This window comes from Triticum aestivum, chromosome 4A (assembly GCF_018294505.1).
Source record: "Triticum aestivum cultivar Chinese Spring chromosome 4A, IWGSC CS RefSeq v2.1, whole genome shotgun sequence".
Classification (NCBI taxonomy): domain Eukaryota; kingdom Viridiplantae; phylum Streptophyta; class Magnoliopsida; order Poales; family Poaceae; genus Triticum; species Triticum aestivum.
In genome coordinates, this window is record NC_057803.1 from 38598504 (window position 1) to 38667643 (window position 69140).

A 69140-nucleotide genomic window follows, 5' to 3' on the forward strand; every position below is an offset into this window, starting at 1 on the left:
TCCAGCCCGATCGATGCGGCCGCTCGCACGGGTTCGCAGATCCCTAGCTGCCACGTCTGTGTCCGCTGTCCGGTGAAGAGTGAAGGCGACACCTCCCGGCTTCCCGGTACAAGCCAGAGCCCGCCTGATGGGCCACCGACACTTGTGTGTCCTGTGTTCCGTCGGCCTACTGCCGACACGAGCTGCCATAGTACCACCATGTAGCAAGAATCAATGCAGGATTTTTTTAACACCGGTACAGACACAAGCGCTCATATACGCATACATACACCCACCCCTATGAACGTACACACGCACACCTTAATCCTATGAACATCTTCAAAAGACTGAGCCGTCATATCATCTTGAGATTTACGGAAGTCATCGTAGTCACCTCGTCGTCGACGGGAACATCTTCTTACTCTGAATTCGCATCGCCGAAAATCCTGAAATAATCCAGAAATAAATGCGAACACCAAGATTTAAATCCTGATGGGCTGAAGATACCACAATCTCCTTCTAACCATCCAACCATAGATTGGTTCGCAATCAATGCAGGATTTGTGATACGGAGCTCGCTCTGTTTTGTTCCATCCCCAATAAAACCATCCGTCTCCGCATGCGCCCGCGTCGCTCATTTGTCCGAACATATTGCTCGTTTTTTTGGTTCTGATTCTGTGCTTGCAGAAGGGCCGAACAAGATGGGTCTTTCGGGTCGTGCCAAATTGCGACGATCTAGCGCCCGTTTAAAGTATTCTTAGTTTCGTGGTCCCTGGACGGTTGAGCATCATTAGTAGCACAGTTAACCTGGCGCGCCGCAGTGTAAAATAAGTGATTAACGGGGCCTACGTGTCTCATAGCACGCGCCATCGAATGACTGCGCCCGGAGCGTCCCATACTTTACTGACCACGATCATAAGCCATGCACAGCCTCTCTCTCCATTCTTAACCTTCTGCACGACCTTGCCACTCAGTAGCGTCTAATGAAAACACCGTATTTCCACGAATAAATGTATACCAGCTCCGCTCCACTCCTCCATGAATGCGAAATGGTGCCCGTGTTGAAATAGAATATAGACCCGATCGACATGGCCGGCGACTTGCCACGGGAAGCACAAAATGCCTAACCAGACCCAGAGCACAAACAACATTGCATGCATTGTTAAACAAGAGGAGCAAGACAAGAATAAATTAAGTCAGTCAAATAGCCATGCAGATAACCGAACCTTGCTGAGGCATGCCAGGCATTACTACTACTACAAAACTTGTTTCGCCAAGCATTTAATCTTCGGATAAGGGAGCGAGCTTGAAGGGGCAAATTTAACCTGTGGATGAAATCAAATCACAGAATGAACTGCTCGTGAAACTATTTCACACGGCTGACTTTTTTGTGTGACGCCCGACGCGAAGACGCCACACTACACTGTGCAATGCCTCATAGATAGGCGTTACACGCTTGGCCAGCGTTGCACCCCAAACTGCCTAAAAATTGCTAGGTCATTGTGCAGAGCCTAAGAGCTAGGCGATGTACTACAAAATGAAGCAACCACTAATGCAACGCCTAGAAGCTATAGTGTGGCGCCTAGCTCTTAGGCGCTGCACACTGATTTAGTAATTTTCGGATCACACAGGTGCGACGCTGGCCAGGCGTGCAGCGCCTATCTGTGAGGCGTTGCACAATGTAATGTGGCGCCTTTGTGTCGGGCGTCACATAAAAAGGTCAGCCGTGTGAAATAGTTTCACGGGCAATTCATTCTGTGATTTAATTTCGTCCATAGGTTAAATTTGTTAATTTTATCGCTTGAAGGCAGGCCGTGTAGTGTAGTTTTCCTTATCTTTTCGAATTCGTGGGACTTGTAGTTGCTTCATTGTCAGGTACGGTCGACCGCCTCCCCATTCTCCATGCACGCACGGCCGGATCTACACTACGCAGTCCTGTATGCGATTCTGTACATAGAGTATACTAGTAGTATATATATACTGTATCGGCAAAGGGTTTTCCAAAGCAGGGTAGACACACGCACACTGTTGTGTTGCGCGCTCCGGGATCGGGTCCGCTTTCCACGTGACAGGCGACGCGCCAAAGCAGATGCTTGACGTGCTCATTATACAACTCCACATGCGGGCCCCGGCCATGGCCATGCATGCATGCATGCACGTGGGACCCACCGCACACTCTGCCATAGTCTAATCTCCTGTACTGTGCTACTAGTACGTGTGATCATTCATCTATGCATGACATGCACACGGCAGGAGACACGCACCCCCACTGTGAGCCGCTTTGGCCTAAAGCTAATTGCACTGATGGAGAAGAAAGGAAAGCAAGGCACTTAAGCAAAGTATTTGAAGATCCCACCCCGCCCCGTTCCCAGCTACCCCTGCCCTGCCCAGGGGATGAAATGATGGAGACGGCCGATCATACAAGCGAAAAAGCGGGAGCCTACTAACTTCGTAAGGAGGAAAAGAAACTTCACTACTAAAGCAGCAGCAGCAGCAGCAATGCATCCAGCATTTCCTGGAACCTAAAGGCCTCTCCATTAAAAATTCAGGTAATTAATCAGGTAATGAAGCCACTTAAAATGCGGTGCAATTTTTTTAAAGGCCGAAGGCACATATTAAGTAGCCAGACCCTTGAAAAACACACTTACAGACCCGCACAAAGAAACACTTGCAGAAATTGAAAAGTAGGAACCAACAGTGCTAACATGGTGGTTACGAGGACACTGGTATTCCTAGCACACCAACAAAGATCAAACCATATAGGTTTGACGCTTTGATGTCTCGTGAATACGGATTATCCTTTCAATGAAAGGTGACGTTTTCATCGATAGCGTGACACTCGTGGTGGCTTCGTCAATCTTCAAGCTCTGCAAATTAGACCCGGTCTTCAATAGGCTTGTGTGAGTGTGCATCTACAATGTAATCGGTGTTGCTAAAAAAAGATTGAAAATTACATCCAAAGCCTTGAGGGGGGTGTCAAAGTCTTCTTCCTCCTATATCTACAGGCGCGTCCCGTGAGCAAAGTGTTACCGCAACTCACTCTCCATGGTAGTGGAGGAAACTTGGTTAAACCCACTAGCATGTAGAAGCACCATCCGAAAAGTCATCCATGTAGACCTGAAGTCATCGGAAATGTGCAGGTCGAGGAAACATCACCTTTAAAGGGCAATATCTATAGTAGTAGGCCCACTTCACCAAGCTCTACCATTGTTCAGCCCAATCATAGTAAAAATCTAAGTTTGACCGGGAAAGAAGTGTTGATCACGTCTCTATGTCATGTTTTAAGCTTCCTAGAGGTTTGTTTGAACACCTTAATATGGTGACCAGAAAATTTGGGTGGAGGAGCAAGCAAGGACAACGTAAACCTAGTTGGGATTCCTGCGAAGCAATGACTCAACCTATGGCTATTGTTGGGGGGGGGGGGGGGGGGGGGGGGGGTCGGCTTCAAGGACTTCGACCTTTTTAACATGCCCTTGCAAACCATGAAAGCACGATGCGTCCTGCACTCAAGGCCGGTCCGCTGGGTTATCGACGGGCTGAGGAAGAAAGTAAAATATTGGCCCCGATTATATAAACATGAAAATGATAATCAATATATATTACCAACAACCACTTAAAGTCGAGAGGCTCTAGCACTAGCGGAAGATTTGTCTCTCCAGAAGATGATCAATGCGTCATAATCTAACCAAATTGTTGAAAATATTTCTCAGTAGGAACATATTATTCAATCGTAAAGGTGATAATAGCTCGAAAGTCAGGGTTCATCGATTGCGCCTACAGTTTTGAAGGAGATTCTACCTTTGAAACTCACACCCTAGCTAAGTTTTCTCATCTTTGGATCAAGGACACCATTGACAACGTTATATGAATGGATCAAGGTAATGAAGCCAGTCAAAAGAAGCTACTAGTACTAAATTAAAACGGGTGCGCGCTCTTAATCGGCAAGGCCCACATGGTCTTTACTCTCACAAAGATACTAGAAGTACTATTAGTGATGTACTGTACCACCATTTGTTGATATGGAGTAGAGCTGGCCTGTCGGTACGCAAAGTATCGTGCATGTGTGGAATATTTTCCTTTCCTTTACCTTGCGCGGCGGGCGTACCAACCTACCAGGAGCCGTATTATAATCCACCAAAACCTCCTAAACGCGGCGCGAAATCCCTAGTCCGATCAAAGTTCTTGTACATTAGCACCTGCACACTAAACTTTGGGCAGGAAAAAGAGGTTAGATCTACACATTTGTTTTTCATAGTGGGATGCCAAAGCGGAGCGCCGAAGAAAAGAAAAGAGAAGAGAAGAAAAGCGGCGAGGAAAAGAAGCAAAAGAGAAGCCAACGCAAAGCAGATTCGGGCCGTCGGGGGCGCCACGTAGTAGTACGTATGGAGAGGAGATTACCAGACCGTCGGGAGCGCCCATGGTGGCGATCGCATATGCTAGTACATCTCCGAAGCCGCCCGCCCGAAAATGGCGGCGTCTTCTCTCTCCTCGGCTTCACACTCTCTCCCCTCCCGGTCTGTCTTTCTCTCACTCTAGAAAGCGGGCCCGAAGCTGCGCTCTGGCTCTGGCTTTGGCTTTTATCCTCTTCTTCTTGTGCGTGCGTGCTCTCCGCTCGCGCCGCCCGCCAAATGCCTCCCGCCATCGCGCTGCTGCTCGCGCAGCTGGTGCTGTGCGGGTGCCTCTCGCCGGCGGTGTCTGCCGCCGCCGTCGTCCCCAGGCGGGTGCTGCACCAGCCGCTGTTTCCCATTGAGTGGACTCCGCCCCCGTCGCCGCCGCCTCCGCCCGCGCCGGACTTCACCTCCGACCCCAGCCCTCCCGTGGCCACGCCCGACGCCCCTCCCGTGGCGACGCCCGATGCCCCTCCCGGCGACTTCTTCCCTCCCGCACCGCCGGTGTCCAGTGATGGTGGTGGCGGCGGTACGGCTTCGTCCCCCCCGAACACCGTCACCGCCGACGTCTCCACCCCGCCCTCTCCCACCGCTGCCGGCCACGGCCCCAAGAAGGCGACCATAGTGGCGGCCGGGGCGGCCGCCGCCGCCGGGGTCGCGCTGCTCGGCTTCGCCTGCGCGTTCCTCATCACCGGCCGCGCCCGCCGCCGCTGCGACTCGCAGAAGCTGCTCGGCCCCGACGGCGGGCCGGCGCTCCGCCGCACGGCCCCCTCCGCCGCCGACTTCCTCTACGTCGGCACGGTGGAGCCCACCACGCCGGCGCACCAGCGCGGGCCCACCAGCGCCGATCTCGCCGGCTCCCCGTACCGCAAGCTGCGGAACGAGCGCGCGCGCCGCGCGGTGTGCCGCGACGAGGCCACCGACCACCCGAGCCCGGAGCTCCGGCCGCTCCCGCCGCTGCGGCGCGCCACCACCATGGGCTCCTCCGACGAGGACGCGTACTACACGCCGCGGCAGCGCTCGGGGGGCTCCGGCTCGGGCGCCGGCGGCGGGGCCGGCAGCGGCGTGTACGGCGAGACGTGGAGCGAGGCGAGCGCGTCCAGCCCGCCCACCACCACCACGGCTTCCCGCCGCAGCCTCCCCAGCATGACCAGCGACTTCTTTCCCCCGGTCGCCGCCATCGCCGCGCTCCCGCCGCCCCCACGGTCCCGCCGCACGCGCACGCCCCCGCGCACGCGCTTCTCCACTGGCTCCACCCCCGACGTCAAGCAGGCAATCTCGCCATCCCCGCGGCCGGTGCAACCCTCCAACCCACCTCCACGTCCACCACCACCACCTCCTCCTCCTCCACCACCACCGACAGCGCCGCCCAAGTCCAACGCAGCTCCAAGGCCCCCTCCTCCACCACCACCGCCACCGATGGCGTCAACTAACAGCCTCCCCCCAAAGACGGGGGAGCCGACATCCAGGCGCCGGTTGCTGAAGCCGCTGCCGCCGGAAGGGCCCCGCATTGCCATGCCGATGCCGATCACGGCGGCGGCAGCGGCGGAGAACAACGGGAGCACGTCGATGCGGGCGGAGGACGACGCGGCCGGCGGCCTGCCGAAGCTGAAGCCGCTGCACTGGGACAAGGTGCGGGCGACCTCCGACCGCGCCATGGTCTGGGACCAGCTCAAGTCAAGCTCATTCCAGTTGAGACCCTGCTCACACTCACAATAAAAGCTTGATCCGTTTATGCCGGTGGTCTCCGAACTGTGCGTGATGTCGAGGCGTCTCTTTCAGGTTGGACGAGGACATGATCGAGGCGCTCTTCATGAACAACTCCATGCCCGCCGCGCCGCCGAGGGACACCGGGAGGAAGCCCGCCGCGCCGGCGTTCAGGCAGGAGGAGAGGGTGCTCGACCCCAAGAAAGCGCAGAACATCGCCATCTTGTTGCGCGCCTTGAATGTCACGCGTGAGGAGGTCTCGGACGCGCTCCTGGACGGTGAGTGTTCGTGCTGCAACCAGTGTGATAATTTTGAGCTCATTTTTCATCTGGTTAGCATTCGCAAAATTGAACCAGCTTTTTTCTGCTCTTCTTTAGCTAAGAAATACTCTATAAGACGTTTATTGACATTGTAATAGAGTCAAAAAAACAACTTATATTAAGTTACAGGGGGAGTATGATTCTATTTTGTTTGCAAACCTTAAATTGAGGAGTTATGTTTGATTGTGATTAGGTATCTAGCATAAGGACTAAGGATGCTTTGGTTGGTAGGATGCTCTTTTCATCTGATTTTGTGATTCAGGTTTTGCTTTCAAATGAGGTTCAGATTTGCAGCTCAATAGTGACAGGTCTTAAGAATTAACAGAAATTCTGGTTCTTGATAATAAAACCTCAACAGAATATACAAGGACTTGAAATCAATAGGGGGAGAAAATGGCTGGACCAATCCTTTTCTAGTAGGAAGGCTGTGAACATCCGGCTAGCGTCCTCTCACTCCACTTCCAAAGTCCAACACCCAAAATTTGCTCTCTGAATCAAACGTTCACCCTGATTTATACACATAATCGTTTTCGTACTTTTCAGTGGAGTGTTGTGCTGTTCACATCATTTCTCTGTATAGCAGTGTCCACTAACTACACTATTTGGTCTCCACATTTGAACAGGCAATGCTGAATGTTTAGGCAGTGAGCTTTTGGAAACGTTAGTCAAGATGGCACCTACGAAAGAGGAGGAGGTCAAACTGCGGGATTACAGTGGCGACCTATCGAAGCTGGGAACCGCGGAACGCTTTCTCAAGACTGTGCTGGATATACCTTTCGCCTTCAAAAGAGTTGACGCTATGCTGTACCGAGCCAATTTCGAGACTGAGATAAATTACCTAAGGAAGTCTTTTGAAACGCTAGAGGTATGCTAGTTTTTGAATCCTACTATTGTCATTTTTAATAACGCACATCCTTTGACTTGAGTATCAAATATCAATATTCATATTCAGCTACTACACATGTGGTTAGCTCACATTTCTTCACTTGTTTTCAGGCAGCTTGTGAAGATCTTAGGGGTAGCAGGTTGTTCCTAAAACTCCTTGAAGCAGTGCTGAGGACCGGGAATCGGATGAATGTCGGCACGAACCGGGGCGAGGCTAAGGCCTTTAAGCTTGACACCCTCCTCAAGCTCGCAGACGTCAAGGGAGCTGATGGCAAAACCACGCTGCTGCACTTTGTTGTCCAAGAAATGATCCGATCGGAAGACGCGAAATCTGAAAAGGAAAACACCACGGCCACCAGCTCCAAAGATAAAGGCCTGAAGGTTGTGTGCGGGCTGAGCAGCGAGCTCGGAAACGTCAAGAAGGCGGCTTCCATGGACTTCGATGTTCTGCACGGCTACGTCAGCAAGCTCGAGACGGGCCTCGAGAAGATCAAGTCGGTGTTGCAGCTCGAGAGGCAGTGCACGCAGGGCCAGAGGTTCTTCATCGCAATGCAGGGCTTTCTGAAGGAGGCCGACAAGGAGATCGAGATAGTGAGAGGCGAGGAGAAGCGGGCTCTGGGGAGGGTGAAAGACATCACCGACTACTTCCACGGGGACGCCGCGAAGGAGGAGGCGCACCCTCTGAGGATATTCATGGTGGTGAGGGACTTCCTCTCGATGTTGGATCACGTCTGCAGGGAGGTTGGCCGGATGCAGCAGGACAGAACCGTCGTCGGGTCGGCGAGGTCGTTCCGTGTCTCGACGACAGCCCCATTGCCGGTCCTAAGTTTGTATGGCCAACGGCGGCAGAACAACTCCGACGACGATGATGATAGCATGTCGTCGTAGGAGAGGGGGTTGGGGGAGGAGGGGTGGTGAAGATGCAGAATGAATTTTGCAATGGACATAGCACATATGGACTGTGATAGCTTTAGCAGCCGCGGCAAATGTATGATAGTGATAAGTAAGCACATATTTAACCTCGGGACGACCAAGGTTAGGAGAGATCGGGGTGTATACGTTTGGAACATGTGGAATTTTTTGTACAAAAGAAGAATAATGACAAGAAGGTCTTCCTCTTTCCGTTGGGTAGTTTTCAATGTAGAAATAGGCTGCTTCACTAGTTATCTAGCAGCAGTTACACATGGCCGCACCATTTCTTATGTATAATTATGTTGATTCATGTAGTGGGGGACTAGTGGTGTAACCTGGAAATAATTTTTCAGATGACCGCTAAATTTCTGTCTGCGCAAATAATCAGGAACAACCCAAAATTAACCTCTTTTTTATCAGAACAGCTGTAGGTTTCCTCTTTCAAATTTCTCATGCGCTTGGAAGAACAGCAGATCTATCAGCCATACCTTGGATGGATATGCTTTATATATCACTTGAAAAGCGCTAGTACTAGGCCATCCTTCCTTCCATATATCTCTGCAAGTAACAGAAAGGCGAAAAGGGGAACCGTCACCATGTATACGATTTAACTGTAAAAAAGCATGGTCAAGGTAAAGGATGAGAGCATGGCATGCCAGCGACGCCACCGCCACCATCATCTCCTCCATTGCCGGCAGCAGGCTTTTTCATCTGTAGTCTGTACTGCACAGGTGAGGAGATCGATGGAGATCACTTGAGCATGCCCTCTTTGCGTAGAGATAAAGAAAGCACCGGGGGCATAACTAGGGCGAAAGTATGCCGCTAACCTTTTTCTCCCAGGCGAATGATGATTCCAAGCTTCACGAGCCTGCCTTCCTTCATTCCTTCCTGTAGAGTAGAATGGAGACGTGATGGAAGTGAATGAGCGAAGCAAAGGGCGTGGCATCATCAAGGATGGATGGCTCCTTGGTGACGCCATGATTGTCGCCCTTGCCTTCATAATTCTCCTCTGGAGACGCCATGGCCTCGGCCACTGTCAAGCATACTGCATTTTAGAAAGGAAGTGTACCCGTTTCTGTGCCGTAAAAACTAAGGGATGAGGTTCCCAACAACAACGATTTTCAGTCTACATTCAAAAGAAGAGAAAGCATTTCCAGTTTCTGTGACCCATTGCGGCCACACATTCACACACCATCCAATACAAAACATAACATGTTCCAAAGGCACACAGCACTAGGCCACATGGATTTGTTGGACCAACATAAACCTTTCAAGTACCAAAAATGCAGCACGGTTCCTTGCGCGACCAAGCTACTTCATGGTAATTCACCTTTAAGAATTCTCACATTTCATACATCGTCTTTTTCAAAACAAAAAAGTATCTATGGGGGCTGCAGCTGCATGTTGTGTATCAATGTAATTGGAACAACCAAAATACATGCTTGGCTTCTGTGAACATCATCTGTCCCTCAAAACCACTTGGACGAATTTACACTTCCTGCTGAACTTCAGACGGTGGTGAGCTAAAGCCCTGTCATTCCTTGCATATGCTTCCTCAGCGCCTGATCCCTCCGGTTATGATTCCGGCCGCCTCTCCTTCCGCCGCCTCCATGGGGGCCTGGCCCTCCTCGAGCGAAACCTTGTGCTGCATTACCATCTTCATTGTCCTCCACTGGATCGTCATGGTTCCTGTCCCATCTTCTTGCACCACGACCAAAACCTTGCTGGCCATGGTTATTCACTTCTGGCCTATTGTCCTCGTCCCTGTCCCCTCTTCTTCCACCACGACCGAAACCTTGCTGGCCATGGTTATTCCCTTCTGGCCTGTTGTCCTCGTCCCTGTCCCCCCTTCTTGCGCCACGACCAAAACCTTGCTGGGGATTAGGATGGTTGTTTACCTCTGGCCGGTTGTCCTCCTCCCTGGCCCCTCTTCTTGCGCCACGACCAAAACCTTGCTGGTTGTTCATTTCTGGCCGGTTGTCCTCATCCCTGGTCCCTCTTCTTGCACCACGGCCAAAACCTTGCTGACCATAGTTTACCTCTGGTAGGTTGCCATGGTTCCTGCCCCCTCTTCTTCCATCACGGCCAAAACTTTGTGGGCCACTAGAATTCTCATTCTCCTCCGCTGGGTTACCCTGATCCCAGCCACCTCTTCTGCCCCTGCCCCGACCACGGGGATTCGAGCCTCCTCTGCTGAAGCTGTTTGCATGACCACCCTCCTCTTCCTCCACAACTCTATGTTGCCTGTTGGGAACTCCCATAGGTAAATTTCCACCAATAGGTAAATTTCCACCACGACCAAGACCATGAATTGTATCTTTCTGAGTATTGTTTAAGACTGCCGCCTCTCGAGCATTTGATACAGCAACTGAACCAGCAACCTTGTAGCTGTAGTTCTTCCCGTCCTTGACATAAAACTGTGGCTTCTTCTGTGAAGCCCAACGTGGGCCACTGGAGGAACCCTCAGCATCATTGGCGCCCTCTGCTTCCTCGTAACTTGACTCCGCCACGCTGAAGCCAAGATCATCAAACGAGTCATCATACTCATCCTCGTACTCATACTGGGAATCAAGGACAGCTGACTTAACAGCATCTTTGGCTTTTTGCGAGTCTAGAACTGCGTAGTTGGGCAGATCATCATTGGTCTTCCTTGTAAATCTACCTTGTGGAACTGATGATACAGATGAGGCAGGAGCCTTGGATGCTGATGAAACTGAAGATAAATATGAGATAGGAGCCTTGGATGCTGATGAGACTGAAGAAGATTGGGCTTCAACTTTATGGGGTTTATTTGCAATATTAGGAATAGTTTCCACTAGTACGCCTTTGCCTTTATCTTTCGCAACACTAGGTGCAGATTGTTGTTGTGGCATCTCTTGTAACGAGGTATCTAAAGCTAGAAGATCCTGATGAAGTGTTCCATCTAGTATCCTTTGGATAACTTCCTCAGGGTTCTGGTTGTAGGCTTCCAAGCAAGCGGCAAGGAAACCTTTCCCATAATGAGGAAGAAGGTCCCTTATCTGACTAATCTTGGACTCAATGACAGCAGCTTCCTCATTCTTCTGTTGAAGTTCACCACCATGGGAAGATATTGGCAAATCAGGGACACTATTCCAAGAAGTGACAGTGGATCCGCACAGACGTGATATGAACTGGAACTGCTCATCCTCCATGTATATCCATCCTGTTAAGGATTAGCAGGAACACATGGAATGCATCAATAGAGAGTGTTTGGCATCAAAAGGAATATGATAAATAAAACTTTGAATCATACGAATGTGGCATGTACATCAACCGAACAATTCTGCCAGGCTTGTAACACTTTCACATGACAAAATCTATAGGAAACCAAAACAAGTGCTTTCTTATGAAGTCAATAACTCAAAAGTACCAAATGATAGGAACACAGATAGAGGTGCTGCACTTGATTAGTACTTCCTCAGTCCAGGTTTATTGGGCCAGTCTTATTTTGTGCCAAACTTTGACCGTCTATATGACCCACAAAATGAGGTATATAGTACAAAAGGTAAACTATTGGATTTGTATTTGGAAGAGGTTTTCCACGATATAATTTGGTGACATATGGTTCATATTTCATAAGTTAAATTTATGGTCAAAGTTGACCCAAAATACGAGGGAGCCTAATAAATCTGGATGGAGAAAGTACGTAGGTAACACTGTTGGTGCCTTAACTGGGGCAAAAACAGTGGAAGCCATCAAAAACTGGTAAGTATGACAAACTCCTACAGGATGAAGGTATTTCAGCAAGCTTGGAAAACATTTCCTTTTGACACTGAATTTCATTCTTCCTATTCTGACATTGACTGAGAGCATTCTACTATCTCAAACTAGAACGGCACCAAACAATATAAGCCTATTAACTGTGTTAACTCACACACAGACATGCGATAAGTACTGTGACAGCACACCAACAAGATAAACGAATTCAGTACACATATGCAAGAGATCAGTATATGGGGCAATAAAACCTTATATTACTTCTCCAAATAAATCTACAAAATCTCATGCTATTTCTGAAAGAAACAAAACTAATGATGTCGAGATAATTCTGACTGAAATTTTGACACAATAAGTACAGGGGGGGCCAAAAGGTTGTGCGGAACTTTACAAACATAAGACGCTAAGCAAGCATTCTATTGAGAAATTTGATCAATTACCTTTGTTCCGAATATCGCCAATCCGGCTCATCAACTGAAATTCCTTTTGAAGAGCTTGCAGAAACGTCTTTCCAGGATTCCCTTTAGAAGAGTAAGTAGCTTCTCTATTGATATCCTTGAGTATTTGAACTATTATTTCTCCCCTGATCATAGGATCTTCGACTTTAGCTGGAAACATCTTAGTAGATGCTTGGACATCCTCCTCCTTAAGTTGATCATTTAAATAGCAGAACTCTAATAATCTCCAACCAAATCCAACAGCTCTCTTTGATAGCATTCTTATGCCAAGAACTATGTCATTAAGTATACTTTCAGACGAAGTCTCTCCATTGCTTTGGGAACTGGACATAACTTGAAACCCCTGAAGCAAAGATGGTAACAACAAATCATACAAACTTGCAAGGGTGTTCAACAATTCCTCAGCTCGATCCCTGCAAATCAAGTAGTACAAAACCATCAATGCCTAGTTAAGAAACATGCACCAATCATTGGGATGAATGAATAGAAGCTTACCCTCTTTCAAAAGAAGCACATAATGATAATGCAGCAGGCTGGTAAGCATCAGCAAAGGCATCCAGAGTAATAATTGCATCATTAACAAAATCCAGCACCTGAGGGAAATTAAATTCGCACTTAAGCATCAAAGTTAAGCAAAAGAACGACAAATATATCAGAACAAATCTAGAACCCTCTATTCCTAACTAGCTAAAACCCACTGCCTGTTTTTCCAAGCCATGCAACCATGCCTATGGAGTTGGGCGCTTGGAGCATACCTATGGAGTTTATCCTTCACATTTTATTCAGGAATGGCACTCTTTTAACTGCAATCTAAAGGTTCTTTCTCTTTTATATATCATTTTGTTATATGCTTCATATTTTTATTGTTTTGAAAGTGTAAATCAAGACCACTCTTATATTTTGTTTTCGTTACTTTTAGTTGTTTCTATAGCACCTAATTAGGCATTTCTTTTAACAAGATAACCACAGAAACGCGCAGGGTATCATCTAGTAGATAAAACTGACCTCCGAGAAATCTTTCTGAAGCTGGGTATGTCCACTGACATTTGGTCCAGGTGAACTGAGCACCTGCAAATCAAATTACAGTTAAGTTGTGTTTATGCAAGTTCTGTAAGATCTATCATAGATTGGCACCATTTCGCTGTAAATGCATGATCTATTCTTTAATTCAATTGTGTTGTTAACATTTTAACCATTTTAAGCAAATGTATCCTCACTCTGAATATAATATATTTTTCCTAAAGAAATTAAAGAAAATGTACAGAAATTCAGAACTGATTTTCGTCATTAGGCGAATGAACAAACTGAAAAACCCTTTTACTAACAGCGCAAATGCACTTCTCAAAAAACTTGATTGAAAACAGAAACAAAAACACTAGCTAAAGGAAATGCTGGTAGTTCTACCATAGGCACAAAGAATTTCTCCCATCAAACTATTGTCTAGATGTTGCTACCTGATAAATGAAGAAAGAAGCCTATATATGGCATCCATCATTAAAAAGTGACCAAAATTCAAGTAAGAAAAAAAGACCTGTAGTGAGTCCATGCATCTGTCCTGCATTGTGTGGAAAATGTCCAGGAATTGGGGAAGGACAGTATTGATGCCATCGAGTAAATTGGGCTGCACAACGATTGCATTTGTAACCTGGAGATATAAAATCATTATTAACTGAAGCATTCATAGCTCATAATAATAATAATAAATAGCTTGAGGATATAGGAACAACATAAAAATGGAAAACAATAATAGTACCAACAACAAATGAAATGCCTCAGGAACCAGGAACCAACCAGTGAACTTGTCAACTCCCCATTGTCATGCCCATATATAGCACATATATCCAACAACTTTGGTAGATCAAGCAGTTTTTTCTGCTGTAGAAGGGCTACAGGGGTACAAATGATTCCACTCAATTCTGCACTAAAATCAATGAACGCACATAATGATCAAAGAAGTAGTCCCAATCTCACCTGTATGCTCCTTCGCACTAAGGGACTCACCCGGGCCTGATCCAGGATCCTTGTTTGATGATCTAACACACAAACAAGAGACACACCACAACAATTATATGCAACTCTTGATGCCATACACCATCTATGAAAAAGGTTTTACAGATATAAAATCAAAACTTGCGAAATGATAGAAATCTCACATGCGGTAGAGGACCATAAAGACACGGCGGCAAAGCTCAAGCTCCCCAACAACCAAACCAGCAACTGTCCCTTTGGGGCCCCTGTGTGGCAAATCATACCACCGGTGTCTGAATTGTAGGTAACTATCTAGGAATGCATGCAGAGAGGCATTCTGTGCCACTGCAGAAAAAACAACTATAAGTATTAGATGTCACTAACAAAGTTCAGCTGCTTGTAGGCTGTAGCTCTGAGATCTCTTCATAAGTTCTAACTCTAGGAGTGAAAACATTAGACAAATCACAAACAAAAACATGATCATCTCGCAATTTCTCTTGTTGAGCTATCTAGTCGTTAAACTATTGTTTACTGGGACCAGTTCCGGTTAACAATTCTAGAACACAACAGAGAGCCTGGCGCGGTGGTTAAGTACCAATAACCAATACAATACATGTATTCATCAGCTTTATTTTATTACTGTAGATACCCATTCAGAGAAGATGCAAGGAACCACATGCACATAGCTTGATAGCTATCTAGTGTTTGATAGTGAAAAATAAAATTTGGAATTGTTGAACATCTGACTAGTAAACTTACTACTTGAGCCAGTGCAATTCATCTGTGCCAAAGTAAAGTTATATATGCACCACAGACAGCAGTTTTGCTGATATATGGAAGAAATCAATCAAGCATTTAAGATTGCAAACATAGTTCAAAAAGGCGCTATTAGGCGCTCGCCTAGGCGCGCTTAAGCTCTGGGCATTGGCCCTAGGCGCTCAAAAAAGCGGTCGGCCAGGTCCTCCGGTGAGAAATCAGCGTTTCCGGCAAGGAATCACGTTTCTCAGGCGAGAAATCAATCTCCCCGTCGACGATTTGACCTCCCCTGCAAGGATTCATCCTCGTCGATGAGGATTCAACCACTCCGATGACAAATCGACTGATTCCGGCGGGGAAACGAGATTCTCCGGCGAGATATTGAGCTTCACTCGCTGGTTCCCATCGGTGTAAGCAAGGGACAGAGGAAGAGGGAGAGAGGCGGCATCATGCAGCAGGGGAGAGAGGACGAGGGGGAGAGGCGGCGTGAGGAGGAAACCTAGATTTTCTGTCGACTGTGCACCATATTAAAGCTTTAGTAGGAGAATAGGAAGATGGGCCTGTGATTTAATGGGCTAGGCCAGCCCATCTAGCTTATTCCTTCATGCTACAGTACAAGCGCCTAATCACACCTAAGCTAGAAAAGCGCAAGTAGGTGGCCAAACGCATAATTAACGCCTAGCGCTTTCTCGAACTTTGATTGCAAATAAACTTCCAGATCAAGTAGCCAGTACAGATAAGATTTTCAACAACTTAGCTGGGATATTAACTAGATTCCAGACATAATCAGAAATATAACTAAATGCCAACTAACCACTCAATATATCTATATGTGTAAGCCATGAACCAGTTAGTTGAATTGACCACAACACTTCTCCAGATCACAACCCGTTGAGAAGTTTAATATGCATGTTCACAATAGGCAGGAAATATAATATATCATAAGTTAATAAAAATGCAGGCGGTATTTAAAAAATGCCAATCAATTTGTTAAGCAAGCTATCAAAGCTATACTCAGGAAAGCGTGTAACACTCCTGTCAATAAGATATGTACGAGTTCAAGCAGGACTGAATCCTCAATTTAAGCCACCATATGTGCTATACATTCATAAGTCAGTGACAGTATACTAAACTACTAGATCAAAAGTTTGTGATAAGAACCACTACAAATCCCTACAATCAAAGCGCTCAACCATTTATAGTGAATTGTAACCATCTGAATAAGTAGATATTCGCTGTAGTTTCATGCTATATCCATGGCTTAGCAAATTACAGAGACAACAAAATGTATGCATAAGAATTCGCACTAAATTGCATTCGAGCAACTGTTGTAAACCAGACAAGCAAATCGAATGTTGAAAGGCCAAGCTCCCAAGCTTCCGGTTCAGGTTCCCAATCCAAAAACTAAGGTTTATGATTTGCATCCAATGCACATAGGAGTTGTGTTGTATGGTTACCCTGGCGCCAGAACTCGCGAGGCTTGGCACGGAGGAGCGACGCGAGCGCGTCGTTGAGGAGGTCGACGACGGCCTGCGACTCCTGGGCGTCGAGGCCGCCGAGCCCGGCCGCGACCGCCTCGTCGTGCGGCAGGTAGAACACGAACCCATCTGCCGCTCCGCCGCCGCCGGAGCTGCTGCTGCCGGCGCCAGATGCAGACGGGGCGGCCGATGATCGGAGGGCGGTGGTGAGCGGTGGTGGGGGCGAGGGTTTAGGAGCGCAAGGGGCGGCGGATTTGGGGACGTAGCGCTGCTGCGGCGGTGGCTGCTGTCTCGGCCCGGGGTTGGGAGGGCGGCGCTGGTAGGAGGGTTTGGATTGGTGGGCGGGCGGCGCCGACGACATGGCTGGATCGGGGGGAGGAGGAGATGCCTTCGGTAACGGCGTTGGACTGGGGAAGGCTTGATGAGAGGGGAAAAGTCAGTAGCCGTCTCGATTCAGGGGGGCACTCCCGGAATTTGGAACCAGGAAGCTCTCTTGCGAGTTTGCGACCCATATCTGCTTACCTGTTTTAATTTATAGAATTGCCCTAGTCTAAAAAATGAGTGCATATAAAAAATCTGAGTGTGGTATTGTTTGATCTTTGTCGATTTTACTTGTTATAAACACATTACAATCACAGCAGATGCTTATAAACATATGTCACTGGGGTTATCTTCCCTCACTTGCCATGACATACACGTTGTTTGGACCAACCCGTCACCCATTCACATCACCATCCTCTCTCTCACGCGCGCCCTTATCTCCTCCAACCAAAACCCAACCTTTTTGTGGCGGCAACGATGGTCGTGACGACCTATAGAGACGCGCACCACCGATCTTCTTTCCCTGTGACCCCCCACCTCGGCTCAATTGTAAGCGATGCGGGGGCGGGCGGGAGTGCTCGATTCAAGCGGCAGGAGGTGCTGCGTCGCAACCGCCAATGTTCTTAGCGCACAAAGGCAACTGCAACGACCTAACGGGGCACAACGGGGACACATGCACGGGGTGGAGGTAGCTGCTCACGGCATGTACGGTGCGGGCACCCCCTTCATCCAAGATGGGGCTAGCCCGAAGAAATGGGGTAGCAATTAACAACGAGGCAAGCTTGGTCGGCAATGCGACCACTCCAGCCCGGGGAGGCCACGACATATGCGGAGAGCATTTGGGCTTGGAGTGTGGTGGATATGACCATGGTCTGGATCTCTTCTCCGGACAGACTTCGACGAGAACCATAGGGTGGAGGCGAGACCCCATGCGACAGAGGAGGCAGGGGAAATGGCTAAGCCCATACGCAACTTGGCCTCTCCTCGACACGGGGAGGCACGTTGTAGTTGCGGAGGAGGGGATCAACGGGAAAGATCGACGAGGATGGCTGGGCAGCGAGTCGATGTCTCAACGACAGCTATAACTTGTCCAGAAGGTGAGGGAGGGGACGGTTGCGGCGGTGGGTTGGTGGCGTACGACTGGATCCATTATTGGCTTGGGTGAGATATATATCACGAGCGCGAGAAAACCGCTGCCACATGGCCAATTTTTTATTGAAACCAGGTTTTAGGCGAAACTTACCTGATCTTGAGACTTGAGGTATCAAATGTCGCCCAAGAAATTTTGAGGGACCGGCTATATACTTTTGGTAAAATTGAGGGACCAAAAATGTACTTTTCTCTTTAAAAACCCCATCCGCGATGGATATCTAACTATATTAAAGTAATAGCTGAGGTTCTTTCAGACAAAAAAAAAAAGATATGCATAACAACTTCTGTCAATTACAGTTCATTAATGACAACATAACCGAGCCGAAACCAAGCCTTCACACGACCTCAGTATTTATGACTGTTCGATTTCGTGTATTGAACGTTCTTGGTCGTCCGATCTTTCCCACAGAATTGTCTCTCGCCGAATGGGCCGGCTGTCCGAGAAGAGCGCTACTCTGGAAGAAAAATCGGTGCACTCCTATTGATCGGGCCTCTGCACCATGGGCCAATTATGGGGGTGTTTATTTCCAGGGACTTTTTTGTGTAGGGACTAGAAAAAGTCTCTCTTAGAGACTTTTTTACCAGACGGGAGGGACTTTTTAGGGACTAAATTAGGCATTTGGGACTAAATGAAGAAGACTCTCGGAGAGTCTTTTTGGAACTTTTTCAACAATGCCCCTCCATGCATCCATTGACCCGCCGCCCCATGGTGTTGTTTGATATTATTTTTCTATATACTAGGGGCAACATGGTTATTTAATAACCTCTAAGAAGGGACTAGAGACTTTTTAGTCTCTGGAAACAAACAGGAAGAGACTTTGTAGGGATTGTTTAGTTGAGGCTAGAAAAAGTCTAAGACTAGAACCAAACACCACCTATATCTCACAACAAGCAAATGAAGCCGATCCGTTCCAGGTCTTCCCTCTCTCTCTCATAACGCCTGATCCCTCTCCTCGACCTCGCCGCCGCCGCTCAGCGGTCGTTTTATCGTTCCCCTCCCCTTCCTTCTGCCTCTCTTACCAGCAGTGGCGACAGCGCGGCACTGGCGGCCAGCCCTCCAGCGATCTGGCCTTCTTCCTGCACGTAGGCACCGTCATCACCGATCGGGGCCTCCAGCCCGGCCGGCGACGGCAACGCGATACTGGAGGTCGACGACGCCGGCAACGGCAACGTGATACTGGTAGTCACCATTCCGTTGAACATCCTTTCTCCTTTGTCCTCAGTCCTCACCCTGTTTGTTATCGCGGGCATGATGGTCAGCATTTTCTTTTAGATCATGGTCAGCAATCTCCAATCGAGAAACACCGGCTACATTGAGCCGATGCCATGTCTCATGTGTGTCGTACTCGAGGCTAAAAAGGGGGCGTAGCATAGCACCACAATCTATTTCTTTGTTTCTATTCTTCTCAAGTTATAGGAATTTCGATATTGCTAGATCTTAAGGGAGAGGTGGACATAGATGATTCTTTGATGGTTATACAGGTCAGGTGTTTGACAAATTGTTCGTTTGGCATACAGGTTGTCGTTGTATGCTTATATACTTTCGATCCTTCCCGTACACAATTATACCCGATCAACTAATATAGTCTAATATGTCTATTTTCGTAGTCTCGCGCTCTATGCCCATCATAGATTGTCTGTTGCAGACGACGGCAAGACAGCTAGCGGCATGTACACAGTACATCCTCCTTTCCATCCGCTTGTGCCTTGGCCTTCTCCCGCCCACCAAACTTTCTGAGTAGATCTTCGGTTGCAGATGACGTAGTGTAGGCGGCTAATTACTGGTGGCTTCGATGACAGTGACAACTCTTGCATGTGGAGCTTCTCCCTGACCCCTCGACTGCTCGCTCGGGATTCTCAATGGCACCAACATGTTGGCCAGCATCACCTGAGTCAGTGACCACATCCAACTGCACACGTCTAACAACGGGCTGCCTTTTTCCCGTATGACTTTCTCCTTATTGTAGGATGGATTGACACTATTATTTCGCTACATCTATGGAAGTAAAGTTATGCCATACTCGTGTGAGGATCACTGGAATCAAATTGCTATATATTGTATTTACGTATCACTGAATTTATAGGTTGAGCAAGGTCATACACTGGAAAGATAAAAGCCTACTAATCCATTTTTTCGAGACTAATTTTGACCACATGTTAAAGCAATAATATATGACATGCAAATTACACAAAAAATACCGTCAAATTCATACGTGAAAGGAGCTTCCCATGATATAATTTTCGCATCATACATCTCATATACCATTAATCTTATCAATAGTCAAAGGTTGTTTAGGATATATATGGATGGAAGGAGTAGGTAAATTCATGATGCAGGATAGCAGTTTGTACTGTAGTCTGCAGAACAATAGTAGTACCTTGGCATATGTTCTATCTCTAGCCCAATTGGTCAATATGCTTTCTAGCTATTCCATCTCAGATTTGTGTATTTTCTCAAACAATTTATCTGCTATGAGTAATATTTTTTTAATATGCAGACATACTGAGTTGCTGTCCAGATATGTTGTATTTGACTCTGTGTAGGCATAGTTATTTCAATGTGAGCTTTAGCATTGCAAACTAAGCTTTATATTTATATCTTTTATTTGCAGTGCATTGTGTTACAACTGAGTGTCTCAACAACCTGAATGCGATGTGGACTGCACATTCTTTGTTCTCGCTGTGGTGAATTGAGGGCTCTGCTTTCTTGGGGTGGGAGACGATAGCAGGGTTTTGTGCTCCTTCTCTTGAGCCTTTTTACTCCATCTACCACGTCAATGCTCACAACCTGCTCTTGCTTGGTGGTGAATTCCAGGTCAGCATGTTTGTTACCCTATACAGTGCTCCGTTCCGATTCTTATTCTCTTTTTTTTCAATCAAAGGGGAGCTCCCCCGGCTCCATTTCATAGAAACGAAACCACGACAAACCATACAAAATGTCTGGACTAAAACCAGGTTCAATTTTCATACATACTTCCTCTGTTCTGAATTAATTGTTGCAGAAATGGATGTATCTAGACGTATTTTTAGTTCTAGATACATCCATTTCTATCATTTTAGCGACAAGTAATTCGGGACGGAGGGAGTATTAGATTTTCATGCAACAGCTAATAGTATGGTTTGTCTGTGGCTGAATCGATCATTCTCACCCACACAATTGGTCGCCCTTTCTGCCTTCTGGCTCTGATATTGATGTATCGAGAGGATGCCCAGTTTTCAGGTTGTGATGCATAAGCTACCTTTTAATTGAAGTAACAATGGAACATTTTATTGGCATCCTTATAAAAGACCCTCTCCATATCTTTTTTCTAGGGTCATGAATGAGCACACATGCGGACATCTATTTTATGCAATGCAATTGACGCTTTTGGTCAGCCAGCTGGAGGGTCGTGGTGTGCAAAGAAAACTCCAAGGAGATCACATCCACCTGCTTGTGGTTGCTTGCGGTTGTCTCTCTCATCTGCTTTGTTAAGATCCAGGTCCAGTCCTCTCTTCTCTGGTGCATCATCTCGTCAGGGCTCTGCATCCTGCAAACGGGTAGCCGTGAGCTCTGCTCAAGTAACACCTATTGCTCACTCCACAATCTAATAGTCAACATTTTGCAAGCTTCTGAAGGTGAGGAATGAACTGCCAGGGAAGATGCAAGAATATAGCTCTTCTCTCTCAGCTCCCGCTCCTGGTTTTATTTTACGTAATACGATTAGCATTAGCATGGCCGCATGGGCGACCGGCAAAGTTTGGTAAGTAGGAGTAGCTCGTTATAGTTTATGCAGCCTCGTCATGGCGCTCAAAGTGGAAAGCGTATTGTGGTATGGCTAAGTAAAGGTCCCAGTTCTAGTTTAGTCCTGTTTTAGCCTCCGCTCTGGCGCTCAAAGTGGACTGAATGGTATGGGTCAGGGAAAAGGTCCTTTCTTCAGTTTTAGTTTAATTAGTCTTGTTTGCTTTGGTTAGTTTTTTGCCTGCTCTTTGCTTTGTGTACTCTGCTCCTTTTCAAGGGCTCTTGGCCGAACTTCTATTACTAAGAAGACACATTTACATTCCTGCCCTTTGTTGCCGCCACTTCGACTGTTCTTTGTTATGTGTCGGGTATCTCAAGTTGAGTTGATGAGTACTTGCCTGGCTCGCGTTGCACAATCGCCCATGGACGGCTTATAGACTTGCCAACCGTAACTTGCAACATCCCCCGGAGCGTTTGCTCTGCTGCCAAGAGGAGGAGTCTGCGAGCCATCTTCTTCTTGGTTGCCCCTTTGCTCGTCAGGTCTGGTTCTCTGTGTTGTTGGCATGGAGACTGCACAGCTTCACCCCGCGTGCTGATGATGAAAGTGAAACCAAGAACTGGTGGCCTCGGCTCAGCTCGGCGGTCACGGGGGATCGGAGGAAAGAGCAGCTCAACTCCTTGGTTTGCCGCACCTTGAGGATGATATGGCTGGAGAGGAACGACCGCGTCTTTGAAAAGAATCGCGGCCGTGGAATCGGTTGTTTTTTTTTGAAACGGAGGCAAAAAGTGGAATCGGTTGTGATACTCAGAACTAGGACTGAATTTGCCCTTTGGTTGCTAGCTAGGACCAGTGGATCGGCGGATGCTCGCCAAAGGCGTTGCACGTTATGTACAGAGCTGTACTGGAGTTTGTATTGTTTTCTCCCCCTATGTTAATACAGAAGTTTGTATTGTATCCCAAGTTCAGTTGATGAGTACAGTAGTAAATTGCATTGCACGCATGTGGCTGCAACCCGCTTTGCTGCCAATGTTGGCTCGCCCAGAACAGCGGTGCCTTTTCCTCCTGCTGCCCAGGAACAACACTAAAAGCTGGAGCGCATATAAAATGACATCTCTGCTACTGCAAACTCTGAAGTTCAAATCTAGACGACGCTTGAGCAAAGACGAAAAATAAAACAAAAAAACCCAGCACAGAAGTTGGCAGAAATGGAGCAAATGAATGAAGGTAAAAGCATCAAATAAATAGAGATTCGGCTCAATAAGAAATGCAAGTCCAAACGAAGGTTGCCCAAAATTCAAACTATAATAATTGGAAAAATTTATCAGAGCCAGGTTTCGATCCTGGGACCTGTGGGTTATGGGCCCACCACGCTTCCGCTGCGCCACTCTGATTCTTGCTGCTTTGTTTCTGAAACTTAGTTTGTTATCCGCAGAGCCTGCCCTTCTCCTGCCGTTTTTGAACTAAGCAGACAAGCAGTTCCGCACCATAGTTTGAGACTTATTGCATGGTGCCGATCGATGGTGATGACTGATGACAAGGACTCCGGCGACCAAGACGATGAAGATGCATGCCGCTGCAAGTCTGCAACCGGCAAAAACCCTATGCGCAAACTCTCCAACCACCACGCGGTTTAGTATCATCGATGAAGATGACAAGTCTGCGTCTAGCCTGAACAGAGCTGATCCACACCATGGTTTCAGTTTCAGTGCAAGTGCATCATCGGGTTGCGCTGGTCCACTAAGCTCTTTTTGTTAGACTAACAGGAGGGCAGAAAACGTGAAACCAGGTACAACGAAAGACATCCTTCTATCAAGGTTTTCAAAGGACGGAATTGAGGACTACCCCCTCCCCGATCTGCAATAACAGAAAAGGGAGCTGGAGCGCCCACGAGCTCGAAAAAAGTAGAACTTATTACAAGACTCAAAATCTAGCACAGGAACTAAAGTGTTCATATTAGAAACTAAAGACGACCCTATTGAGAGAGTCAATTCTTCTTCATGCGCCCATCAGTACAGCTCCAGCTTTCTTCTGGCTCGCCTGGTACGCACCCCCCCCCCCCCCCCCCCCCACTTGATTCTCTTGAAGGTTTGAACTGGGGTCAGCGGCAGCTCCAGCGGAGTGGCAGGGCTCAGCAGCGATGCGTGCTTGCAGTTCCTATCAGGGCTGTTAGGAGGTGTGTAATGAACAGGAGGATGTAGACCTGCACCCCCTCCCTCATTTCCCAACGACATTTTTGAGAGTGAATCTAGGCTTAAGATACCTGCAGTATCATTGCCATCATTCACCCCATGATCAGTAGGAAAGGAGAGGTGAGGGTCATTGCCACTTTCTGTGACACCAACTTCAGCTCTTCTAGACCTGTTTCTTTGAACAAGATCATCCACTTCTTGAGAGTCAAATGGATCTGCCACCAAACCTGCTTAAGATCAGTCCACATCACATTATTAAAGATCATGGAATTTCTGAACTTCCAGATGCACCACATAACACAGGCACAAACCGAGTTCAAGACCAACTTATGTTTATGTGCTGGCCAAAATCTAGCAATAGATATGTAGTCATTGCCTATATCATGGGAAAGGATCTTGGACATTTCAGCCCAAATCTGTTTGGCAACCACACATCCAAAGAACAGGTGGTCTATTGACTCCTGTTCCTTACAAAACATACATTCAGGTGGTTTAGTGATACCTCTTTTTAACAACTTATCCTTAGTCATTAGCTTGTTATGAGACTCCACTAAGCTCTTGAATTTGGTTCATTCTCCCCGCAGGCCTTCTTCCACAGCCCGATGTGTTGAAGATCCCACAGGTGCCATACTACCATGTGTAGCTAACTCAAAGAAAAATGACATACTTTATTTTCCTATCTAATCTACTGTATTTCATAAGTACTACTAGTAAGGAAATTTGCATACGAAAAAAGATGCTGGAAACAATTGCTGTACCAGTACCAGTTTATAAGTGCTCACAAAATCTGCACCAGCAGGACATTTAACCACCAATTCATCCATCACTCCAGATTTCTGTTGCTTACAACATCTGTACTGCATACTTATCATCAGTTTAATGTTTTGGAAAAACAGCACAAATTGTGCAGTATAACTCAATAACAACTGAGCGTCTGTAACAACATGCCAGCACTCAAATGGATCCCTGAACACAACCTCACAATTACACATCTCTCATCCTCTGAACATGTGGACAATGACACATAGAATTCAGGAAACCAGGCCAACACTAATGGGCGATCCGGCGATCATGTTCTACTTGATGGCTCATCGAAGCACAGTTACATGTACTGCCTACTGCGTCCAGCTTTGCCAAACTCAAGTCTCTGCTTCCTCCTTCAGAGCTAGATGCTTCAACAGAGCAGATCCACACCATGGTTTCAGTTTTAGTGCAAGGGTACCACCGGATTGAGCTCTTGAAATTGTTTCATTCTCCCTGCAGGTCTTCCACAGCTCGATGTCTCAAAGATTTGCATATGAAAAAATGGTGGAAACACACACTGAAGTACATGAACAAGTCCAATTTCTGTACTAGTACCATTACTAAATTTATAAGTTCTCATGAAATCTGCATCATCACTCTATAGATTTCTGCTGCTTAGAACATTTGTACTGTACATGTTTATCATCAGTTCATGATTTCTAAAAACAGCACGAATTGTGCAGTATTACTCAATAAAAACTGACCATGTAAACAACATGTCAGCACTGTAATGAATCTCTGAACACAACCTTACAATTACACATCTCTGATTCTCTGAACATGTGCGCAATGACACATAGAATTCAGGAAACCAGGCCAACACTAACGGGCGATCCGGCGATCAAGGTGCCAAGGATCAACTTCTACTTGATGGATCAACACTAATGGGCTCATGATTGTTGATGGCTCATCCAAGCACAATTACATCAAGAGAGTGTATGCTAGCATTTACATAGATGGCTTATCCAAGCACAGTCACATCTACTCAGTAGAGAGTTTCATTACACTCTTTGCGCTGCGTTCCACACGGCCAGTGGGATTTTGAGTAGATTCTTCTGGGGCATGGCCGGCGGGATGAACTTGATCCTTGGTGTCTTCTTTTTCGGAAACGACAGAGCGTCGACCTTCGCAGCGGCGGCGGCGGCAGCGGCGGAACGAGGAGCATCGAACCATGGGTGCTTCAGCGCGGCGGCTGCCGTCAGCCGCTTCTCGGGGTTGCATGTGAGGAGCCCTTGCAACACCTGAAATCCTTCCTCGGATAGCTTGTCTTCAGGGAAAGAATACCGCAGCCGGCTGTACTTGCACCCCGCCGGCAGCCGTCTCAGCGCCTCGGCGGTGAGCGGCAGCGAGGTGAACCCTGGCCACGTCCTCTCGTCCGGCATCCCGAGCACACAGAAGATGCTCCACAGCTGCCTTATGTCATTCTTCGTCTTGTCTTCGTCGTCATCTTCGAGGTAGCCCTTGAACATCGTCTTGCCGGTGAGCAGTTCGGCAAAGACGCAGCCGATGGACCACGTGTCCACTTGCGCGTCGTAGTCCTTCTTGCCAAGGATCATCTCGGGCGCCATGTAGGACGTCGTGCCGGCCCGGTTGTACGGCGGCCAGCCGGACATGGACATGGCCAGCCCGAGGTCGCAAATCTTGACGAGCTCCCCGTTTCTCCCGACGAGGATATTGGCTGGCTTGATGTCACGGTGAACGATGTGGCGGTCGTGCCCGTGCATCTTTTCCGCACCGGTCAGGAGCTTCCACATGAAGTCGCGCACCGTGGATTCCGGGAGCGGCGGGTCGCTGCGCCTGTCCCACAATAAAGAGTGGAGGCTCGACGCCTCGACGTACTCCATGACGAGGCCGGCGGTGTCGCCGGTGGCCGGGTCGCACAGCAGGCCCTCGAAGCCGACGACGTAAGGGTTTCCGTCGCAGGCCTCGAGGAACCGCGCCTCCCGCTCAAGATCTTCGACGTCGGGGGAGGAGAGGAACTTGACGGCCACGTTCTTTTTGGTGACGCGGTGGCGCATCCTGTGGACGACGCCGAAGCCGCCTTTGCCTAGGCGGGCCACCTTCTCGTAGTCGTCGGTGCTCCCGATGGAGGCGCGGCTCCTCTTGCAGCACGTCGGCGATTGTTGATGTTGAGCCGTGGCGTGGCCGTGGCCGGCGTCGAGGACGGCAGCAGGTCGCTTGCGGGCAGCCATGGCGAACTTCCTTGGTTGCTGGAGAGGGCGGCGAGATGGATGATGGAGAAGGGGGAGGGAGGAACTTCCGTATGGATCCATGCTCTGCGTTGGCAATTTGTTTCGACAGGTTGCCTCACCGAGTCGCCATGGAATTCAGTTCAGTTTCAGTCCGAGTTCGTTCGCCTTGCTGCCTGCGTTGTCCGCCCGATGGCGGATTCACGGTTCGTTTGTTTCCGACTCGAATTCAGGTTCTTCGTTTCCGATTCGGTTTCAATATATGCTGACGAGACGATCCACACGGAAAGCTCGCCCCTTCCCGCCTCCAACCAAGCCGTCGATCGAGCCGAGCGCCATGGCCGTCTGCAACTGCAAGAGACCTGCTGCCGTCCTCGACACGACGACACCGGCCACGCTACGAGCAGCCAAGGACCAGAAACGACCGGCTGCCGCAAGAGGAGGCGCATCGGTTGGATCAGCGGCACCGAGGACTACGAGGAGACGCGCGGCACCGGCAAGCAGGGCGGCTCCGGCGTCGTCGTCAAGGTGTGCCACCGCGCCACGGGCAGATCGTGGCGATCAAGTTCCTCCGCTGCACCGAGGACCCCGCCGACGCCACTAGGGAGCTCCGGCGCGAGGCCGGCTCGCAGGACTAACGATCGGTAGCACACAAAATGGATCACAAAATCTCGGGCATTCCTCACTGAGAGACACAGATACCCTGATTCAGTGATCATCCGGAAAAGGCATTTACATTCGCGTTCCGTTCACAGCGTGTATCTCCACCGCTCAAATCTATTCATAACGCGTGTGAGAAAGCTGAGAAGGATCTCATTAGGACCTAGGCTAGTCTTGTCCAGTAATAGGTGACGCTGTTGCTAAATTCACTTTACCCCTCCGGCCGTGGAATTAATTCCTATGATTATCTCTCTAGCCTATCTTGTTGGAAGTAATTTAAACATCATAAAATTAAAATATCCTGTTATTGAAATTGTTCTCAAAGAATGTTTTTTAAATAGTTTTAAATAGAACCAAACTGTATCCCGCAAAAAAACACAGAATCAATTTTTGTTAAACTGGTATCTGAACTTTGCCATAACAAATAGAAGTACTTTTGGAAAACTCTGGCATAGCTTGCAAATTTTGGAAAATAGGTAGAGAACGTTTTAACTGTGTTTTTGGAACTTTGTTGTCAAAACTCATAAAACTTTTCATTTTTATTGGTTTCTCCAAAAGTCCTTTTGATTTTTAATGCAAAGTTCAGGCATATCCTTCATAAAATCCGACAAAGCCTTCATAAAAATTGCACACGCGTGATTTTTTAGTGAGGCTGTGGGTTAACATGTAATAATCCCACAGTAACTAGTGACATTATCCTGCAACAAAAAGTAACTAGCGACGTTAATTATCCACGCCAGATATAATTATGAAGCTGGCCTGCCACTAAACAGGAGGATGGGAGGGACAGAGTATGCACGGGACCTACCTAGAGAAACGAATCTACTAGTCTGTGGCTGGTGCATGGCTGACACAACGGTGGACCTAACTGATTGGACAGCGTGCATGATGGTCGGCTCGGATTCGCACTGCATACGGAACGCGAACGTAAAAAACCGCGACGTCTACCAAGTACGTACTTCCAGGGTTCTAGAGCCACATTACAAATACTTGAGAGGAAAAAGATGGTGCTTGGTTCTCTAGTACTAGGACTTTTTCTAGTCCCTAGGACTTTTTAAAAAAGACTTTTAAGGAGATGCTTCTAAAGACTTTTAGCAAAAAGTCTCACCCTATTTGGTTTGCTAGGGATTTTTTTTAATCCCAACACAAAAAAGTCTCTAAAATCAAACACCCCTGAAGATGAAGCCCGATTCACAAATGAGGGCAGATATATATATATATAGAGGAATGATTGCGCACGACAAGACTCATTGGAGTTAACTACAGTTGTGAAGCAAGCATGAGCGGAGCACGTAGCAAATGAAACTCTCAAGTTGCCGTCTTCTTGAGTGTCGTTGGTCTCCTTTAAGAGCAACTCTAACCGTTCCCCAATGACCGGCTAAACAAGTAAAACCCCGAAAATCCAACTCGGTGTCCGGGCTCATCTGCTTCTGAGGTACAGTAAATTCAAAAAAAAAACTAGAAAAATTCAAAAAAATCTATTTTTTTGTATGGAAGATGTTCGCGTGCGTGATGTGCGTTTCAAAATTTCATCCCGTTTGGACATCTGAGGAGCTTGTGGCAAAAAAAAAAAAACGGCACAAATAATGCATGAACAGTAACCTTAATCACAGAGCTGAATTTTATCTTTTTTGTCGCGCGCTCCTCGAATGTCCAAACTCAACAAGTTTTTGCGCGAACATCACGCACATGAGCATCTTGCTTGCAAAAAAAGGATTTTTTTAAAAAAAATTCTATTTTTAATGATTTTTTTATTTTGCCCGGGCTCATCTGAGCCCGGGAGCAAAAACGCCGCTCTTAACCGATTCTTAGCATCCCCGGCCGCCTTTATTTTTACTCATTCGCTTCACGGCCAAGTAAAAAAGAACCACCTCTTCTCCTCTTCCTCTTCGTCTCCTCTGCCTCTCCTCCTCCCCCATCATCGCCGCAGACGCGCCCCTTTGCCGTTCCCACCCGCCCCCTGATGTGAACTGGGGCCCGATCTTTCGATGAGAGGAACTACGAATTTGGGTGAGACTTGACCCTCACGATCCGGCTACCAACCGTATAGGAAGAACCGTACACGACTGATATCCACGGCAATCGCTGAACCAACTCCACGGTGTTATCGACCGAGCCAACGGCGCAATCGACTTATCCACGAAGGATTTTTCCTGCAAGCAAATCGAAGAACATGCAAGAAAATAATAGCCAATCAATTTAAAAATAATGGATATGCTAGATGAATAAATCTCATAAATTGAAGTTTCGATAGAATATCTTGACGGTCGCACTAGTCACTACAAGCGAAGACAAATAAAAGTAGCAATAGCTAAACTTTTCTAAACAAAACCCTAGTCTAAACCCTAACAAATGCTAACTATTTATTGATGGTCGGTACTGTGCGTTGTCGTGTCCAATGTGGACTCCTTCAGGTAAGGCCGAATCCAATTGATGCGATGGGCCGGCGTGTACTTCCAAAGCAGCCAAAAAAGTCCAGGGACACGTGGCCTATTCTGGTCCATGAAATCTAATCATTCTTTGCTTCTCTTGCACTTGTTAGCTGTAGACGTAGCTAAGTAAGCGCGACAACCAGAATAGCAGCAAGGGGCAATGTAAGGCCAAGAGCTCCGCCGGCAGGATTCGTCAAAATCCATGTCGATACGGCCATGGGAGAGGGACGGTAGTGGCCGTATGCCGTGATGACCAGGAAAACTATTTGGGAAGTTCAGCATTGGTGGTTGAAGGAATGCAGGATGCGGCAATTCTTGAATGTTTGGCATGCAGAGAAGCCTTAGCACTTGCTGAGGATTTGTCAGTTCATAATCTGATAGTGGCGTCTGACGCAAGACAAGTGGTCAAAGATATATCCAACAACAGCATGGGCCCTTATGGCATGGTAATCTCAGAAATCAAGTCTAGAATTTTGAGTTTTAATTGTCAGTTAGTTTTTGAAGGGTGCCGTTCGAACGGAGATGCTCATAGTTTGGCTAAATTTCCGCTTTCCTTAGCTAGGGGGCGCCACCTGTGGCTTATTAACCCCCATAATCCTCCTTGTATCTCACAAACTGTGATTTTCGATAAATGAATAAAGTCCTTTATCCCTAAAAAAAGCTGTAGACGTAGCATGCATGATGGATGGTTCGGTTGAGCCCATGCATGCAATTAGCACAGCTGCTTGTAGATTCAACACAGAATGATTTTCATCTTCTAACTCTTTATCACTTTCTCTCCTGAGTACAAGAAAATTGACACATGAGTGTAATATCATATTCTCATTAGTTAAATTATAAGTGCAAAGGAGCGACATAACCTGATTATTTATTTGTCCCGCACGCGCCCTAGTCATAGGTCCAGGTGCAACTGTGTTAGCGATGTCTCGTGTAATATTTGTAGATGTATTTATGGTATCTATGTCCACATCATCCCCTCTCCTCCCAATGGCCGGACGCGGTGGCAGGAGATCCCCACCACCGATCCACAGCGTGGATCCGCGCCGCCATGCGAGTCACGCGTCCTCCGTCGGATCCTCCTCAAGCAACCGCCGCCGCCGTGACGATGCCGCCTCTTCAGCTTCCCCGACCTTCCCGCGCTACGACAGCCGTAGAGGAAGTACAACGGCGTCCGATGGCGGGGATGGGGGACTTGGGTGGCGGAGATCACGGATAGAGAGACCCACCAACGCCATTGGCTCAGACCCTTCCACACGGCCGAACTCACCGCGCTTGAGTACGACCGCCAGGATGTCCTGCTGTATGGCTCCACAGCACGCCTCAACTTCCCGTTTGGGATAGCGCTCGTCGAGCTCCAGCCGTTGCTGCTAGGAACGGTGACTGTGTTGGTGGACAGGGAGAGCAGGGAGGCGAGGGAGTGCTTCGGGGCGGAGGCCGCCGCCGCCGCCGAGTACATGGCGGACCTCCGCCGCTAGTACCCCGAGTTGGTGGACGCAGCGGAAGTGATTCACCGACGAGGCGGTGGATGGGGCGGCCGTCATCCTCTCCGATGACGCGGAGGAGATTGACGTCGAAGAATAGCGCCACATCTTCCCTGACTGTGGCGATGAGGGCACAGGGTCGGATCCCAAGATCGATGATATGACGCGGGCCAAATGGATAGCACTCTATAAGAGTGATTAGAGTTTATGGTTAGGTTGAGTTTAAGCCAAAGTCTAATTTAAGTAGAATCTATGTTGAACTTTATGCAAATTTCAGGTGAGTACATGTACATTATGTCAAATTTTGGTAGTTTAAATCGATGCAAATTTGGTTTTTAATCCTTTATATATAAGTCATCAGTTATGTCCGACAAAAACTTAGTGGAGTAAAAATACTTCACTAAGGGTTTACTCCGTCGATTCCTCCACTATTTTTAGGGGGTCGCTTAGAGTTGCCCTAATAAGCATATTTTAGTGGTTCATTCACCAGTCAGTGTACCGCTTCGACAGGATGTGGATTTCGTCAGTGTCATTGTTGAATTCTTCAAAAATGTTCAGGTTCAGATAGTTCAGGTACTGATAATTGCCCGTTCTTGAAGATGACCTGTTAAGGCATCTCCAATAGCGACCTGCAAATTGCCCGCATCTATTTGGACCACATAATTCATCCAACACAGTCCTGTATCGGTTAGCGTCACGGTTCGGATGTGTTTGTTGTAAGTTGTGGACACACCTGCCGGTGGTCGTTACTCCTGGCGGGATCTAGACTGGCTCCACAGGTCAATACTAGTCTATTTTGCGCACTTTGTCCTCACTCGTCCGCACCCGGAAACAACTTCCCGGTCGATCACCCATCCTGAAACTACTCCAAGCTGAACACGCTTAACTTTGGAGTTTTTTCCGAATGAGCTCCCGGAAAATAAGGAATTTCTTATTAATATGAGTAGTCTGTCATCCCTAATAAGTCAGGCTATCACATACACCCTCACTCAGAGAAACCGACGTCCTCGTCAGGCCACAAGAACATTCCCTCTTGGCACATACGTCTGTGCATCCAGTCCGGTACATGTGCCATACCGTGTGCCACGCACCTGTCCACAAACATCCGTGTAACCGCGAGGGTCGGCTCTGATACCAACTTGTAACGCCCCGGACACACCCGCCGGTGGTCGTTACTCCTGGCGGGATCTAGACTGGCCACACAGATCAATACTAGTCTTTTCTGCGCACTTTGTCCTCACTCATGTGCATCCGGAAGCAACTTCCCGGTCGGTCATCCATCCTGAAACTACTCCAAGCTGAGCACGTTTAACTTTAAAGTTCTTTCCGAATGAGCTCCTGAAAAAGAAGAAATTTCTTATTAATATGAGTAGTCTATCATCCCTAATAAGTCAGGCTATCACATATGCCTTAAAGGCAATAATATTTGTATTTTTTTCATATTCACAATTAAAGAGTTTATATGCTATGTTATAACTGTTATGATCCTGTAATATGCGATGCGGTGGAAAACCCATATGCACATGTGGAATGATAAACGATAAAATAAAAAAATTCTAATCTTGCCTCTAGGACTAGCTCAAGTGTTGTTGGTGATCATGTTTTCCGGATCTTAGAATATCGTTAAGTGTAACGATAGTCCTAAAACAACATTGAGATTATGTCATTGGAAGAATGATCCTATTGAATCGACCCAATCTTGTATGTTATGAATTGAGTTAATATCATCTGTAATCAGTTGTAATAATACAGAGTGTTAGCATCTGATTTTTCTCCTTAGACCATGAGAGTATCGTAGTCACTTCTTACCATACGGTGGACTTTGGGGGTTGCTCAAATGTCACATGTAACACGGTGATATTAACGACAATTTACAACCTCATCCAGAAGTTTGACAAGAGACTAGATAACTCGAGAGTGGGATTGCTTACTCCAACGATGGAGAGATATTCTTAGGGACCTCTCAGTGTGACGACATCCATCATCATCTGGCCACACACAGGTGACTTCGTCACGAGGATGCTGAAACACGATAACGAGAAAGAAGAACAAAACTGGTAACGAGGATAACAATATAGTGAGTATGTGATGACTCAGGAGGATACTGGTACATCCCGGGTTTTGTGAAGTATCGTGGAGCAAAGGGAACATCACATGATAACCAAAGGTCACTCAAATATCATTGATGTACTCATAGGGATCGATATGGACATCCACGGATCCTCTATCGGTCATTGAACGAAGGAGTTTCGTTCATGTCTATGAGTTACCGAACCTACGGTGTCACAAGATTAAGGCAATCATGATCCGCTGAGTGTTAGGAGGACGAGAATATCGGTTTATCGATTTCTTTCATTAATATTCTGAACAGTTTCAACAGGAACCGGAAGCGTTTTGGGGTTACCAGAAGGGTTTCAGAAAGTATCGGGTAATACCGGATATTAGTGATAATTAATATATAGGTGGAAAATGTTTCTAATGATGCTGAATTGTATATAAAAGGGTCTAATAAGTAATAATCATTAGAAGTTTTTATATTAATTTAAACATCAACGGATGTTAAAAGGCCAACATGTGTGTGTGTGGGGGGGGGGGGCATTGGGCCACCAAGGCCCAAGAGGGGAAGGTGCCCCCTTCCCATAGTGGGAGGCCGAATTAGCGTGGGGGAAGGACTCCCCCTTCCCCCTTTGGCCGACGCAAGGGGAGGGGAGTCCTTCCCCTCCTCTTGGCTGCCCCTTCTCCCCTCCAACCTGTATATACATGAGGTCTTGGCCCCTTTTGGACATACAAGTTTTGAAGCCTCACTACAAGAAATATGTCAACTTGTGACCCTCACCATTGGCCGCTGAAAGGTCATAGTTTTTCATTTGCACCTTTTTGTGACCAAAAACCGAAGGTCAAAAGCTGGCGGTCGTAAACTGAAATTAACGATCTTCTGTAAAAGGTCGTTGGTTCTTCGACCAAAATTTTGGTCACTAGCAGCCTCCCCAAGCCACGTAGGATCCAGCGTGGCAAACTGACGTGGATTAGATTCGGCCCGGTCCGATTAGGTGTCTATATGGGCTGAGCCCATTAATTCAGCATTTTTAATATATATATTTTCTGTTAATTTTCGCTAGCTACATGGGCTTGGCCCAACAATTTGGCCTTCTTAATTTTTTTGCACATCCCTTTTGACGACAGATTTTTTTTCTGTATTTTTCTAGGCCATTTCTTTGCTGGGCCTCTCAAGTTTTCTCCTCAAAAATAATTGTTCAATATATCTTGGGCTTCTTCTCAAAAAAAAATCTTGGACTGGGCCGAAATAATTGATCCAGTCCAACTTTTTTTATTATGTCATTGACATTACAACACATCACACTGCAAGCTATCTTGGGCCTAGCCCAGTTCCGATACATTTTCAAAGCAACATGAAATGTTATAGAAGCCCAAAATATCTTTACATGCATTCGTTCTAGCGGTACATATCTTTACATCCAAGGTACCAGTAAGTGCCAAACAAAACTATTCTACAGAAAAGAAAAGAAAATAGATGACAAGACATCACAGAAGTTCCTATTGTCCTGCTCCTTCAACATTTGAAAACCTTCACCTGGCAGTAGATCAATCATGAGTGAGAAACAATACAGCAGCAAAACAATACAGAAACAATACGGTTGATTATTCAGAGAAGTTAAACTAAGTGCAGATCACCCAAAACTGAATTTCTTGCAATCCAAACAACACAAACAGCAGGGAGATGGTTGCATAGATACAAATCCATGTGGTAGCAGCAAATTGGCCAATCTGGACCGCATCTTCTCTGTTTGGTACTAACTAAATAAAAAATGGACTTGTTCATACAAATCCCTCTTGAATTCCTTGACACAACCAGGATTTGCATCAAATATTCCTTAATTTAGCGACATTAGTAACCAGAGAAAGAGGGGAAGGGAGATGGGGATGCTACCTACCTTGTCCTGAAGTTCCAACCACCAGACCAGAGAGAAGTTGCTCCTCATCTTCTTTCCTCAGCCCCAAATTCGCCTGCAATAACCACAATTCCGGTCAGGGTAAATTCTCAGGTCAAGGTAACCTATCTCCCCAGAAAGACACTTCTAGGGGTGCATCCGAGCAGGTGCAGATCATGGCAAGGAAATCACTGAAGCAGTAAAACACTAAACACCCGGCTTATAATTGTCAAGCTACTTTAGGCTCCTCATCCGTCTGACAAGTGCAAGCAATTTCTTTTTTCACAGACAATGGCATCCCTCAATGTATATAACTACATAATTAACAAAAACTACGGAGTTGGGTCATTGCATCAACCAGCGATCTGATCTCACAAGCCTTTCTAACCAAAATGGTCGTTATAGTTTGGGGTTTGGAGCCCCCCGAACAGCTTTTGATCAATTGGTCTGAAATGGTCATAGATCTATGGCCAATTCTTCCAGGGTCACTGATAGAAGGTCACTAGTTGACATATTTCTTGTAGTGCCTTATCTAGTTCTTCTAGTTCTAGTTCTAGTTGGTCCTAGTTGACTAATTAGAGCTAGACTAATCATCCAATCCTCATGATTAGAAGACCAGTGTGGTTCTAATCTCCTTCCTATAATTCTCCGGCGATGATTAGCTCTGGATGGTGAAGCGCTGGCGGATCGTGAAAATTGTACGCCTGCAACCAAGTAGAGAGGCCGTGCCTTCGGTCTTCAGTTTGAGCGGCTATTCGTGGACGGTTCCCAGAATTGTTCATAAACGGTTCGAGCTACTCCAAGTACGATCTACTCTGACACATTCTTGTTAGGACCGAGAGTATATCGATTAGAGGGGGGTTGAATGGGAGATTCAAAATTCTTGCGAATGTTTTGAACCGAACCCAAACCTAGCAGCGGAAAAGATTAGGTAGACCAATAACTAATTGAGCACCCAACCGAGGAATAAATCTTTCAAGGTACTCCCTCCCTTTCTTTTTAGTCTGCATATAAGATTTGATCAAAGTCAAACTTTGTTAACTTTGATCAAGTTTATAGAAAAAAATATCAAGATTCACAATATGAAATCAATATTGTTAGATGCATCCTGAAATTAATTTTCATACCATATAGCTATAGTATTGTAGATGTTGATATTTTTTGCTATAAAGTTGATCAAACTTTACAAAGTTTGACTTTGACCAAATCTTAAATGCAGACTAAAAAGAAACGAAGGGACTATGAAGCAATAATTGTTCGAGCACAGTATATCACGGGTTTAACTATAACGATGGTAATGCAATACACAAACAGATACATCAGCATGGAGGAAAGCGGTAGTATAACAGCGATAGAAATACTAAATGTTAAGTTAATATGGTGACACCGAATGATAAACAAACAGAGCCATTGGATAGAATTAGCTTCCTCCTATTGACATTCCAAAAGTTTTTTCAAATTTATTGTTATTGTTGGTGTTGATCCTGGTTGTTGTCACACTGTTACTGAAACTTATTCCGCTAACTTTCTAAGGCCAGTTCTACTCGAGATGGTAGTGCCATTCGTGAACTTTGTCAGTCTAGAGCTTCACGTACTGCCTACTGCGTCCAGCCTGAACAGAGCTGATCCACGCCATTGTTTCAGTTTCAATGCTAGTGTATCATCGGGTTGCGCTGGCCCACTAAGCTCTTGATTTTGGTTCATTCTCCCTGCAGGACTTTTTCCACAGCTCGCTGTGTTGAAGATCCGACACATGCCATACTATCATTACCATGTGTAGCTAACTTAAAAAAATACAAATGCAGAGGTCGGGGGTCTTTTTTTTTCAAAAAAAAACTTAAAAAAAATACAGGAGCATTTCATATTAGTACAGAAATTTGCATACGAAAAAAGATGCCGGAAACAATTGCTGTACCAGTACCAACTTATAACTGCTCACAAAATCTGCACCAGCAGGACATTTTAACCACCAATTCATCCATCACTCTAGATTTCTTTCGCTTGGAACATTTGTACGCACTACATATTTATCATCGCTTCAGGATTTTTTTTTGGAAAAAAAACACAAATTGTGCATCGTAATTCAATAACAACTGAGGATCTGTCAACACTAGACACATCTCTGATTCTCTGAACATGTGCATAGAATTCAGAAAAGCAGGCAAACACTAATGACTGATCCGGCGATCAAGTTCTACTTGATGGCTCATCCAAGCACAGTTACAACTTGCATCAAGAGAGTTTGTGCTAGCATTTACATAGATGGCTTATCAAAGCACAGTCACATCTAGTAGAGAGTTTCATTACACTCGTTGCGCTGCGTTCCACACGGCCAGTGGGATTTTGAGTAGATTCTTCTCCGGCGGGATGAACTTGAACCTTGGTGTCTTCTTTTTCGGAAAGGACAGAGCATCGACCTTCTCAACGGCATCGGCGGCAGAGCGAGGAGCAGCGAACCATGGGTGCTTCAGCGCGGCGGCTGCCGTCAGTCGCTTGTCGGGGTTGCACGTGAGGAGCCCTTGCAACACCTGAAATCCTTCCTCGGACAGCTTCTCTTCAGGGAACAAATCCCGCAGCCGGCTGTGGTTGTGCCCCGCCGGTAGCACCCGCAGCGCCTCGGCGGTGTGCGGCAGCGACGTGAACCCTGGCCACGTACTCTCGTCCGGCACCCCGAGCACTCGGAAGATGCTCCACAGCTGGTATACGTCAACCTTTATCTTGTCATCGTCGTCTTCATCTTCGCCGTCACACGCGAACAAGGTCTTGCCGGTGAGCAGTTCGGCAAAGACGCAGCCGATGGACCACGTGTCCACGAGCGCGTCGTAGTCTCGCTTGCCCAGGATCATCTCGGGCGCCATGTAGGGCGCCGTGCCGGCCTGGCTGTACGGTGGCTTGTCTGACAAGGAGATGGCCAGCCCGAGGTCGCAGAGCTTGACGAGCTCCCCGTTGTCCCCGTCCCCGACGAGGATGTTGGCGGGCTTGATGTCGCGGTGGACGACATGGCGGTGGTGCATCTTTTCGGCCCCGGTCAGAAGCTTCCACATGAAGTCGCGCGCCATGGATTCCGGGAGCGGCGGGCCGGCGCGCCTGTCCTCGAGGCTGGACGCGTCGACGTACTCCATGGCGAGGCCGACGTCGCCTGTGTCCAGGTTGCGCACCAGGCCCTCGAAGCCGACGACGTAAGGGTTTCCTTGGCAGGCCTCGAGGAATCGTGCCTCCCGATAAAGATCTTCGACGTCGGGGCCCTCCTCGGTGTCGTCCGGCGAGGAGAGGAACTTGACGGCCAAGTCCTTCTTGGTGACTTTGTGGCGCAACCTGAGGACGACGCCGAAGCCGCCTTGGCCTAGGCAGTTCACCTGTTCGTAGTCGTCGGTGATCCCGATGAAGGTGCGGCTCCTCTTGCAGCGCGCCGGCGATTGTTGATGCTGAGCCGTCGTGGCGTGGACGGCGTCGAGGACAGCAGCAGGTCGCTTGCGGTTGCAGGCGGCCATGGCGCTAGCTCGGCGAACGAGCTGCTTGGTTGCCGGAGAGGGCGGCGGAACTAAGCAACAGGCAGAGATCGATGATGGAGAAGGGGGAGGGAGGAGCTTCCGTGTGTGGATGGATGCGCGCGTGGATCCGTAGTATTTACCTACAGGAGCTAGCGGAAGGCGCAATGGGATTCGGATTCAAGTTGAGATGAACTGAGTACTCCCGACGCGCTGCGCTGACATGCGTAGGGAGTTCAATCCGAGTTACGGCGGAATCCAATCCGAGTTGCGGTGGAGCTTCGTTGCCTTGCCGCCCGCGTTTTTGCTTGGAACTCGGTTTCGTTTCCCTGCGCGTTACGCCGGCGGCCATCATTTGCCTTTGATGGAAGTGGATCAGGGGTTGTTGCTATGAGCTTTTTGGGCTTGCTTATCATCCTTTTCTGTGTATAAACACTAAATCATTTCAGAGCATTTCCGACAGGTGTGTAACCGCGCAGTGCGATAAAACTTTTTACAGCGTCGAAATAGCCTTTTTTTCATAAGAACGGCGCTGGCTTCAGCGGCTGCTGCAAAAGATGACACGCGCAAACAGCTACAGCAAGCGCGGTAAATATACAGCGCTCACGCCCAGCACAAAAGCATTTCACACTTAAAATAGAACAAAAAGATCAAACACATAAATCAACATAAATAGTCCAATTTATTACAACTCAAACAAATAGTTTATCTTCCAATGCGACAAATAGTTCAACAATACAATATCAAACATGCAACATCATTAGGTTTATCGGTCATTTCATGCCCGCCACTCCTCGATTAGATTCTTTTAAAGATCGTCATACGTTTCGGCACGTCGAATAGCATGATAGGAGTCAATAAATCGCGCCACCCTCGCAATCCTTCTCCACACTCGCACGGGATGTCCCAAGAGTTCATACTGAGAATAGTCTAAATTTTGTACACACTCATTCTCGATGATCATGATATGCATGATCACACGAGCGTTCATAATGTACCAAAGGATCTTTTGATCCCAAAATCTAGACGGTCCTCTCACAATAGCAAATTGGGCTTGCAAAATCCCGAAAGCTCTCTCCGCATCTTTCCTAGCCGCCGCGGGGATAGACAGGGGAAGCGCCGACGGGTCGCCGGAGCAAATGGAAAAGGTGCAGGCGGCGGCACCAGCGCGTGGATCTAGTAGTTGGTGAAGTCGCGCGTGAGTAATCACTGCCAGCGTGCGGGAGTGGGCGCACGAAATAAGCGCCGCGCGATGCCATTTTCCTTCGCGCGCTGAACCCATTATACCGCGTGCGCGTTTTTTGCGTGGCTGCTGGAGCACCCGTTTCGACTCTGCGCGCGCAAAAATCTGTTTTTTTCCAGCGCACTATTGAGATTGCGCGCCTGTTGGAGACGCTCTCATATGCTGACAACTGCACTAAATCAAGATCAATACTAAATCATTTCAATGGGAGATTCCATTTTCAACCCAACATGCATCCCCATGTACTCCCCTCAGTCATTTTGCACGATTGGGTCATGGACCGGTAGATCTGAGGCCGTCCACTTTTCCTGAGATTCGTTAAACGGTATGACTCACCTAGATGTATAACACCAGTATATTTCTTGCATCTTTATTTTTGGTCAAATCAGTGACAACATAATAGGCCTCAAAGTACACATTTTGTCACGGACGATACGCATGCAAGACTCTCCTTTCACTCTACCCGCGGAACAGATCCATAGACTTTATTTTCTCTTAGACAATTTAAATCAACCAAATCTTTTGAACTACAGACTCTTTTTTTGAAAGTTTTTATATATTTAGACTCCTGACATCAAGAACTTTGAAACTAGACAAATTTTGGATATATTTCAAACACATTAAATTTTTGACGTTTCACATTTCATACGTGAAATAAACCCACTTCACTAGAAAAAATCTGAAACTAACATATTTCACTAGAAATAAGTGAATAACATTTTTCACATAAACGTATTAAACCCAAATATGAAACTCAAATGTCAACTTGTGAAACTAATTATTTGGAAGTGTGTAACATTTTTATTTCGAAAGAGTAAAATAAGTTATTTCATAAATGTGCAATTGAAATAGATGTGATTTTTGTGAAAGAAGCCAATGAAAAGTAAAATGTACCTACTAAAAGTAAAAAAATGTGAAACTAAAATTTCAACTTGTGAAATTGAAAATTATGAAATGTGTAATGACTTACTTCAAAAGAGTGAAATATGCTTTTTCCATATTATGATATTGAAATAGGTGTAATTTTTGTGAAACAAGCTAGTCCAATGTGAAATGTAGGTTCTGAAAGTGAAAAAAAATATGAAACTGAATGTCAACTTGTGAAATTAATTTTTTTGAAATCTGTAATGATTTATTTTAAAAGAGTAAAATATGCTTTTTCAATAATGTGAAATTAAAATAGATGTGATTTTTGGGAAACAAACCAGTGAAAAGTGAAATGTAGGTTCTGAAAGTAAAGAAACAATATGAAACTGAAATGTCAACTTGTGAAACTGATTATTTTGAAATGTGTAACATTTGTTTAAACAGTAAACTATGTTATTTTAAAATTCTGGAACTGAAATATATGTGATCTTTGTGAAATGTGGCTTTTGAAAATGTCAATAATATGAAGTGAAATGTCAACTTGTGAAACTGATTAGTTGGAAATGTGTAACTGTTTATTTCAAATGAGTGAAGCATGTTATTTTAAAAATATGAAATTGAAATAGATGTGATTTTTGTGAAACAAGCTAGTGAAAAGTGAAATGGGTTCTGAAAATGAAAATAATATGTAACTGAAATGTTAACTTATAAAAATGATTATTTAAAAATGTGTAATAGTTTATTTCAAAAGAGAGAAATATGTTACTCCAAAAATGTGGAATTGTAATAGGTATCATTTTTGGGAAACAAGCTTATGAAAAGTGATATGTGGGTTCTGAAAATACATATGAAACCGAATTGTCATCTTATGAAACTGATTATTTTTTAAATGTGCAACAATTTATTTTATAGGAGTGAAATATTTTTTCAAAAATGTGATATCAAAATAGATATGATTTATGTGAAATGTGTTTCATGAATTTTAAACCGACTTAAAATATACCCAAAATTGGTCTTGTTTTAAAGGTCTTTGCGGCAGGAGTTCAAGTATATAAAAAGTTTTGAAATCAGAATTTTGGTTTATGAGGTATTAATGATTTAAGTTACTAAAGGTGAAATAAATGAATGAATTAGTTTGGAAGAGAGAAGAGAGAAAATGGCAACACATGCATGTGAACCCCTATACCATCTAACTAAAAGCCGACTCTGATGGGACCTCGCGTACTGAATTGACATGTTTGATAGGTGTATATTCTCAAAGCAAAATGACTAGCTTTTTATATTGCACAGCGTTGCACTAATCTTTGGACATGACAAGCGGCTAGCGATCTGCCGCTAGGTGCCGGAACCGCTCAATTTTCTGCTTCGATGTATTCCCCTGTTGCTATATATATTTTTATTGAAATTTCTAAAAACACTTACATTTAGGAACAGAAAGAGTAATATTTTTGTTCTGCTCTTGTTCTTTGTTTTCCTAACTTGATTCCCCTGCTTTCTCCAACCGCCTTTTGTTTCTTGTGCTGCATTCATAAATGGAAGAGCAGCATGAAATGAAGTTGATTGCCTTAGAGCATTTACAGCCGGGTGCCTTAAACCCCCCTCAAACGTCCGGGCAGACGGTCCGATCAGTAACCGGTAAAAAAAAGCATCCAGACAGAAGCTTCAAAGCGGCCTCAAACACCCGGGTTGGCCGACATCCCTCGTATCCAACCCAAGTATGGGGCGGATATCGGACAGCCCAGGCGTGTCCGTCATGTCGGAACTGACAGCCTGACCCCAGCAAAAATTGCACCAAATCCCCCTGACCTATCCGATTTCACTTGCGTCGGAATGCACCTTGCCCTCTATGTATTCGATACATTGTGTTTGTCATGATTTTTTCGTAGGAGCTTGATGAGAATAAATAAAAAAAAGTTCTCATACTTAAAAACCTTTCTCACTCGTAGTCTTAGTAGCGGCCATCAACGCACGTCTTGCGAAGGATATGAGCTCCTTCACAGAGCGAGTATTGATAGCACCTATTAAGAGAGAGTAGATTAACACTTTTGCCTAATGCGGCCATTTAAGCCGGTCGCGTCCTTCCTCCGGTGACGAGGTGGGACTAAAAACCCCCAACCAGGGCGGTCCAATACGGATGTTTCTATACTAGAAATCCTATGAACAACCCTTTTGGTGTTTACACAACCTCGCCGGTCCAACATGGACTAAAACATTCAAAACGATCAACGTGCCTATCTTTCCATGTATTAGGTGTTTTGAATATAGGGTTTACGGTTGAAAAAAATTGAGACCCGCCCGGTAACTGTCTGCGGGCTTGTCCGCGGACGTATAGGGACCCAGATTTGCCTATCGTGACTGTAGATGCTCTTATGTGTGAAGTGTCAAGGACAAAAAAGTGGATTAATTAAGCAGCATCAGTGCAAAAAAACAAAGTAAGGACAAATAAGCAACAACACGCGGTAAGATATTCTCTATCTTTTCGAAACGGGCAAGATATTCTCTATCAAAGCGTCAAAACACATATGTTCACAGTTTGAGGTTTGCCAAGTGGCTACTTTGCTTCGACCATCATTGATTATTCAATCGCCTAGCCCCACTCCCGCTTGCAACGCGCCCCGCGCGCGCATTACGGGAGCCTGTGCTCCGCCACTGCAAATGGCACCGTCCAGTTGGGGAGACTTGAGTGAACCTTATTCACTGGACTGGCGCCACCACCACCACCAATAAGGTGCCACCAAAGGAGACTTTATTGAGCACCGCCACCACCACCACTGGAAGGGCCAAAGCAATGCACAACAAAAACCTGCCTAAAAGCCTCAAATCAGGGAAAGCTACAACTTCATCCAGTAGATATGGACCTCTCTGCACTCCCACATCGACAAAGCCCGTGGAGGAAAAGGGAGTCGCGAATTGTTGGCGGAGGAGAGGTGGTGGCACGATGCGTCCATGAATCACCTCTCCCAAGGTTTGGAGAGGAACGGTTGGGGAAAAGGATGGCTTCTTCCATGCCACTTCGATATTTGTTGTTTTTATCTTGAAACTTACTTTTGTAATGATTGAGTTCTGAATTTCTGATCATCCATGCACCAATGAGACTGGGGCTTCACGCAGACACAAATGGGCAGCCATGTTAGCTCTATCTATGAACATGATTGAACTGAAAGGAACTAAGCTCTTGAATTTGGTTCATTCTCCCTGCAGGTCTTCTTCCACAGTTTGACGTATCGAAGATCTGATATACTTCCTTTTCCTATATATACTCCCCTGTTCGAATATAAGTGGTGTGGTTTAGTGCAAATATTGAAATAAAACCACGCTACTTATTTCCGAACGGAGGTAATATTTCACAGTATAGAAATTTGCATATGAAAAAGATGGTGGAAACACAAACACTGAAGTACATGAACAAGTCCAATTGCTGTACTAGTACCATTATTAAATTTATAAGTATTCATGAAATCTGCACCAGCTAACAGGACATTTTAACCATCAATTCATCCATCACTCGAGATTTCTGTTGCTTAGAACATTTGTACCAGTACATATTTATCATCAACTCCGGATTTTGGAAGAAAAAACGCACAAATTGAGCACTGTAACTCAATAACAACTGAGCATCTGTAAACAACAGCACTGTGATGGGTCTCTCAACACTAGTACATCACAATTTACACATCTTGACGTATTCTCTGAACGTGTGCATAATGGCACATACAATTCAGAAAAGCAGGCCAACACTAATGGGTGATCCGGCGACCAAGTTCTACTTGATGGCTCATCCAAGCACAGTTACATCTGGAGAGTTTATCCTAGCATTTACATAGATAGCTCATCCAAGCGCAGTTACATCACGAGAGTTTATCCTAGCATTTACATAGATGGCTCACGAGAGTTCAACTACACTTGTTGTGCTGCGTTCCACACGGCGAGTGGAATTTTGAGTAGATTCTTCTGCGGCATGGCCGGCGGGATGAACTTGGTCCTTGGTGCCTTCTTTTCGACCTTTGGAGCGGCGGCGGCTGTACGAGGAGCAGCAAACCATCGGTGCTTGAGCGCCGTGGCCGCCGTCAGTCGCTGGTTGGGGTTGCACGTGAGAAGGCCTTGCAACACCTGGAACCCATGCTCGGACAGCTTCTCTTGAGGGAACAGTTCCCGCAGCTTGTCGTGCTTGTGCCCCCGCGGTAGCAGTTTCAGCGCCTTTGCGGTGAGCGGCAGCGACGTGAACTCCGGCCACGTCCTCTCGTCCGGCGTCCCGAGCAAGCGGAAGATGCTCCAGAGCTGGACGATCTCATTGTCTGCGGCGTCGTCGTCATCATCGCCGAGGAACAGCGTCTTACCGGTGAGCATCTCGGCCATGACGCAGCCGATAGACCACGTGTCCACGAGCGCGTCGTAGTCCCGCTTCCCCAGGAGCACCTCGGGCGCCACGTAGAACGGCGTGCCGGCCTGGTTGTACGGCGGCAGCTCGGACATGGAGATCGCCAGCCCAAAGTCGCAGATTTTGACGAGCTCCCCGTCTTGGCCGACGAGGATGTTGCCGGGCTTGATGTCGCGGTGGACGACGTGGCGGCCGTGCATCGTCTTGGCACCGGTGAGGAGCTTCCACATGATGGCGCGCACGGTGGACTCCGGGAGCGGCTGGCCGCTGCGCCTGTTCCGCAGGAACTTGTGGAGGCTCGGCGCGGCGACGTACTCCATGACGAGGCCGAAGGCGCCGTTGTCGGGGTCGCGCACCAGGCCCTCGAAGCCGACGACGTAGGGGTTCCCGTCGCAGGCCTCGAGGAATCGGGCCTCCCGCAGAAGCTCGGCGGCGTCGGGGGGCTGCTGGGACCCGTCCGGCCAGTAGAGGTACTTGATGGCGACGATCTTGCGGGTGTCGCGGTGGCGCGCCAGGAGGACGCAGCCGAAGCCGCCCTCGCCGAGGCGGGTCTCCTCCTCGTACTCCTCGGTGCTTCGGATTCTGGTGCGGCTCCTCTTGCAGGACGCCGACGATTGTCTACTCGTCGTCGTGGTGGCGTGACCGGCGTCGAGGACGGCGGCGGGCCGCTTGCGGGGGGGCATCGCGCTAGCTCGGCGCAGCGAGCCGCGCGCTTTGGTTGCTGGAGAGGGGATCCGCGCGCGGTGGAGGCGGGATCGCCGGACGAGGGGAGGTGGGTGTCGAGCGGATGGATCGATCGACGAAATTCGGGGTGGAAATATACGCAGGAGCGGCCTCGATTGGAGTCGGATTCAAATTCGAGTCGAAATTACGCCCTGGGCGATCGAGTATCCACAGACGACAATCCGAGTTACGGTCGCGAATTTCGTTGGCTTGCCGCCTGCGTTTTCAAAGCGCCGGTTAGCTGTGTACAGCAGACGCGATGCTGTTTGGGGGTCTGAATGTCTTATTTTTTTCTTCCTTTTCCTTGGCGGTTGCGTTTTGGCTTGCAATCTTCGATTCCCAATCGAGAACCATGATTACATTTCCCTTCGGTTCATATCAGCCTTTTGCACTTGCCCATCACAATGTAATGTAATAAACAAATTAAAGATCTCTCATCTTTTTTTGTTTGTCTTAGTGTCATGATCAGGAAATCATGCAAATTCAGAGTCGGATTGCAAGAAATAGCCCCGAGTTCAGAGGAAACTAGATAGGGTTCTATAGCTTGAAAAGGGGAATAGTGCCAACCACTTAGTGACGGCTAGAGTTACAACCCGGATAGTGAACATCTAACTGAAGAAGATCTTTATAGTGTAGATGCAGGAAAAATACCCCCCTCTGAAGATCAGACTTGCCCTCAAAGCTATCCTGATAAAAGCAGGAAAAATCTTCTAGATAAAAGCAGAGTCCTTTCACGTTGCCTCCTTAGTTGTCACATTAACCCATTGCACCAACCATTGTACTATCACTACCGGTACACTGAAATCTCCTTGTGGCCTTGGCAGGAATGAGTTTTCTTACTAATACCGCTTCTGGCTCCATTATGATGTGTCCTTGATCATCAACCAAGGGCATGTGTGGAGTAAAAATCACTTCAGGGCCACTGTATTACTTAAGTTGACTTACATAAAAAGTAGGGTGTAGTTTACAACCTTCTGGCAACAACAGTTTGTAAGAGGACTTTCCAATTTTCTTTAGTCTTCTGAATGGGCGATAGAACTTAGAGTGTAGTTCAAATGTCTGTGAAAGCTCATTAAAGTATGCCTATAAGGTTGGATCTTTAAGTGGACCATTGTACCCATGAGAAATTCTCTAGGAATTCTTTTTTTGTCAACAAACTGTTTCATCCTGACATATGCTCTTAACAACCTTAAGCAATTGAGCGGCCATTTATGTGTTTTGCACTAAGTTCGCTGAATCTAGTGAAATGAATTCATGCCGACTAGTTTTTGCTATGAGTGGCGGGGAAAATCCATACAATGCCTGGAAATGTGTTAGTTTTAAGGAATCACTCTACTAGAGAGAGCCATGAGTGCCACTTTTTTGGATTTTCAAAAGCTGTGACCTCAAATATGATTCCAGACACCGATTGACTCTCTTTATTGTGTTGTCAGATTGAGGGTGATATGAAGTACTCATATAAAACTTGATTCCAAGTATCTCAAACAAGGATTGCCACAAGTGATTTGTGAAGATTCTATATCCGTTAGTTACTACCATAGCAGGTAATCCATGCAATTTGAATATGTTGCCTGGAAAGGCCTTTGCAACGGACTGTATTGAAGTGGGGTTTTAATAGAGATGAATGAGAATACTTAGTGAATCTACCCACCACCACTAAAGTCAGGTCCTTATGTTCAAACAGAGGCAACCCTTCCACAAAGTCCATGCTTACATGGCACCAAGCAAGGTCAGGAATTGGAAGTGACTGCAACAATCTAGGGTAACGGGTATGCTTTGCTTTATTTATTTGGCATAGATGAGAAGCTTGGACATATGTAATTACATCTTGTTTCAACCCTGCGCAACGGAACAATAGGTGTAATATCTGATAAGTTGCATTTTCACCAGAGTGTACCCCTAGTTCAGACTTATGAAAAGCTTGTATCAGCTCATGTCTAAGATTAGTAGTGCTACCAACCAAAAAATTATTTTGTATCTGAGAATGCCATTTTTTAATGTGAAATGGGTTTTTTATCTGCCTTAATTGCCAATTGTTAGTGCATTTCTGGTCATTTTGATAAGACTTGACCACATCAATGATCCATAGAGGAAGAAACGGTACTGGCAATCAAACTGTTCACTATGTGTTTAACCCTTGAGAGAGCATATGCTACTCTATTTTCCCTTCTTGTATTGTACTCAACATTATAGTTGTATTCCAACAATTTTATAATTAATTTATGTTGGATGCCCCTAGTGAGCTTTTGGTCTTGCATGTATTCTAAACTCTCTTGGTCAGTTCTGATTCTGAGGGAAGAGGCCGCAAAATAGTGCTTCCACATTTTTAATGCTTCTATAATTGCTAGTCCCTCTTTGTCATTATTAGTGCTTTAAGTCCAATGCTCTTGCTCATGTAGGCAGTCGGCTTGCCCTCTTGCATTAGGACTGCTCTTAGACCATACCCACTTGCATCTTCTTCCAATACACAGGGTTTGTAAAAGTTTGCGAGAGCTAGAACATGAGTTGATGTGAGCTTCTCTTAAGTGTGGTAAATGTTGCTTGTTGTGTATCAGACCATACAAAGGAGTCCTTTGTGAAAGAGTCAAATAGGGGTCTATAAATTAGCCATGATTTTCTATAAATCTTTTGTAATAGCTCGTTAACCCCAAAAATCCTCTCAAGTGAGTGACATCTTTGGGAACATGCCAATCAACCATAACTTGTATTTTAATAGGGTCAGTAGCAACTCCACCTTCTTGTATTGTATATATGTCCCAAATACTCCACTTTTTTCTGGCCAAAGGTGCACTAGTTGGTTAGCTCTGAGTGTACTAAACACTTGCTTGTAAACTAGAATATCATCAAAGAATACTACCACAAAATTTCTTTAAAATGGCTTCAAGTTTGAGTTCATGAGAGATTGAAAAGTGAAAGTGCAACTATTCCTGAGTGGTTTTGGTAATTATTAACAACATATAGCTCATTGAACTAATACTATTTCAAGATGATCATTTCAGAAAGTTTAATGATTGGCATGGCATGGATTAAGAATGTGGACCCTTCAAAATGCTAAGGACACATATTGGCTCAAGCTCAAGACTCTATCTTTTTCATTTTAGTGATCCAAGATCACATTGAGTCCATAGGAAAAGCCAATACTATTTTTTTGAAGGAAAAAGCCAATACTATTAAAAGGGAATGAGGTGTTGCTTAATGGCTTACTTGCTCAAAATGCTTAGTGATATGCTCCAAAACCCCTCAACCACTTTCTCATATTCACATATGTCCCAAACCAAAAGTCAAATTCGGCCCCACCGAATTGTTCTATCCGGCGCCACCGAGGTCACTTGACATAACCACTGCCAGAAACCCTAGTCATATCAGTCATACCGATAGGGATCTTGGTCTCACCGAGATGAGATTGCAAACTCTCTGTTTCCCTTCGTAACGTTTCGGTTCAACCGAGATGAGCGATCGGTCTCACCGAGTTCGCAATGCAAACTCTCTGTTTTCCTTTCGTAACGTTTTGATCTCATCAAAATGAGCGATTCGGTCCCACCGAGTTTGCCTGACCAACTCTCTGGTTAGCTTATAAACAAAATTGGTCCCACCGAGTTTGTGTAATCGGTCTCACCGAGATTACGTTATGCCCTAACCCTAATCAAATCGGTCCCATCGAGTTGACATGTCGGTCCCACCGAAAAGCTTAACATTCACATTTTGAACTGAATCGGTCCCACCGAGTTTTCTGATTCGGTCCTACTGAGTTTGGTGAATTGTGTGTAACGGTTAGATTTTGTGTAGAGGCTATAAATACCCTTCCACCCACTCTTCACTCATGGGGAGAGCCATCAGAACATGCCTACACTGCCAACATTCATTTTCTGAGAGAGAACCACCTACTCATGTGTTGAGACCAAGATATTCCATTCCAACCATATGAATCTTGATCTCTAGCCTTCCTCAAGTTGCTTTCCACTCAAATCATCTTTCCACCAAATCCAAATCTGTGAGAGAGAGTTGAGTGTTGGGGAGACTATTATTTGAAGCACAAGAGCAAGGAGTTCATCATCAACACACCGTCTATTACCTTTTGGAGAGTGGTGTCTCCTAGATTGGTTAGGTGTCACTTGGGAGCCTCCGTTAAGATTGTAGAGTTGAACCAAGGAGTTTGTACGGGCAAGGAGATCGCCTACTTTGTGAAGATCTACCCTAGTGAGGCAAGTCCTTCGTGGGCGATGGCCATGGTGGTATAGACAAGGTTGCTTCTTCGTGGACCCTTCGTAGGTGGAGCCCTCCGTGGACTCGCGCAACTGTTATCCTTCGTGGGTTGAAGTCTCCATCAACGTGGATGTATGATAGAACCACCTATCAGAACCACGCTAAAAATCTCCGTGTCTACATTGCGTTTGCTCCCTCCAAACTCCTCCCTTTACCTTCATGTGCAATATTTTACATTCCGCTGCTATACTCTTAGACTTGCATGTGTAGGTTGATTGCTTGACTTGTGCTAAGTTGTTAAAATCTGCCAAGACTTAAAATTGGGAAAAGGCTAGATTTTTATTTGGTCAAGTAGTCTAATCACCCCCCCCCCTCTAGACATACTTTCGATCCTACAAAAAGTTGTTGGAGCATTAGTGAGACCAAATGGCACAACCAAGTACTCATAATGTCCAAAGGTGTGTTGAAAAAGTAGTTTTTCCATATCTTCAGGTTTCATTCTGATTTCATGGTAACCACTTGTAACGCCCCGGATATAACTTTCCCAATTCGTACTCCAACTCTTGCCGTTTCCGGCGTTAAGTTATATTTATTTCTCGGGTTCGGGTCTTTGTCTCCATGTGTTGTTTTCTTTGTCATGCATCTCATATCATGTCATCATGTGCATTGCATTTGCATACGTGTTCATCTCATGCATTCAAGCATTTTTCCCCGTTGTCCGTTTTGCATTCCGGCGCTTCGTTCTCCTCCGGTGGTCATTTCTAGCTTTCTTTCGTGTGTGGGGATTAAACATTTTCGGATTGGAACGAGACTTGCCAAGCGGCCTTGGTTTACTACCGGTAGACCGCCTGTCAAGTTTCGTATCAATTGGACTTCGTTTGATACTCCAACGGTTAACCAAGGGACCGAAAAGGCCTCGTGTGTGTTGCAGCCCAACACCCCTCCAATTTGGCCCAAAACCCACCAAACTCTGCTCCATCACCTGGAGCGTTCGATCACGATCGCGTGGCCGAAAACCGCACCTCATTTGGACCCTCCTAACTCCACTTATGCCTATAAATAGACCCCCCCCCCCCGTTTTTCGGATCTCATTCCCCCCACGAAACCCTAAAAATCCCTCGCGCCGGCCGGACGCGTCCGCCGCCGCCGCCTCAGCCCACTCGCGCACCGACACGTGATAGGTGCCACCACCGCCGCCGCCGGCCCGCCCGAGCCCGCAGGAGGCCCCCGCGGCCCGGGTCTTCGCACGTCGCCGCCCGGCTCCTTCTCCTCGCCGCGCCGCCGTCCCTTCCGGCTCCGGTGGCCGGAGCTGCCACCGCGCCGTCGCGGGCCGCCTCTCCGCCGCCGCCCCGGCCCGGCGCCGCCCCGCCGCCTCCACGCCGCCTCGGATCCGGCCGCCCCATCGTCCTCTACTCCGGCCACCGCGGCCACGAACTCCGGCGAGCTCCTGTTCCGGTGTTCCTCGTAAAGCGTGCATGATCCAGATCTGGATCTGAGAAACCCTAAGGGTTGACTTTTCCCCCTCTCACCCTAATTTTTTATGCGATCTTTGACCTGCTGTAATTTTGCATTCGTAGCTCCGATTTGGACATATAGTATATCAAAATGTTCGTCTCGACGAGTACCTCATTTCATTCCATTGCACCATTTTTTTGAGCTCATCTTGATGCCCGAAATGCTGTTAGAAGGAGGCTTCGTGAGTTAATTGACAGATCTGCTAGTTCATCTTAGACTTTTGTCATTTTTGCCATGATTAATGTGTGCATGATATGCCTGTGAGTCCTTCATATGTTTTGTTAAGCATCTTGTTATCTTTCTAGAGGTGCAACCCATGCATTTTTAGGATGTGTGTGGTGACTTGTGCAAGCTTGCAAAGTGATGCACCCGGTAAATCTGTTTTCAGGGACTTAGAAGTTTTTCACTAAGTCTGGGATTATTTAGTTCATGATGCCATAAGTTCAGCTTGTTTCCTAGTGATCCGTGCCTCTTTTGAGGATGATCAGTAAAGGAGTTTTGTTAATCATGTTGTGCTCTATCCATCCATGTCTTTGTTTGCAATTATGGAGCACCCTAGCTTGAGTCAATCGAGCTCTACTTTTGCTTCGTTGTGAATCTAGGCAGATCGTCAACTAGTTTGTGATTTTGCCGATGTTATTGTAGTTGATCCATGCATGCTATGCCATTGTTCTTGCCATGTCTAGCTAGCATTTTATGCCTTCTTAATGGATGTATGCTTGCCTTGCCATGACTTGCACCGTAGTGAGTGCATCGAGCTCGTTTACATGCCTTCGTGAGTTATATTTCAGCATGTCTCAGTTTTCACCAAGTCTGAAAACTGATTATGTTTTAGCTATGTTCGTGTGCCCGTTAGTATATTTTGTGAACCCTTTTGGCCCTAGGTCACTCTGGGTCTTTTGTTAAGCTTGTTGAGTAGCTCCATGCCATGTTCTTACTTGTCTTAATCAGGTCATGTATCATATTGTTTTGCTGCTCCGAAGAGGGCTTCGTGATCTGAAATTTCAGACAAGTGTTAATTTCACCAAGTCTGCAATCTGTTTTGCATTTGCGTTTTTGCCATGCTTGTTTGAACCTCATAATGGATGAATTGGCCGTGGCTCAGTGCTAGTCTTTTATTAAGCATCTTGTGTGCATCCCTGCCATGTATTTTGTTGTCATGTTTGGTGGCTGTAGCATGTTTGTTTTGTTGCGTTTAGATGCCTACTTGCTGTAAATCGCAGACCGGTGTCATTCTTAAAACGCTTGCCATTTTCAAACCGTAACTCCGATTCCAATGTTCTTTATATCGTTTTCAAGCGATTTCATCCCCTCTTTCCAGTGGCACACTTGGTTTTCCAAGTTGAGGCCAGCTTCATGCATTTCCTGTCATATCTTGCATTTTGCATCCCGCATCGCATCCCGCATAGCATATCATCTTTGCATCATGTTGCTTGTTCTTGCACGTGGTTGATTGTATCCTTGTTGCTTGTTTGTCTTGTTTGGGTAGAGCCAGGAGACGAGTTCACTACCGAGGAGCCCGTTGAGTTTGCTTGTGAGGATCCAGTCAACTCTGACAACTGTGCAGGCAAGATGATCATACCCTCGAAATCACTACTATCTTTGCTATGCTAGTTTGCTCGCTCTTTTGCTATGCCAATGCTATGATGCCTACCATTTGCTTGTCAGCCTCCCAAATTGCCATGTCAACCTCTAACCCACCATTGTCCTAGCAAACCGTTGATTGGCTATGTTACCGCTTTGCTCAGCCCCTCTTATAGCGTTGCTAGTTGCAGGTGAAGATTGGAGGCCGTTCCTTGTTGGAACATTTATTTACTTGTTGGGATATCATTATATTGCTATGTTATCTTAATGCATCTATATACTTGGTAAAGGGTGGAAGGCTCGGCCTCTCGCCTAGTGTTTTGTTCCACTCTTGCCGCCCTAGTTTCCGTCATACCGGTGTTATATTCCCGGATTTTGCGTTCCTTACGCGGTTGGGTTATAATGGGAACCCCTTGATATCTCGCCTTGATTAAAGTTTTTCCAGCAATGCCCAACATTGGTCTTACCATTTGCCACCTAGCCTTTTCTTTCCCTTGGGTTCTGCAGACTCAAGGGTCATCTTATTTTAACCCCCCCCCCCCGGGCCAGTGCTCCTCTGAGTGTTGGTCCAACCGAGCGATGTCCGGGGCTACCAGGGGCAACTCTGGGCTGGCCTACCCGATGTCTTGCTCATCTGAGTGTGCCCTGAGAAAGAGATATGTGCAGCTCCTATCGGGATTTGTCGGCGCATTCGGGCGGTGTTGCTGGTCTTGTTTTAACCTGTCGAAGTGTCTTGAGTTACCGAGATACCGAGTCTGATCGGTACGTCTTGGGAGGAGGTCTATTCCTTCGTTGACCGTGAGAGCTTGTCATGGGCTAAGTTGGGACTCCCCTGCAGGGATTGAACTTTCGAAAGCCGTGCCCGCGGTTATGGGCAGATGGGAATTTGTTAATGTCCGGTTGTAGATTACTTGAACCTTAATTTAATTAAAATGAATCAACTGAGCGAGTTACCGTGATGGCCTCTTCTCGGCGGAGTCCGGAAAGTGGACACGGTGTTGGAGTAATGCTTGCGCAGGTTGTTCCTCTAGTTTTCCACGCTCGCGCTTTGCCTCCTCTTCTCGCTCTCTTTTGCGAATAAGATAGCCACCATATATGCTAGTCGCTTGCTGCAGCTCCACATATATTTGCCTTACCCTTCCTATAAGCTTAAATAGTCTTGATCGCGAGGGTGCGAGATTGCTGAGTCCCTGTGGCTCACAGATACTATAACTCCAGATGCAGGTCCAGGTGATTCCGCTCCAGGTGACGATTATGAGCTCAAGTGGGAGTTCGACGAGGACTCTCAGCGTTACTACGTGTCTTTTCCTGATGATCAGTAGTGGTGCCTAGTTGGGGTTTGATTCGGGGCCTTGTCGCATGTTGGGTTATTTTCCATTTTGGCGCCGTAGTCGGGCCATGAGTGTTTGTATGATGGATGTTATTTATGCACTTTGATGTGACGTGGCGAGTGTAAGCCAACTATGTATCTCCCCCTTTTATTATATTTTACATGGGATGTTGTGATGATTGCCTAACTTGCGACATTGCTTTCAATGCGGTTATGTCTCTAAGTCGTGCCTCGACACGTGGGAGCTATAGCCGCATCGAGGGCGTAACACCACTCCTCAGATCAATTTTGGGAAAGAACATTACTCCATGTAATTCATCCATGATATCCTATATAACAGGGGTATGGTTTTTTATATAGCCATGGCACTGAGTTTTCTGTATTCTGTACAACCTCCAAGTCTCATCCTTTTTCTTGACTAGTACAGCTAGTGGGGAGTATGGGCTTGAGCTAGGCTGAATTACCCCAGCCATATTAGTTGCTTGATAATTTCCTCAAGAGCATGTTATGGTGATGAGGTAGTCTGCAAGATCTCTGGTTTATCACTTTAGCATCGTTTAAGAGGGGAATGGCATTGTCACAAAATCTCTTTGGGGGTGGTGTAGTAGGTTCTGTAAAAATGTCCACAAATTCCTGAATAAGGGACTGGATTTCAACAGGAACTAGTATTGTAGTCTCTTCACTATTAGGGGCAGCAACAGAAACCAAGACCAAAGCACTAGAATCAGACTGCTCCATTAGTTTGGAGATATTGAAAGTTGCAGGGATTTCAGAACTGGAAGGGCGAGGTCTCATGATGAAGGATCACATGTTCTCCTTTGCGATATGTAATTCTCATTTGCATTGATGTAGTCTAGTTCCACTGGACTATTTCCTCAGCCAATCAGCTCTCAATATAATGTCATATCCCTTTAACTGTAACACGTCATCTTGGAATTTTTCTCCTTGAATACTGTAAGAGCAATCCTGATAGATAAATTGACTCCAGAGTATACCCCCACTAGCCACTGGAACTTTCCTTTTCTTGCATGGAGTTGCTTTGTCAGGAAGTTTTTCTGCAATTTCAGGGGAGATGAAAGTGGAAGTACTCCCACTGTGAATCAGTGTAGTGGTAGTAATATTGCTCAACTGGATATTGACAATGAATGTATTTTTAGTTGCTCCAGTGCCCATTGCAGCATGCATAGAAATTTGCAGGACCTCATCTTCTTGCTGTGCTTGGAATTCTACTAGATCTTCTTCACTGTTAATAATATAGATCAAGTCTGAATTTTCAGAAGGTTGCACTTTCATCGCATGCACCATATTTTTCTGACTGGGTTTGCAAACTTGTCTATGTCCTGGTGCCCAAGGTTATTTGCATCTCCAACTTATTCCTTTTTGCCTGGCTTGTTGTATCATAGCTTGAATTGGTGGCAAGGTAGTAGCATGTTTTGGAGCGTCAAAATTGACTTGTCTTTTAATTGCAAAAGGAGTGAATGCTGACCTTTCAGGAGGGGTTGCATCTTCCATTCGTCTAGCCAACCACATGGTAGTTTGCAAGTCTTTGCGTTTGCGACATTCCAAATGAGCTTTGGTGTAATCTGATAAGCCTGCCATGAAACTAGTTACAAAATAATCATCAGGAGTGAGGGGTTATCTCTTCTCATCGTGTTCAATGTTCACTCAAACTTTTCAATGTATTTTCCCACGGTTCCCATTTGACTTAGTGCATGGAAAGATCTCACATTCTCAGTGATAGAAGTTTCAGAGAATCTGTCTCTCAAATATCTGCAGAATATGTGCCATGGAAGTGTCTGAACATTGTATCCGGTGCCTCTCCACCACTACACCGCAGGTCCCTTTGGATAAGAAACTGTAAATTCAGTTCTTTGATCTAAAGGTGTTAAGGAAGTGTCAAAGTATTGCTCAATAGTTTGCATCTAGTGTTCCGCATCATCGTCTCCTTCAAACTCGGGTATATTGTATTTAGCAGGTTTGACAGTGACAATGTTTCTTCCTATGTCATTAGGATTTTGACACCTTGCTCTATTTGCTTTCGGACCATGTTCCAATCATCATCCTCATAATTATACTAAGCATTGTCTTGTTTCTGCATATTGTTTGCACCATGCTGATGTTGAGCGTAATATGGGTGTCTGTAGGGAACCCTCATATTGTTTTCCATAAGACTCTCTTCCTGCTGGCTCATGGACTACAGTGGTGACTTGCCCTAGTGTTAATCTCTCTTCCTGCTAGTCGGTTACAACCTGACATGTAACCCAAATAATCGGCTGCCTTGTCCTAGTGTTAATCTCTCTTCCTGCTAGGGGTTACAACCCGATTGCAACTTGATACCTAGGGCAGCTGGGATCAATGGCTTTTATAGCCATTACAGTCCAAATAGCAGTAATGAAAGAGCTAAAGTAAAGTAACTAGACAGAGCAGTAAAAAGCACCTAAATGGTAATTGAAGTCCAGTCGTTGGATGAGGATATATGCTACCGCGTATCTGACATGGATCAACACCTGGATCATTTCAGAGGCCGAGCTCAAAGTTATGGTGGCTGTGACCCGATTATGGGCACACCTGTGATTGTAGCTACGATAACTGATGTGCTGTTAGTTTGCTTTGTCAGAATGCTAACATGAATCAGCAGGTAATTCCATCCATACATTGACCGTGCTGAAGCTTGAAAGATTATGCATACACTACCAGAGAACTGTGTTCCACTACCCAATGGACACTGAATTCATCCAGCGTTGCAATGCAGTAGTCAGTATCGTCTCACCTGCTCCAAGTAAAGGGAATGGAAAATATTTAGCAATGATGAAAACACAAGATTCTCATACACAACATGTGCGTAAGGTAAAACAGACTAGAGTCAGCTGCCCATTCCTCACTGACAAGATTCGAGTTTGGACGATAGTCACATTCAAGATTCGCAAAATTCATGTGCTAGTCATGCATGCCCCAAAGCTTTCCAAAGCGTCTAGGAACAAACAAGGCTCGAAACCCATCTCAAAAGTCCCCACAGAACAATAGCCAGATTCAATATAAAATTGTGCAGTTTGGAAAATTACAGGGAAACTAACTGCTGGAACTGAGACAAAAATTTCACTACAGAATATATCCATTGGAGTGGATACCAAAGATCTGTTGCTATTCAGCCAAACTTGCATCCCCATGTAACATCATATACTGCAGATTCACGGTTAACATTCTATGGTTCCTGTTCTTCGTTTTCCTGGCTTGATTCCCCAGCTTTCTCCGGCTGCCTTTTTTCCTTGTGCTGCATCAATTATTGGGAGATTGGTTAAAGGAGGCAGAGCAGCATGAAATGAAGTTATTGTCTTACGTTTCAAGTGCCTAAGACAGAAAAGTGGACTAAATAAGCGTTTCTTTTATGGCCTGAGTTAATGAATGCATGAAACCTAAGTGGAGAAAGTAGAGGCTTTTCTTAGGAATCAGTGACTCTCACTTGAAGTGACAACAGACGTATGTGCACATAGGTTTGAGATTAGCTCAACTTTACATTTATAACGGCTTCTAAAAAATTCTACTTTTACTTCAACCCGTGGTGCAAAAGCTGCGTGAGAATATGCTAGTTCAATCAGCATCTCTTTAACTTAAGAGGTGAATGCCAAATTGTCTGTTGTTTGAATAATAAAAAATGCAAACCCCAAAAAATGACTGCGAGCAATTCAAGTTAAGAATTACTGTATCCTCAGTTATATCACCTAATGTTCGGTAACAATTTATTCTACTTTATTAGACGAGCCATATTACCAAAGAATGTTATTCTACTAGTTATTTGTCCAACTTAAAATAAAAAGGCTTAATCAGTATAGAGAAACAAGTAAGGGTTGCCATTTAGAAATACCAGAAAAGTCTTAGCAGTATGACAGGTCATTTCCTCCTAAAAATCAAATTTCTCATTCTCTTATGAATTTATCATTTATTTTCTGCACTGTTTATTTCAGTTATTAGTAAACCTGAACTGTTGGCTGAGCCCTCTATTTTACCGTATAGATATATATAGTTACAGTTGGTTTAATGGTAAATGTGATGCTAAGCTCAACAGCTCCAACGGTCCAAATGCAGAACAGCAGCACCAACAAAGTACCTTTGGAAGAAGCCCTTCTGCAGACATCAGCTCATACAACTTGCGCATGATTGTTTCCTCTTCAACCTATATAAAATAAAATGACAGCAATTGATTACTAAAGAAATACCCATGAGATTCTTTCTTAACATAAAAGCTTAGTAGTGTCTGAGGCTCACCTGTAGTTTATGCAACTCATGGGACATTACTCGGTATGTTTCCATTAGGGCATGATTTTGCTTGTCCAAATGCCTGCAGATCATTTCTATGTTATATAATCAATTGAATTGTTCGGGCTCATTTGTTGCTAAAGGTTAGTCAAGATGTTGCACCTGGACATTTCAGCAGAATGCTTTGGTTCCATTAGCACCAAACAACTTTATACCGCTTCTCCTCTACTTGAGGAAATGAGAGAACGCCCACCCCTCTTGACAGAAGAAAAACTATACTGCTCCCTGCAAATTATTCGGCTGATTAGAAATCATTTCAAATCAAGCTAGAAGCTGTCCTCCACACCACTGCTGTTAAAGGCTTGTGTTTACAAGTGTGAATGAAAAAGGATATAATTTGCCGTTACAGCTAATCTGAGTCTTGGGGATACCCACAAATATGATGTCAGATTGATAAACAGATAAAAACACAAACACGCTGTAGACACCCATTCAATTGGGATTCAGGAGAAAACATGGCTATGCAAAGAAGAAGAATTTTTCGATTAGCAAGTGCTCATATGGCCAATAAAATTAGTGCCGTATTTATAATTTCACATGGCTGACGATGTAAGGTATGGTGAGGCATACGCAGTTCATACCAGATAAATCAAATTTCACCAAGTATATTACAATAGGAGATAGGAGACACAACAAACCTGGCACTGAAATTGAACAAAAGAGAAGGCTCGGATTGATGTCTTAAAGGGGGCAATCTGCTGCCGTCGCCGTCCGCGCCGCGCGGTCCGCAGAGCCCCGCGATCCGGCGGCCGCTCCTCGCTGCTAGTCCACTCACGGTCGCCGGCTCGCACGACGCGGTGCCGCCGTCCGGGGCCTGCTCGACGCCGGTCGCCCTCTTGCTGGCTCGCGCGCGGCGTGGCGGTGCGGTGTGGGGGCGTTGGCCGTGGCGGCTATGCGGCAGCGGCAGTTGTTCTTCTTTTTTTTTTGAGGGATGGCAGCGGCAGCCAATAGCACCGTACCGACCTATTGGCCATTTTTTTGACGGTTTGGCCCTGTGCGTAACGAGGCCGTAGCTGGGCCACGAGGCAACCGGCAATGAGTCAGACTTCGGCCCGCGTTAGGCAGCCAATTAACTTTCTTTTTATTTATTATTATTATTAAAAAAACATGAACGCTATTTTTATTAAAAATTTCAAATGAAATAGAGTTAATAATATATAGCTAAATTTCTATATAGAAAATGAAAAATTTGACATACCTGCATGTAAAACCTTATCATGTGAAAGAAAATATTTATCTCATATTTAAATACTCCCTCCGTCCAGAAATACTTGTCGGAGGAATGATTGTATCTAGAACTAAAATACATCTAGATACATCCATTTCTCCGACAAATATTTCCGGACAGAGGAAGTATTTATTTATGCATATAAAAGAAAAAAATATTTGGAAAATAATCATATATCCAATAAAATTTTGTTCCTACATGTTAAAAAATAATATTCATGCATTAGTAAGAATATTATTCATGTATTTTCTTTAAAGGAAAGAAACAAAACAAAGCAAAAATAAAAGAGGAATACCAAATAAAGTCTTGAAAAAAGAAGAAAATGATGAATAAAATGATAGATAAAAGAGAAAGAAAAGTATAGGAAATGAAAATAAAAAGAAATAGAAAATTACAAAAAAAGACATGTTGTCTCTATTTGCTCGACCCACTGGCAACAAGCCCTATAGAACTCTTATACGACCCGATAAGCGGCATATATGAATTCCTGGGGTGGCTAGGGGTGGTTCTGCATGCTCCAAATTCTTCACCTCATTTCTAATTTGCTAAACTTCCACTGTTATTCTCCAGAGGAATGATGTTTTCAATGAAGTCGAATGTGTTTCCTTGGGGAATTTAAACTTTTGCCCTAATCTCTAAATGATGTTTTGATGAAGTCGACCATGTTTCCTTGGGGAACTTGAACTTTTTCCCTAAGTTTGCTTGCACTTTTATTATTTGTACTTTGTTTTCATTATCATTGATCTTTGGGTGCGAGTACAAGTAACCGAGGGGTGCCCTGGCGGGTGGGGGTGCATGGATACGAGTGAAACCTCTTAGCGAGCAGTTTTCTCTCAATTTTTGCATTTTCATCTGTGTATTTTTTCATTACAGATGAACATGGTTCCACGTGTACCCCATGAATAGTAAAATCAGAAGAAAAAACACTAGAAAAATAAAACAAAAATATGAAATTTGGGGTATCAAACTTGGTCGGTCATTCTACTCACTTGTGAAGTTCGTGAAGGAATGATGTCAGTAGTATACACAGTGAAGAAAATACAGCCGAAGCCTTACTATTTATTCGAACAATGTTTTTATAGCTTTGATTTTTTTTACCTTTTTTTGCTCAAAACACCAAGGATTTCATTTCTTCACGAAACTTCGCACATGAGTAGAATTGCCAATCAAGTTTTATACCCAAAATGTTCAGTTTTTTCTAGTATTTTTTATTTTTTCTATTCTAATTGTTGTGCGAGGAACCATGTTCCAAAAATCCATTTTCATTTTCGCCACTCTTTTGCTACAAAAATATTGGTAATCCTGTAGGTCACAACTTAAGAGTTGCAATATTTTCTCAAATCATCAAATTTTATGCAGCATTTTATGTGCCGTTGCAAATTTTAATCTAGGGCACTCTCCCTACCCAAAATGATTCACTCATTTTTCTTAACGCATCTGAGAATACATGCACACATTACTAAGGCACTATGTGGGCTGTTTTAGGTACTTCATCCTATATATGCATAAACATATCCTCATCTTATGTGTCTCTTATCCACACAAAATCATGAATTCGACAACTTAAGTGCTAAAACTATGAAATTTAGAGCATTTCCCCCTCATTATAGAATAAATCTATTCAGATGACAATGTTGTTGAATTGCTTCATGAGAATATATTGATTGTGTTCAGTACATTTTATGTACATACTAATATCGGTTTTAGTAGATCTCTTATAAAAGAGAATCTATTTATTAATTGAATTGTAACTTATCAACATCTTCTTTTTTTGCGGGAACATGCAATCTTACACGCCACTTATGTGACATTGATGAGATTAACTACATATCATTTTTTCCTCCCTTACTGTTAGTACATGTTAATCAACGAACTATTTTCCATTTGCGATAATTCAATTATATACCGATATCACCATTCCATCCTACATTAATGGACCATTACAGAAAAACCTGACATCTACTGTGGCATAGCTAATCTAACCCGAGGGTCCCATCAATTCCTACATGGCATGCACATGATGAATTCTCGAAGTCAAGCCAAGTCAATAAAAGTCCAATCAACTAGCCATGCTCAACGAGTCGATGAAGGAGAAAAAACCCAACATATTGTTCTTTTGGGGAATACCGAACATATTGTTGGGGCTAACTTACTAATAAATTGAGAGTTGTCAAAGTTGCATGTTTTTATGTTGTTTGTTTCAGACACCTTGCCGAACTCTAGAAATTCTGAAAAAAGAAAAATCCGAAGATCTCAGTTCAAAAAGACAAAGAATGTTTTTGTCAGGGACGAAGATCTAAAAATCCGAAAATCTAAAAAGGAGAACGTCAGGGACGAAGATGGCCCCACATGCTGTAGGGATGGGGCGCACCGGGAATGTATCCGGTGCACCCGCACTTGTGCTACCGGTGCACCGCATGTCATAGAATGTTTTAAAATTCTGAACAAAAAATCTAGCACGTTGACACAACATCAATGTATGATGTCACAAAATTTCGTATAAAACTTTGAAATATTTTTTGAGATACAAAAATGAGAAATTAGACTTCAGTGTAATAATGGGTCAAATCTAAAGCCCAAGTTATGTTATGTACTGTTCTGTTTTGAATTTGTCATTTTTGTTTTTCGAGTTATGTTTTAAATTTTGAGTTGAAATTTTGTGACAAGCTACATTGATGTTGTGTGAGTGTGCTAAAAAAAAATTTCAGATTTTTTTAAACATTTTAAAAGCATAATATAAGCTGGGTGCGCCGATAGCACCATAAGCTCCGGTGCACCAGATATTTTTTCGAGGTGCACCACCGGGCCGTCCCTGCTATATACCATACCTCATCCAGTTCAAAACTTTTTTATCGAGTATATGTCTTGTCTGTTCTCAGGATCGGTCATCATGCTCAGGCTCGTGCCTTTGTGTCAGTCTTGTTAAGCATCTATAGTGGCATCGGACAAATCCGAGTATCTGACCTATCAAACTTCCACGGACGCGTCGCAGGCACTGACCGAGCACGCCTCATATTTCGTCTTCCACATTCGCGTTCCTCATATTTTAAATCTCAAAACCAAGCAATTCATGCAACGCTACGTAAAACACATGATCATAGCATAGTTCATCGGATTAGCCGGACAAAAAGGAAAATGATTCATCGGAGTTCAACGGCGGACAGTACAAATCCATACTACAGACATAGATAAAATATAAATAGAACGAGGAAGGGACGAAGAAATCACCATTCCCTCGTCGGACCCTTCCCCTTCCGGATGTCAGCGCGGCTGTGCCCCTCCTCCGTGTAGGTGTCGGCGTGCGGAGGCGCGTCGTCATCGGAGCTGGAGGTGGAGCCGTCTGTCATATCGGAGTCAGAGCTGCACCTCATGCCTGAGAGCCCACGGAGCCGGCGGTCCTATTCATTGGCAAGGCGGGCCGCCTTCGCCTTCGCCGCCGCCTCCTTTGTTGCCTCGTGCTCCGACAACTCAATGGCGAGTCGGAGCGCCTTAGCACTCTTCGGCGGAGGCGCCCCGCAACCGTCTCCCCCGTCGTGAGCGAGCGGTGGAGGACAGAAGCGAGGAGCGCTGCCCCAGGATCGACCAGCGCGCTCGCGCGCAGACGGCGCGCAGACATCGACTCGGACGCCGCTACCCTCTACCTCGCCCGCTGCTACTCATGCCGGGTTGCTCGTGCCTCCGACTCGAGCGTCCGAATGTGCGCTGGCCCTGCCGTGGGCACGAGGACCCAACGGTGGCCGAGCACCACCTCCGGAGCAGCGGGTGCTGGTGGTGGGCGGTGTACCTGGAGGAGCGGAGCGGAGTGGCCGGAGCTGCGCGCCGGGTGGGAAGGGTCGGCGATGTCATCGGCGCTGCGCCGACGGGCACCAGGCGCTGACGAAGTGGATCCGCCTTGGTCGACGACCGAACGCCTCAATGCGATGCGGAGGGCGACCTCCTCCACATCGTCGGGGTCCGCTTTGCGCAGCAGGCTAGACCAGTCATCATCGGAGCCGGAGTCCCCACAGGAGGCAGCGCTGCTTCGGTCGCCGGCCATCGAATGCTTTTGGAGGGGATCAGAAGTGGAGTGAATGGAGAGGGGAGTGAAGTGGAGTTTAGATTGATTGCAGTCTAGGGTTTTTCGGATGGCGATATTTGTGGAGCAGCCGTGGGTCAGGCTGGGCCAAGTCGACGTGGCGGGCGCGCCCAGACCGCCCCATATCCGTCCCATATTTAGGTTGAACATGGGGTGTCGGTCACCCCGGACGTTTGAGGGCGGTTTGAGAGGCCCGTCTGGGTTCAAATTTCGTGACTGGGCGGCCTGCCCGGGCGTTTAAGACGGATTTGAAGGGTCCGGTTGTAAATGCTCTTATTAGATCTCTTTTTTCTTTGTTGAGAATCCCAATTTATTCATCATTTGGCGGAAAGATATCCGACTGTACATCATCAATCAGAAAAACAGGGATTAGAACGAACATATCTAAGAATTTAAATGCTCCATTTGCACAACAGTGAGCAGCATCATTGGCTTCCGTCCTGCTATGTTGGAATCTCTACTCTTAAGGGAGCAGTTGGTAGTCTCGCTTCCAGGTTTTTTTAGTCCCACCTTTCACGGTTTATTTTGGTACCTCCTCCCATCTGTGACTAAGCCACCACAAACCAAAAAAACCTCCTCCCGAGACCCGAACCCGCACCCATCCACGTACAAAAAATAGACCTACGAAGGTTAACCAACGAAAAAAGACCTACGAAGATTAACCAGCGATAAAAAACCTAAACCTATCGCCCGCTCGCTTGCGCCCCTGTTGCTCCCTCCTCGATCCCGATCTGGATCGAGGGGACGAGGAGCTCCTGCCTCCCCGACGGCCGGCCTCCTCCTCGCCCCGCCGCTGCGTCCGGCGCCGCGACGGCCTCTGGAGCCAAGGAAGCCATGACCTGAGCTCGGCCTCGAGGTCCCCGCCGCCGTCTCCTACAGTTTCTGCCCCGCCGCCTCGCCGTCGCACCAACCTCAGCGCCGCGCCGCCGCCGGCTCTGGTCGCCTCCACCTCCGCTCCAGGCAACCCTCGGTCGCCGGCTCACTGGAGCACGACGGCAGACGATGGATGCCCTGGTTATGTGCAATGGATGCAGTTCTCACGCACAGGCTAGGGTTGGAGCCGCCAGCTCTTCATCCTGCCCGCCGGCGGCGACTCTTCCCGCCCCGCACTCCCGCCTCCCCGTTATCATAGGTATCTCTGTTGGGGAACGTAGCAATAATTCAAAATTTTCTACGTATCACCAAGATCAATCTATGGAGTCATCTAGCAACGAGGGAGGAGTGGATCTACATACCCTTGTAGATCGCGCGAGGAAGCGTTCAAGAGAACGGGGTTGATGGAGTCGTACTCGTCGTGATCCAAATCACCGATGATCCTAGCGCCGAACGGACGGAACCTCCGCGTTCAACACACGTACGGAGCAGTGACGTCTCCTCCTTCTTGATCCAGCAAGGGGGGGAGAGGTTGATGGAGATCTAGCAGCACGACGGCGTGGTGGTGGAAGTAGCGGGATTCCAACAGGGCTTCGCCAAGCGCTGCGGGAGGAGGGAGATGTGTCATGGGAGGGAGAGGGAGGCGCCAGGGCTTAGGTGTCGCTGCCCTCCCTTCCCTCCACTATATATAGGGCCAAGGGAGAGGGGGGGGGCACAGCCTTGGCCTTTCCTCCAAGGAAGGGTGCGGCCATGGAGGAGTCCATCCTCCCCAAGGCACCTAGGAGGTGCCTTCCCCCTTTAGGACTCTTCCTTTCCCTTATCTCTTGGCACATGGGCCTCTTGGGGCTGGTGCCCTTGGCCCATATAGGCCAAGGCGCACACCCCTACAGCCCATGTGGCCCCCGGGGCAGGTGGACCCCCTTGGTGGACCCCCGGACCCCTTTCGGCACTCCCGGTACAATACCGATAATGCGCGAAACTTTTCCGGCGACCAAAACAAGACTTCCCATATATAAATCTTTACCTCCGGACCATTCCGGAACTCCTCATGACGTCCGGGATCTCATCCGGGACTCCGAACAACTTTCGGGTTACCGCATACTAATATCTCTATAACCCTAGCGTCATCGAACCTTAAGTGTGTAGACCCTACGGGTTCGGGAACCATGCAGACATGACCGAGATGACTCTCCGGTCAATAACCAACAGCGGGATCTGGATACCCATGTTGGCTCCCACATGTTCCACGATGATCTCATCGGATGAACCACGATGTCAAGGACTTAATCAATCCCGTATACAATTCCCTTTGTCTAGCGGTACGATACTTGCCCGAGATTCGATCGTCGGTATCCCGATACCTTGTTCAATCTCGTTACCGGCAAGTCTCTTTACTCGTTTCGTAACACATCATCCCGTGATCAACTCCTTGATCACATTGTGCACATTATGATGATGTCCTACCAAGTGGGCCCAGAGATACCTCTCCGTTTACACGGAGTGACAAATCCCAGTCTCGATTCGTACCAACCCAACAGACACTTTCGGAGATACCTGTAGTGTACCTTTATAGCCACCCAGTTACGTTGTGATGTTTGGCACACCCAAAGCACTCCTACGGTATCCGGGAGTTGCACAATCTCATGGTCTAAGGAAATGATACTTGACATTAGAAAAGCTTTAGCATACGAACTACATGATCTTGTGCTAGGCTTAGGATTGGGTCTTTGTCCATCACATCATTCTCCTAATGATGTGATCCCGTTATCAATGACATCCAATGTCCATGGTCAGGAAACCGTAACCATCTATTGATCAACGAGCTAGTCAACTAGAGGCTTACTAGGGACATGGTGTTGTCTATGTATCCACACATGTATCTGAGTTTCCTATCAATACAATTCTAGCATGGATAATAAATGATTATCATGAACAAGGAAATATAATAATAACTAATTTATTATTGCCTCTAGGGCATATTTCCAACAGTCTCCCACTTGCACTAGAGTCAATAATCCAGTTCACATCGATATGTGATTAACACTCAAGGTCACATCCCCATGTGACTAACACCCAAAGAGTTTACTAGAGTCAATAATCTAGTTCACATTACCATGTGATTAACACTCGATGAGTTCTGGGTTTGATCATGTTATGCTTGTGAGAGATGTTATAGTCAACGGGTCTGAATCTTTCAGATCCGTATGTACTTCGCAAATCTCTATGTCATCTTGTAGATGCAGCTACTACGCTATATTTGGAGCCATTTCAAATAACTGTTCTACTTGGAGCTATTCTAAATTGTTGCTCCATTATACGTATCCGGTATCTCTACTCAGAGCTATCCGGATAGGTGTTAAGCTTGCATCGACGTAACTCTTTACGTCGAACTCTTTATCACCTCCATAACCGAGAAACATATCCTCATTCCTCTAAGGATAATTTAGACCGCTATCTGGTGATCTACTCCTAGATTACCTTTGTACCCTCTTGCCAGATATGTGGCAAGGCACACATCAGGTGCGGTACTCAGCATGGCATACCGTATAGAGCCTATGACAAAAGCATAGGGGACGACCTTCATCCTTCCTCTTTCTTCTGCCGTGGTCGAGCTTTAAGTCTTAACTTCATACCTTACAACTCAGGCAAGAACTCCTTCTTTGACTGGTCCATCTTGAACACCTTCAAGATCATGTCAAGGTATGTGCTCATTTGAAAGTACCATTAAGCGTTTTGATCTATCCTTATAGATCTTGATGCTCAATGTTCAAGTAGCTTAATCCAGGCTTTCCATTGAAAAACACTTTCCAAATAACCCTATATGCTTTCCAGAAATTCTACATCATTTCTGATCCATAATATGTCAACAACATATACTCATCAGAAATTCTATAGTGCTCCCACTCACTTCTTTGGAAATACAAGTTTCTCATAAACTTTGTATAAACCCAAAATCTTTGATCATCTCATCAAAGCGTACATTCCAACTCCGAGATGCTTACTCCAGTCCTTAGAAGGATTGTTGGAGCTTTGCATACTTATTAGCATCTTTCAGGATTGACAAAACCTTCCGGTTGTATCACATACAACCTTTCCTCAAGAAAATCGTCGAGGAAACAATGTTTTGACATCCTATCTGCAGGATTTCATAAATAATGCAGTAATTGCTAATATAATTCCAACAGACTCTTAGCATCGCTACGAGTGAGAAAGTCTCATCGCAGTCAACTCCTTGAACTTGTCGGAAAACATCTTAACGACAAGTCGAGCTGTCTTAATGGTGATACTTACCATCATTGTCCATCTTCCTTTTAAAATCCATCTGTACTCAATAGCCTTACGACCATCGAGCCGTTCTGCCAAAGTCTACACTTTGTTTTCATACATGGATCCTCTCTCGGATTTTATGGCCTCGAGCCATTTATCGGAATCCGGGCCCACCATCGCTTCTCCATAGCTCGTAGGTTCATTGTTGTCTAGCAACATGACTTCCATGACAGGATTAGTTACCACTCTGAAGTAGTACGCATCCTTGTTATCCTACGAGGTTTGGGAGTGACTTGATCCGAAGTCTCACGATCAATATCATAAACTTCCACTTCAATTGGTGTAGGTGCCACAGGAACAACTCTTTGTGCCCTGCTATACACTAGTTGAAGTGACAGTTCAATAACCTCATCAAGTCTCCACCATCCTCCCACTCAATTCTTTCGAGAGAAACTTTTCCTCGAGAAAGGACCCGATTCTAGAAACAATCCCTTATTGCTTTTGAATCTGAGACAGGAGGTATACCCAACTGTTTTGGGTGTCCTATGAAGATGCATTTATCCGCT

At 46.0% G+C, this 69140-nt stretch overlaps 6 protein-coding genes and 1 long non-coding RNA gene across 7 annotated transcripts; 2 read left to right on the forward strand and 5 right to left on the reverse strand.

Moving 5' to 3' along the window:
• The first annotated feature begins 4210 nt into the window (after nucleotides 1–4210).
• On the forward strand, nucleotides 4211–8401 carry LOC123084998 (formin-like protein 8). Its single transcript, XM_044506549.1, has 4 exons — nucleotides 4211–6058; nucleotides 6150–6352; nucleotides 7018–7259; nucleotides 7391–8401. The coding sequence occupies exons 1-4, from the start codon at nucleotides 4239–4241 to the stop codon at nucleotides 8165–8167; spliced, it is 3042 nt and encodes a 1013-aa protein (XP_044362484.1). The 5' UTR covers nucleotides 4211–4238; the 3' UTR covers nucleotides 8168–8401.
• Nucleotides 8402–9404: 1003 nt separating this feature from the next.
• LOC123084999 (activating signal cointegrator 1 complex subunit 2) lies at nucleotides 9405–17061 on the reverse strand. The gene is made up of 9 exons (XM_044506550.1): nucleotides 16569–17061; nucleotides 14541–14700; nucleotides 14359–14420; nucleotides 14179–14273; nucleotides 13919–14032; nucleotides 13393–13455; nucleotides 12883–12980; nucleotides 12370–12800; nucleotides 9405–11375 (listed from the first exon to the last, which is right to left on the reverse strand). Exons 1-9 carry the CDS (start codon nucleotides 16948–16950, stop codon nucleotides 9715–9717), a joined length of 3066 nt encoding a protein of 1021 aa, XP_044362485.1. The 5' UTR covers nucleotides 16951–17061; the 3' UTR covers nucleotides 9405–9714.
• A 1948-nt stretch (nucleotides 17062–19009) lies between these two features.
• On the forward strand, nucleotides 19010–22746 carry LOC123085000 (uncharacterized). The gene is made up of 2 exons (XR_006439518.1): nucleotides 19010–19242; nucleotides 20675–22746. It is a non-coding gene; the product is annotated as an uncharacterized lncRNA (long non-coding RNA).
• A 2926-nt stretch (nucleotides 22747–25672) lies between these two features.
• On the reverse strand, nucleotides 25673–27825 carry LOC123081706 (putative cyclin-dependent kinase F-2). The gene has a single exon (XM_044504249.1). It carries the CDS (start codon nucleotides 27045–27047, stop codon nucleotides 25776–25778), a length of 1272 nt encoding a protein of 423 aa, XP_044360184.1. The 5' UTR covers nucleotides 27048–27825; the 3' UTR covers nucleotides 25673–25775.
• A 9713-nt stretch (nucleotides 27826–37538) lies between these two features.
• Nucleotides 37539–39067, reverse strand: LOC123081707 (putative cyclin-dependent kinase F-2). The gene has a single exon (XM_044504251.1). The coding sequence runs from the start codon at nucleotides 38975–38977 to the stop codon at nucleotides 37790–37792; it is 1188 nt and encodes a 395-aa protein (XP_044360186.1). The 5' UTR covers nucleotides 38978–39067; the 3' UTR covers nucleotides 37539–37789.
• Nucleotides 39068–44625: 5558 nt separating this feature from the next.
• On the reverse strand, nucleotides 44626–46235 carry LOC123081708 (putative cyclin-dependent kinase F-2). Its single transcript, XM_044504252.1, has one exon. The coding sequence runs from the start codon at nucleotides 46143–46145 to the stop codon at nucleotides 44982–44984; it is 1164 nt and encodes a 387-aa protein (XP_044360187.1). The 5' UTR covers nucleotides 46146–46235; the 3' UTR covers nucleotides 44626–44981.
• An 11584-nt stretch (nucleotides 46236–57819) lies between these two features.
• Nucleotides 57820–60079, reverse strand: LOC123081709 (uncharacterized). Its single transcript, XM_044504253.1, has 5 exons — nucleotides 59770–60079; nucleotides 59234–59356; nucleotides 59081–59153; nucleotides 58923–58988; nucleotides 57820–58088 (listed from the first exon to the last, which is right to left on the reverse strand). The coding sequence occupies exons 2-5, from the start codon at nucleotides 59263–59265 to the stop codon at nucleotides 58020–58022; spliced, it is 240 nt and encodes a 79-aa protein (XP_044360188.1). The 5' UTR covers nucleotides 59266–59356; nucleotides 59770–60079; the 3' UTR covers nucleotides 57820–58019.
• Between the last annotated feature and the right edge of the window lie 9061 nt (nucleotides 60080–69140).

What these genes read in the sequence shown, in the direction of transcription:
- LOC123084998 (XM_044506549.1), top strand. Translation starts at nt 4,239, where the DNA reads ATGCCAAAGCGGAGCGCCGAAGAAAAGAAAAGAGAAGAGAAGAAAAGC. An exon ending in CTCAAGTCAAGCTCATTCCA is followed by an intron (nt 6,059 to 6,149) that starts GTTGAGACCCTG and finishes CGTCTCTTTCAG; the next exon opens with GTTGGACGAGGACATGATCG. An exon ending in CTCGGACGCGCTCCTGGACG is followed by an intron (nt 6,353 to 7,017) that starts GTGAGTGTTCGT and finishes ACATTTGAACAG; the next exon opens with GCAATGCTGAATGTTTAGGC.
- LOC123081707 (XM_044504251.1), bottom strand. Translation starts at nt 38,977, where the DNA reads ATGGCCGCCTGCAACCGCAAGCGACCTGCTGCTGTCCTCGACGCCGTC.
- LOC123081709 (XM_044504253.1), bottom strand. Translation starts at nt 59,265, where the DNA reads ATGGAACCAAAGCATTCTGCTGAAATGTCCAG. An exon ending in CATTCTGCTGAAATGTCCAG is followed by an intron (nt 59,154 to 59,233) that starts GTGCAACATCTT and finishes AATGATCTGCAG; the next exon opens with GCATTTGGACAAGCAAAATC. An exon ending in ATGAGTTGCATAAACTACAG is followed by an intron (nt 58,989 to 59,080) that starts GTGAGCCTCAGA and finishes TATTTTATATAG; the next exon opens with GTTGAAGAGGAAACAATCAT.
- LOC123081706 (XM_044504249.1), bottom strand. Translation starts at nt 27,047, where the DNA reads ATGGATCCATACGGAAGTTCCTCCCTCCCCCTTCTCCATCATCCATCT.
- LOC123084999 (XM_044506550.1), bottom strand. Translation starts at nt 16,950, where the DNA reads ATGTCGTCGGCGCCGCCCGCCCACCAATCCAAACCCTCCTACCAGCGC. An exon ending in TAGTGCGAAGGAGCATACAG is followed by an intron (nt 14,274 to 14,358) that starts GTGAGATTGGGA and finishes GTACCCCTGTAG; the next exon opens with CCCTTCTACAGCAGAAAAAA. An exon ending in TGGCGATATTCGGAACAAAG is followed by an intron (nt 11,376 to 12,369) that starts GTAATTGATCAA and finishes AATCCTTAACAG; the next exon opens with GATGGATATACATGGAGGAT.
- LOC123081708 (XM_044504252.1), bottom strand. Translation starts at nt 46,145, where the DNA reads ATGCCCCCCCGCAAGCGGCCCGCCGCCGTCCTCGACGCCGGTCACGCC.